Here is a 72,089-nt window from a genome sequence, read left to right on the forward strand (position 1 = left end):
GGGTTTTGATTGCCTGACTCCCACAGTCAGTATTTTGAAACCCCTGCTTTTTGTTATAAGAATTGTTTATCTCTTGAAGACCTGTGTGTCCTTTCTTCATGTAAGGACATGGAGATGGAACATCGCAGTGAAAAAAGTCTTCATCTGCTATTGAGTTAAAAGACTTCCAAAAGGACTGTGAAAGGGTGTGTCTCTAAGTGAAGTCCTGTCTCGGAAAATGTATGCTAACAAAAACTCACATGGGAGGATACTAAAAAAATATAATTTTAGAATCCTGTGGACAGAGGTCTGTTTTGGCTGGGGTAGAAGTAAATTTCTTCACAGTAGCTTGTATGGGGCTATGTTTTGGATTAGTGATGAAAACAGTGTCAATAACACAGGGATGTTTTAGTTATTGCTGAGCAGTGGTCACACAGTATCAGGGCCTTTTCTGCTGCTCACCCCACCCCACCAGCAAGCAGCTGGGGGTGCACAAGAAGTTGGGGGGGACACAACTGGGGCAGCTGACCCCAACCGACCAAAGGGATATTCCACACCATATGATGTCACGCTCAGCAATAAAAGCTGGTGGGAGGAGAAGGAAGCGGGGGACATGCAGAGTTAGGGCATTTGTTTTCCCAAGTAACCATTACCATGATGGAGCCCTTCTTTCCTGGAGATGGCTGAATACCTGCTTGCCAATGGGGAAATAGTGAATGAATTCCTTATTTTGCTGTGCTTACACACGCAGCTTTTGCTTTGCCTATTAAACTGTCTTTATCTCAGCCCACGAGTTCTCTACTTTTACCTTCCGATTCTCTCCCACATCCCACCAGGGGGGAGTGAGCAAGCAGCTGTGTGGTGCTTAGCTGCCTGTGGGGGTTAAACCATAATGGGATGCTTATAAGGATCAGGTAGCCTAGAGGAAAGAATAAATGCCAAGTATCCTCATGAAAAATTGCAATTCATATTTTCCAGGAATTCATGTAAAAAAAATTTAAACGGCAAGCATGAAAATCTCTCTCAGCTGATGGACAACAAGTAAGAGACATATGAGAGAACTGAGACTGTAGTATGCAAGAAGTGGCAAGGCACGGGCAGCTCGACAGACTGTAATGTGATACCCTGCAGGAGCTGCCTTAGCAGCCAATTGCCACAGTCCTTCCTCAGATGTACCCGTCCACTTAAATATATTAGACAACTTTCCTACCAATAGTATATTCAATTAATTTTCTATGTGTATGTGTGTATTTTGTGTATGTGTATAACATTTATTACACAGGTACATGAACAGACAAGATTTATGGCAGAATGCTTTTCTGTTATGCCCTAAAGCCAGGCACTACAGAACTGAGAAACTAGGAGCAAGGTAGAATTGACTATGTATTTTCAATCTTTGTGGGGAGTTGTAACTGAAAAAGAAGAGCGAACAAATATTTGGGACCCTATGCTGTCCCAAGAGCAACAGAAAAGTTGATGTTCTGAGGGGATCCAGTTTAGTATCTGTGAGTCCTTCCATGAATTCTTGCTAATAGACTAAAGCAAGTGAAACCTTTAAAGTGAGAATCTCTAGGCCCTGGCCTGGTATATTAATAAATAGATGGCACCTTCTTAGTTGAGTTAATCCATCAGCTATGAGCATAACTATTCAAATTCCTTAAAGATTTAAGAAGAGAAACCTGCTTTGACAGTAGAGTAGATCAGAGTCCACCTATGAAATGTGTAAGCCCACTCATTGAAATATACATATAAACAATTAAACAATTCTGCATTTTGAAAGCATAGCTAAATTAATAAGCAATAGAAACTCTGTTACTATAAGAGATCAGTCAAAATATTAGTTTGAGACAGTTTTTGACAGAAATAGACATTCTAAGTGAGCAACTTTCATGTTATTGTGGGAAGTTTACACTGAAAATTTCAACTTTTTGCTAAGAAAAATTTCAATTTTCAAGTTTGGTTTTTTTTTTTTTTAGAAAACAAAGAGGAAAAAAAAAAGAAAATTTGTATAAAGGCAAGTTTTCCACAGGGAAAAAAAATCTTCCTATTACTACAGAGACTAACAAAAATTGTCGGATCAAATCATGTTCGCACTCATGAAAATAATACAAGAAAGCATTTGCCATGCACAGTTTCTACTTTGCATTGTAATTTATGACTACAAGCCCAGTCACCGAACATCAGTCAGTAAGCTGGACAGGGTAAATGGAGACATGAACCAGTAATTAAGCAATACGGTAGTTACACATCTCATAAATGAAAGACGATCGTCCCTTTAGAAAGGATATACAAGGAAAGTCATTTTTCCATCAACTCCTGTTAATATCAGCTATAGTACAGTACTGTAGAGTACAGCATTGTTCAGTATAGTATAGTACAGGAGAGCATAGCACAGCTAAAGAGCATGCAAGATCTGTCTTCACATAAAATAAACCGAGCGATTGAGTCTAAATCAGAAAAAAATTATGCCACATTGTTACTTGAGAATTAATTAAAAAAAAAAAAAAAAAAAAAAAGGACACAATGATAAAAGTCTAAATACCTGCCACTAAGTTCCAAAATAATTAGTCACCAAATGTGAATGGTAATGTTTGGAGCTTGTCTAAATAAAAAAGACGCATTTTTTACAAATTATACTCAGTTACTACCTTTTGCTTTTGTGCCTCTTCCTCACTCTGCTACTGCTTGTTCAAAACTCATCTGGTGATATATGTTGTATCCACAAAAAATAAATTAGTCTAAATCATTTCACCTCAATTAGTTGCCTTCCTCTCTGTTGTCTTCACAATGCCTCTGGAACATGCTGAATTACTGAGAAAGGTCAAGTCATTTGCAACAAGATTCTTTTTCTGCCAAGTGAACCTGCCTGACACTAGAAATAGGAGAAAGCTTTTGTGATTTAGTACATAAAAAAGCAATCCGATTTTTTGCAAGGACTGGATTTTTTGCACAGAAAAGCTTGGGACAAAATTACTGACATTTGGTTTCCAACCTTAACAGCAATGCTTTGTTGATGTAGCTGGTAATGTCAGACCAGTTTACAAAGCAGATTAGGAGGACTGGAATTTTGAAGTTGAGAGAGGAACTGATTTCTCCAAGCTGGGTTGTGCTGCAGCCAAACTAGAACACAGGTCTCCACAAACCCTGCTCAATGCTCTTAACACTAAGCAACCGACCATCTTTTGCCTGCCACTGCTCTAGGAAAAGCATGATTAACTAAGAATATACTTTTCCTTACTTATTTTTTCAAGTAAATATAGCTCATTCCACATGTTCAAAAGCAAAAACTGCTGGTTTTAAGCAGTGTCAAGAATACGGAATAGGGCTGATGTAGCACAAAAACATGTAGCAGCCAGGTGATTTAATAGGTCAGCTCAATTAAAAGAAAAGGCAATAGGAACACTATCCCATGCTAAGACCAAACTAGTACAAATTGGCTCTCTTTTCTACAATTTACAGAATATATCACCTGAAGAATCTGTGGCACTGCAGATCAGCCACAGACTAAGCGGTACCAGCATACTTAAAATACTGTGTGCTAAAAGAAGCAAAAAGTGAGAAATACCCTTACTCTTCACTCTCCACCTAAGGCTTATACAAAGCTGAAAAATTAGATATTTTCACCAAAAGCCCAAAACAAAAAACCTGAGGAAATAGTTTTGAAAATAATTTCTAATTAGAAGATTTTAGTCAATCTTCTACTCATTAGTTGCCATGTTAGAAGCACAGAAGCTAGTAAGATAACACTTTCTTGAACTCTGCTAATTCTCTAGTAATACTTCATAAATGAGAGAATAATGTAGCCCAGAAAATTACTTTTCTCTAGTGGATTGGAAGAGAAATCACTGAGAATAAGAGTTTGATGGATCAGACCCCCACAAGGGAGATAGCATATTCTATTGCATAAGAGGATCAAAACAAGAAAAATATATTCAGCACTACAAATTATTCCTAGAATTATGATGAACACAAAAATCCTGGCCTGATTTGTATCTAAATTATATCTGCTCTTCCTGGATTATCTCCACTATAATTAATTTTTGCTGCGGAACTTTTAAGTATTTTAAATGATGGCTAAGATAAAAAGAGAAACGAAAACCTTACTCTTGGATCCGGAGTTAAAAGCTGACTTTGCTCTTTAGTTAGAAAGGCAGAAATTTAGAGCAACTCCCCAGAAATCAGGGTAATTCTGGATCAACATATAAGTGAGATCAGCAACTGTCATGAATACCTAACCTACCATCAGCATGTCCTGTCATTCTTCCTTACAGTGACTTCTGTGAAGAGTTTAGACTGTACCCCTTTTTTAAGTAAATATATTTTCTGTAATAATCCACTGTGCTATAGTACTTTTTAGTTTTATTATTACTACTACTTCTAATGTTCAGTTCTTCCTGATCCTTTAATCTGCTCTGGTTAATCTGTTTGTTTCACAGAAGTTATGGATATTAAATGTGATTATTTACTTTTCCTAAAAGCCTCAAAATGCAATTATTCTGCTTTTCCTTAAACTCTAAGCAATATTGGAAAATGAGTATAGCAGGAAGCTTCTTTGGCCTTGTAAATAAAGCTAGAATGTTTAAACAAACAAACAAACAAACAAAACAGTTTACTGAGCAGGCAGAAACAGGGTAGCAATTTACAGAACCATTTGCAGCAAACTTGTGGGAAAAAATATTTGCTGTCTATTGCTGGCTTGGAGGAGGGAAATTACAGTTAGCATATTTCTAGAAAATCTTCCATTAGAAAAACTAGCAAAATTACCCTCTTCATCGCTCATCCTCTTTTTTTGCTTTTACTATGACAGCTTTTTGGGAGTCATAACGACCTAAAAATTGTCAAGTCAATTTGTAATTAGTCATATTTTCTCACGTTTTTTGGATTGTAATGCAGCTTGCTGAACATCAACCAAGTATGTGATCTTCAGCAGCCAGTAAACAATTGGCCAGTCAACTTCAGAGTGTCATTCCTCGGGCTGGCTGCAGGAATGAGTCCTCTCATGCTGAAAAATTCTAATTCTGAATGATGAAAGGCAAATGCCAAGTACTCTTGTTCTTACATAAATAATCTTCTTTCAACATGAATACAGGAAATCAAATTAATAAGAACTCTTTTGCAAATATATCTCATTGCAGAAATAAGATGGTTCAATGGTTGCAGAAAAGGTGCAAGAGATTGACTGACTTCTTGAAGCCACAAATTGGATTTCTCTGATATGGTCATAGTTGTTTTTCCTTTCATTCCAGTTCCAAAGGAAGGAGAAAGATCACACAGCAGAGAAACAGAAACTGAGCATTAGGGAGAAGAGACAGAAAAAGAAAAAAAAAAATACGTTTGGTAACAGTGATTAACTTTCATTGAAAAATAATAGTTCTTAAGACATGATTATTTCAATAACGGGTTGCATAAAACTCTACATAGATTATATTTTGGAATTTTGGAAAAAGAAATTAAATTATTATTTAAATTATTATTGGTTTTCAAAACTAACTAGCAGGCCTTTTGGCTTAAGAAACTCTATAGTTTAGAAATAGAAATATGATTAAATGTCATAAGAATACAATGATCCTTATACATCAGTTTTGACAGTTGTTTCTTTTCCACTGACAGACACATAAGCAAACTCACAAAACATGACAAGACATTGTCAGCATATAGGCCACGACAGTGGTTTAGGATGCAGAAAAGCCAAGTTCAGATCCCCTCTCCACCTGCACCTGAAGCATCTCAGGGGAAAAACTGGATTCTGAAGCAGGCAGGGCACGAATCTTAGATTCCAAAATGCAGAACTGGAGAAAGCAAATGTTTTCCCACATTTGAGAGAGTAGCTGAGAATGTGTTGGAAGTAAAGGATAAAAAGAAAACAAAAAGATACATTTCAAGACACAAAATTTGCTATGTTTCCAACAGGCTCCCTCCTATATTTGCTAGAGAATTTGCAGGTATAGCTTTTCTACTAAGTTATCATGTGCTTCCCACATAAGCAATTACAAAATTCACTTGACTGTGATCCTGCTCTAGCACTTAGAATTCAAAATATTTTTTGGACAAAAGTCATAAGAACGTAGTAATATCATGTATAAATTTATACCTTCTTTTTTTTTTTTTTACTTTTTTCCTTGTACAGCAAAGACAATTGTAACAAACTATTTCTATGCTGCCAGAATATGGTCTCATATAAGCATTCCAATTAGACAGTCTTCTAAAATGGGTGGGATTATACTATTTTTTTAGAAATACTCTGTAGATAGTATTCTAAACCTGTGAATTGCCTGCAATCCATAAAAATTCTTTTTTAATGAAGGAAGCAAGTAACATTGAATATTCTCTTGATATGACAGTGATAGTAAGATAATAAGGAAACTGCTCATCGGATCAAGTCTGAAATTTTCATTCATTCTTTAAAATGAACACCAGTAATACCTATTAAAGGCAAATTGATTCAGAGGACATTCTAACATCAGCATTATGTAACTAAGTAGCTGTATCTAAGTCTTATGAAATTTCTATTAATCTCTTGGTTTTTTTCAAAATATTATTTCATATTGTAATTGTTTTATGCTTCATCAAAATTCAAGAATGAAAAGGCAACTTTAGAGACACCTATATACATACATCCCTGTTACAACTGTACTCAGAGCGCCACAGCTAGACAATTGAAATAAAAATAACACCTGATGCCAAATAATCTATGATTCAGCAGATTCATGTGATTTCATTTTTTACAAATAGAAATGATCCTTACACTTTCTGATGCCATAGTGAATTTGCAGATTTTTCTGTTGGTGTTAATACATCTATGGACCTATGATAATAGCTCAGGAGCATCTCCTGTTATTAAAGAGCAAAGTCAAGAAGCCTCCTTGGTTTACTTTTCAGGTAACAGTGAGATATAGATGCATCACCAATACTTTATGAATAATGTGAATAAAGCTACCTGAAAATCCTATTTCCTGATTTCACTCAGCACTGAGTTACTATGATTCCATCCATGTCTCCTTGTCTTGCTCAGACCTTAAAATATGCATTTTATTATGTATGAATATGTATGTACATTTTATTATATATAACATGTATTCAGTAACTCCAGAAGACAGAAAAGTCACCAGTAAAATCCCCCTTAATTTGGATGTTTGGAAGGAAACAAATCCCTGGAAAGAGCCCTGTATGAGACAGAGGAAATTGTGTTGCCTGCAGGTGTCTTTTCTATTGACTTTAGTGGACTTACAAACAGGCCCGCAGGAATTTCAGGTGGCAAGAACAGCTACCCATTAGTTTCAAGACTGTAGGTTCAGAACCTGCAAGATCTAATAAAACATTCTTTTCATCTCTGATTTATGTGACCTTATAATTTTGTTGTTAAATGTAACTTTTTAAAAAAAAAAAAAAAAAAAAGAAGAATTATTAAAGCACTTTAAAAGAAAAGAAGAATATGGGGAAACATGTATGAGTGCACACATATATGTAAGTTGCTAGTTCATCTCACCTATGACATTAGACAGGCACTTCAGCAGCTGAAGAAAGATGAAAAGGCAGAGGTGCCTGGAATTACAATTGCAAATACTTTGTCTCTCATTGGAGAAAATAAAGACTGCACAGTGGTTAGAAGAAAAACATTTTAATTCAGTGAAGATTTCACACTAATTTGTGTCAGGGACTGCAACAAAGGATGTAAAGATGAAAAGAATAATAGCAGGAAAGAAACCTAACTAAAATAGCCCAAGAAAATGTTTATTATATCACGTCCCATTTCACTCTGCCTTTCCCTGCTCTCCAGATATACTGCTGTCAGGTAGAGGAACCACTTGAATCAATCCACTTAATTTTTTAAAAAAAATTGCTAGTATTGCACTTTGTATAACGTATTTTCTTCTCAAAGCCCTAGCTGACCAGAAAGCAAATGAATAAGAATTATTTTTCACAGAACAAATGTGCCCTATAAATTACATTTTGAGACAGGCACCTCACTATACAAGCTATTCAGCCCGTTCAGTCATGTCCTATGTGGATCTTACAGTAGTTAAAAAACAGAGGGCTAAGCTATGCTGGTGACAATGGAAACCAGGTGTATTTAGCCTTTCAGGAGGATCAGAAGATCAAACTTTCAATGGCTGAAGAAATCCTGCTGGTTCTTTCTCCATCAAAGAAGAATAAAAGTTTTCTCATATGAAATAATTTGTTAATATTATCTATAATTCAGAATAGTCTTCATTTCTATTTAGTGTTAGTTAATTTCCCATAACTCATCCCTAGACCTGCTGAGTTTTACTTTATTCTAAAAGTAGTTTCAGTGAAGTTGTACCTCAGCATCATATTCCCGAAGAAAACTTGTCTCTAATCAGTTCTTTGGCTCCAACTGTCCCTACCCTTCTGGCCTCCTCTAGCTATGATGGAGACCCACATACAATACTTCTGGGTTTGCCCTGCCACTTTGCTGCAAGATCCTTACTCACATGCTTGTGAAGTTGCCTGATATCCTACTGAGTCATTTTCAGTTGGTGCCAGGAAGAAGACTTTTGCATTCACAAGCAATAATCAGAAACCAAGTTCAAACTGAGGTTTCCAGCTGTGTTTTAAGCTACACAAATAAAAGCAAACTGTTGAAAATCCAGGTGGACTGACATTGTCATGACAGCAGCACAATGCTAACAAGCAGCCATAGTAAATAGGACAGTGTTGAGCATCCTAAATTGCAAAAATTCTCCTGCCATAGCTAAAGCTTTGCATGACTGGCTGATGAACAGGAGATGTCAAAGCTGGAGAAAAAATTTGGATTACCAAAGCTGCTGCTGAAGGATCATGTCTTCCAGTTGGGGGCTGGAGGAAGGAGGCAGGGAATGAAGTCATTAGGCTAAGCCTAATCAAGCAAGCAAATCCAAAACTAAAAACAAACTTAGCAATGCCCTCAGTGCTATACACAAAAGAAAGGAACCACAAAGGACAGGTCTTGTGAAACACAACTGTTGTAATTAACAATGATGCAGTTAGCACTCATGCTAAATAGATATGCTGTGCAGGCTGCTATTTTGCTACAAATCCCTACTTTTGCACTACTGTTGATATTCTCTGGCTCTCTTTCCCTTAGCGCACAGATGAGTTTAGTGGAAGAGTGACTTCGGATGAAAAATTCAAGTACACCAGAAGACCTGTAGCGATTAAATCGTAGTCTCATAAATAGCAAAGAATAGAATAATTTCTAAATCTAACTTGTGGTCAAGATGCTAAGTCAAGATCTTATCTTTCACTCCAGGCTCAGTAGGAAAGGTTTTGCTGGAACTGTGAAAAAATAGCTTCAAGCCATATAGCACAACGGAAGAACTACAAACAATCACAGCTACTTTCCTGATCACACTTTGGATATTTCTTTCACATTTCTAAGTATTTCTGTAAAGCTGGGAATGGGGAACTGCTAATAGGCACAAGTTTAACCGCAGATGACTGTACAAGCACAAAGTAGCTATCGGTGGAAGGGCAAAAGAGAACAACAAATAGCAGATGACCAGAAAGCAGTCGCTCTAAAATTGAGCACAGTCTTCCCTAGAGGAAAATGAAACATTCCCACCGTAAATATGCATAAGCTGGAATGGGCAAAAGTTAACATAAGAAATTATGTACCTCTAACAGTTCTAGAAGAAAATGTGAGAAAGGTTACCCTCTACAACCACCTTATTTTTCTACAAGAGACTGAGAAAAAACACAGACCTTGTCTTTTGTACTGCTCCTTTGCATAAGTTTCACCACAGACAGGCAGGTTTTGTTACACAGAAGTAATTAATACAAATGTTTTCACCGAAGTTGCTGTGGAACTTATTTGAGAAACCGAATACTGGTGACCTTCAGCTGACCAATTATCAATCAGTACATGTATAATCAACACAAATTTTGATGGAGAAGCACAGTTGACTTCACTGTCCAAGTGAATTTCCTCTCTAGGCAAGAGCCAATTACTGACTGCCTAACCTCTTTCCTTAATTAGTTAAATAAAATGCTAACAAGACAGGTGCTAAAGGGCAGATCAACCTATTTCTTTGCTGTAGTGTTTTGGACGTAGGAGGACCTGGTTTTGCTTCAATTGATTGTACCAGACTGCTCTTCTAGGGTTTCAATAAGAATGAAAGCTAGAGCACAGAGGAATTTATTCTAGCAAAATTTTACAGTCTCCAAAAGGAATTGCAAATCTTCCCCATGGGAGGCTGATCCAGTTGCCCAACATTTGCCCTGTGCTGTTCAGTGTTCAATTTCTCAAAACAGCTCCAGATACTCAGCCACCTCTTCTGCCAGATTTGGATACCTGCTGCAACACAACAGATAACACCCAGCTCACTGAGAAAGCGACTAATGAAAAATCTAAGTTGTCCATTATGGAACTATGCTAATGGGACGCCACAGTTTCTCTTCTCCTCATGCGTGGAGAAGAGGGGATGGGGAAGAGCACAGTGTATGAAAAGTTCTCGGCAGGAGTGGAATATTTCCTTGGTTTCCTCAGGGTACCCCTGAAGAAGAAGACAGGAATCAATGATACTTTCATTTCTATGCTGCAAAGCTGACGCTTTTGTTCATATACTGTATTGGTGGTCTGGCTGACATTTCACAAACACAGAATACAAAAAGCTTCCTGATTTTTGTTTAAAGTACATGTCAAGGACTCAATTTACTGACAGCTTTCCTTGCATAATGAGGTGTTGACTTGCACTAAGCTTCTCACACTGTGACTAGGAATGTATTGAGGAGAACAATTTCCTTTGGGGACACTGTAGAGGATTAGGGAAATACATATAGGAATGGTCTCTCCAGAACACGGGGTATGCAATGACAAGCAATTTTCCAAGACAGAGAGCCAGAACAAGCTTCATTCCTGTGAGAAAGGAGGAACAAGAAATTAGACTCCTGCTCTCAAAGTCAAAATACAGCCGCTAGTTTGCAGCATTGGTGCAAAACTAGTGCATATTACACATTTTTTAGGGGAATTCACCACTGAGACAGAATTTGCACACAAGACCCCAATGTGACTCCATGAACTATGCAGAGGCAAATAGTTCAAACACAGATCCTTTATGTTTCTATACAGAGGAAGTTACTGCAGGTGCTACACTGTATGCTGTTCCTAGAGGTTTGCACTCTGCTGTACACCTAGCAGTACTGTGTGCAAGAAATAAGGTCCCTGTGTCTCTGCTGAAACTGAGGAAAAGGAGTAATAGAGCTGAGGCTGGGAGAGCTGGCTGGAAGCAACAGAAGCATGTGAGACACAAGGACTTGGGCAGCTGGTGTGGGAACGTGGAAAACACATCAGCTTACTAAAAGGATACAGTCTGGACTTTCTAGTTTGGGCATAAAGGTGCAAAGGTATAGGGCACAGGTCTGGGTTTGTGCTTTCTGACTCATAGCCATATGAAAATCTTGAGTGAAGCTTCTAGATTCAAGAGTTGAGTGTCCAAGTCTCTGCTATAACTAGTCAGTCCAGCATTCCTCACTCATTGGAACCACCATTTGAATTCTTTCACCACTCAGACTGACAGAGATTTTTCTTTACCATAGTGAATTCAATTTCTTACTTGGACTTTGCCTGTGACTTAGATCATTTATTACAAGTCAGATTTCCTTGCCCAGGTATGGGATTCTCACAGTCTATCCCACTGGCTTATTTTTAACGATATGATACAACAAGGAGCCCTAGCTGCTAACCCTCTGGCCAGCACCCCACTGATTTTACCAGGAGAGTGCACCTGAATTGTTCAACTGCTTATTCTTCACTGCCTTCCCAAAGTCTCCTCTATATATGCCCAAAAGTCAGAGAAATATATCCTACAGTTCACTGTAGACTAAGCTATATTAAAGAGTGGTTCAACCTGCTCAGCACTACTACAGTGTCTTCTGACTCTGTGCTTCTTACTACGGGATCTCTTGAGAACACGGCACAAAACCTTTTGGAGAAACGGTGTGTGAACTACTGTTCCCTTCTTCAGACTCACCTCCAGGGAGAAGATGAAAGACAATGCGGATGGAAGATGTGGGACTTGAAATGGAACTGTGGGATTAAGTCCAGTGGTTTTCCTGTGATGAGGACCTGCACCGTATGGGTAGGTTCTAGAAATGCTGTAGCAAAGGGTGGTTTTCAGCAGAGCTTCTAAGCCTGGGGTGGGCTGCTGCTTAGGAACATGTCAGCTGGTACAACCTGAGAAGCGTATAGAAATAGCCACAATTGCAGTCATTCAAATTAAAACTGCAGTGAAGACCTGACAATTAAAGTGCAGACACTACTTCCACTGGGTAAATACAGCAGGGAAGAAGTGGCATGCAGGAATATTTGATTTTTGTAGGAAGCTTTTGTTTAAAAAAATGTAGAATATGTCATTGCTGATAGGGGTATTGAATAGCTCCCACTGCTGTGATACAGTTGAAATCTCTGCTGATGACAAGTAGTGGCTCTAAATTGTTGAAGCATGGAGCAGATCAGCACTAAAACACATTTTCTCCCTAAAGACTGCAGCCTATTGAATAACAAAGGTTTGTTAGTTGAAGTCCCTTGCAATCAACCCTTGCACAAAGCATGCATTCCCAATGCCAGCTGTTGTTAACCTATTAACATGAAAACTGATTTCTTGGATGTGAAAACATCAGGTGTTAAATTTCCTCATTTACCCTTTTCTACCAGTATAGAAATCACTGCATATAAAAATATTGTTTGCTCAAAACAATAACAGTACTAAGTGTGAAATAAATGCAAATAAGTAAAAAGAACTAAACAAATTTTTTTTCAAATATACAAAGAAAACAAACCCCTATCATTTTACCCATATTTAAGGACATCTACGTTTAGGGCTGCATAGTGTTTCAACAAAAATCAGTGTCTTCTGAACATGCAAATAGCTTTACAGGCACCAAAGTTAGCGCTGTAAGAAAAAGACAGTCACATTTTATTTTTATAAATGTTTCTTGATGTCAATTACATATTACGGATTGAAAAGTGAAATTAGGGAGCAGCAGGATGTATTCCTTTATCTGAAAGAGGTCACTATTCCAAATCTGTAGTTAACAGAATGGTTAAAAGGAAAGCGTGTACTAAATGAAAAGCAGCACAAAAGAGCAGATCTGAATTCATCTGCAATAATTTCATAAATTCATCTGGAAACAGCTTTAATAAAACGCAGTCTCGGTTCTGGGATGTTCAACTAAGCCAGCTAATTAGCCCTGCAAAGACAGGGCAAAAAGACTATTTGAAAAGGAAGCGCAATAATGAAACTTAAAGAAAGGCAATATAAAACAAATCTCTCAACAAAAACGAGACAAGAATTCATTTTCCCTGTGGCACTCTCCACAGCTCCTGAAAGTGCCTGCTGCTGGCAATGAATGAAATAAAAGGGGAGGAGGGAGAACAGAGAGAAAGAGGTGTTATCTTACCAGCCGACGGAGCTTATCGCTCCACTCCCTTCATGACGTTGGGAACTCACAAGCCTATAAAATGTGCCTTGGCTCCCAGTCCCCTTCTCCTTCAGCAAAACCAAAAGCAAGAGGTGGCCGTACAGAGGAGGAATGGGATGCTGTTCTACCCAGAGGTAGCTTTCCCGACTCAGCTGGTACAGCATTTCTAACGGTTTGAACACTGTAGCCCAAGCTTTTTCAGACAGATCTCTCTTTACCAGTACCTGCTGTGCTGCCTTACTTTCTTTTTTATTTTCTTTCTTTCTTTCTTCTTACCTGTTAGTGGGGATTTTGGAGGGTTGGGAGAGGAAGGTGGGAGAGGCACATCATTCCTGGAAGAAAGGAGAGGAACATCCAAGATGACTTCTGTCCCCACAGCCAACTGGAACATGAGCATGAGCAGCAGGTGGAACATGAGCCTTGCTGCAGCGGGCGATCCCTGGGGACAGGCACTGGAACTGCCAGCTGGAAACGCGTCGCCCCCTGTAGCATCCTCAGCAGCCAACTTCTCCAATCAGTTTGTGCAACCCTCTTGGCGCATTGCCCTGTGGTCTCTGGCTTACGGTGGTGTGGTGGCAGTGGCCGTTTTTGGAAATCTCATTGTCATCTGGATTATCCTGGCTCACAAGCGCATGAGGACAGTAACCAATTACTTCCTGGTGAACCTGGCCTTCTCCGATGCCTCCATGGCTGCTTTCAATACTCTCATCAACTTCATCTATGCGCTGCACAGTGAGTGGTACTTTGGAGAGGCTTACTGTCGCTTCCACAACTTCTTCCCAATCACAGCTGTCTTCGCCAGCATCTACTCCATGACAGCGATAGCTGTGGACAGGTGAGAAAAGAGAGGAAAAGTTTAGGGGTGAGAGACTGAGATCAGGTTCTCTGCTGAAATAAAAATACAGAGATAACAATCATCACATGATGAGAGGCAGAGCCCTCAGTAGTTCATTGATTGTGCTGCTCTGTACTTCTTTAAGATCTCTCCCTAACACACTGTTTTTCTCCCTGTCTTTGGTCTTTCTCCTTCAGCCTTTCACTGGTTTTACTCTCTTGCTTTCTTTCACAACAGACACTTCCTCTCTCTGTTTGACTTCAGGTGCTCTCTGTGCTCCATCTTTTAATACTAATTCTGTAACAGCAACAATTGCTCAGGGTTTTGCTTCCCCACCTGTGGAAACAGTACCTGTCCCTCAGTCAATGTCATCTAATTCGTACTGATAAAGAGTTTTAGAGATTGTGTGTGAAAGGAGAGGATTTCAAATTTCCCTCCTCTTTGTATTTCTGCAGCTGGCAGAGGCATTTGCCTCCTCCTCAGAAATCACTTCAGACTCTGTTTTTAATAGCTCTTCTCACAGACAGCTCTGAGCTGCTTGGTTCCTCCTGATTTTAACTAATGAGACTATTTACATTGCCATCTGTGCATATCCAGAGGTCTGGTAGGAACACGGTTTCTAAGTGCTTGATTTTTTCTGATTACTTGCAGCAAAACAAGCCTTTGTGACTGTGAAAGACAACAGGACAGGGAAAAACTTTACCTTTGTGCTCTTGACAATAATAGAATAGGACAGCTGTAGTCTCCATAGAGTAAAGGGGAGATGTAGCTGTCAGGTTTCCAACAGAGATGCTTTGATGGACCATCTTTCTCAGAAGGTGCTGTGAGTCTTCCCTGGGAAATATTCCTTTTTTTATGATCATTTTCACGTTTGTTGTACTGGAAAGATAATTCACCCCGTGCCTTAGAAATCAAATAAATTCCTGAATTTTCATTCAGAAAACCAGATCACTTTGTACTTTAGATTTCTTATTCCTTTTAGCAATGCACTGGAATTACTCACAAAACTCCTTTCTACATATTCAAATCACGTTATGCATCTTGCCTGAAGTGACTTGGCAGAACTGCAGCACTTTCTGGTGGTGGTAGTTAAGATTTTATAAGGTTCAGTCCATCTTCTGAAATGTTATTTCTCATTTCCATGTGCAAAGATTGGGAAACATGTTGTTGTGCCTTTTGCCTGTGCTGTGGACAAGTTCATAATAATGCTTTTCTGTTGGCCCTACTAATTGCAAATTTTAGGTGGAATTCTCAGATGCATTTCTGTTGTGTAAAGCTAAAAATTAAAGAGAAAATGAGATTCTTTGCAACTCTTCTACCTCTCTGCTCCAGGGATGGGTGAAGACAGGAAGAAATCAGTACACTTTCCTCCTGCCACTGATGTATCTTGTTCCCAAGTGTTACTTCCCATTAATAATGGAGGAGGTAGTATAAAGCCAGTGATACTATCTTTAACCAGGCAAAGATTTCTTCCATTGTCAATTTGGGTTTAGCTTAAGATTCTCACCTAGCTTGATGTTTTAAATGTTATTGCTGCAGCTGATCGTGTCATTAGTGGAGCAGTTAGTAGGATGCTCTGAGTAAGGTTTTTTCATTTTTCTGACAAAAATATCCACAGAGATGTAGTACTTAATACCTTGAAAGTTCCTAAATCTATGCTAGTAAACTGGAAACGAAGGTGAATACAGTTCCTTGGAAATCCGAAGGGTGCATTTCTGGAGTGAGTAAAGAATAGCTCTGCTCCATGCTGACTGAAGTGCAATGGACAGATACAAATATATTGGAAATGTTTTCCTTGGTTTAGCAATATGAGACACTGGTGCTCAAAAGTGAGTCAATTATTACTGCTATTCACTCTGATCTATTTCTTTTCTGAAAATCCCCTGAAGAAATCACAATTTCCACGCCACCATATCTTCCAAGCTCACCTGCCCCCAAAGACAACTCAAAAGCTTCCCTTGGTGGGAGCACAGTGAGCAATGCCACAGCTGTGTTTAGGTGAGCTCTCTGTAGTACCAAGGAGCATCAGGTAAAATAAACAGAAGAGCAGTCTATCCCTCCTTCCCTGTTCACACTGCTATTCCTTTTCCTTTTATACCAAATCATACCTGATGCGTTCAGTACTTTCAACTATTTCCCGACTACCTCTGCAGAACACTTCTGCACACTCAAGGGGAAAACTGAGGGTCAAAGTGAATCCCAAGGAATGTCCTTGGATGTACCGACTGCCCTATTCCAGGGCACAGAGCAGCTGGGTGGACATTTTTTAAAACTTTGGTTCCAATTTGCCTTCTGTAACAGTTCAGCCAGTGCTTCGACAGGACACTCTGCTTTAGTTTTGACCCGGTAAACTCATCCTTACACATTCATGTTCATTTAAAAATTTTTAAAAAAGCGCTACAAATTAGGATAAAGCTACTGAGGGAACTGAAATGATGGGATCTTATTGGATGATTTTCCAGTAGAAATTGTTAACATCCCAAAATACTGAAAGGCCATGCGTTGCAACTCACTAAAAAGTATATCGTGATGTGCTCCACTGATCATTTTAGAACGTCCAAATGTTCACAGAGTGTGAATGAGTCACTGTGATTCTAGAGATCACTGAGCAGAGGTCCCAGGCAGTACATGTTTCCTTTCACATCTGATTCTGTAGACCATGTTGTCTAAGTTGTGTGCACTGTGAAATTACGGGACAGTTCCTGCAGTGGGGTCTGCTGCATCTGGAGCCGAGGACGAAAGTATCATCCTCATACAGTATGATGCTATACAACCACCTGGTCATTGAACATAGACTCAGATTTATGTGGGTTTATCCACACTTCTGACCACCCTTTCCTGGTAGTCTTTTTCCCCTGCCTTCTGCTTCTTTTCCAACAGGCTGTTTGCAGCCTACTGCAGAGATACCACAGGTAGCTTTTACCAAGCCAACTCAAGTATCAGAAGCAGCACAGATTTTACACTGTACTGCTTCATAGGCATTCATTCTTTCCTTCTTCTGTAGCTCATGCTACAGTTACATTGCTTCCAGTGCAATAGTCCCTTTAGCTACCTTATGGGGATAAACTTTTAAAATAGCCTAAGATAAACTGAATAGGGGGTAGTTCTGGAGCCAATATGCCCTTGCCACTGGCCAGTGCATGATCCTAAAGGCTCGTGTGTCTTAACTCCATCTGTGACTACTGGCTGTGGTACAGTTCTTGGACATATTAAAAACAGTAACTTAGGCAGAATTTAAGCCACCTGGCCCTGGCCATTGAAGACCCAGTGTCCCTTCCTACTAGTTCTTAGCATGCAAAAGAGGTGGTCCATGTACGCTGGCAATTAATTTCCAATCCCAAGATTGCCTCATTATACAGCCGGTTCTGTGTGTAGGCCTAGAAATTCTCTGCAGATATCTGATGGTTAAAGTGGAAGTATGGAGATGTAGCAATACAGCATAAAATAACATGCCTTCGATAGAGCACTTAGTACATTTTTATGCGTTTTTCCTTGTTATTAGCCCATCTACAGTATGACTTTCTCAGTTATTGTTCTCTCAGCAATTCCATAATGATTTTCTCATTTCAACAAGTTTAACTCTTTGTAAAAGCAACTGCTCTGGAATTAAACATGGTATTCTAACAGTGACAATGAGTAGTTGCTGATCTTATTCACATCTTACCATTTCTTTTCTTCCCAGCATGCAAGCAAACTTTTGGTCTTTGAAGAGCTATTACATATATATTAGATATCTTTATATGCAAAATTAATTTAAAAGAATGACATATATATGCCAATATTTCATACAAATGTAAGTAAAATTACATTTATGATGCACCAATGTTCTGCATTACTGCAAAACAGCCTACAAGGCTTACTGCTGCTCAACGTGGGTCAACATAATAGCATCAAAAATGGTTATGTTATTGATAACATGCTGATACAGTTTGGGAATAAATATAGACATAACAGCTATTTTTTCCTCTTTGTTTTGCATTAAGTAAATATTCTGTTTAACAAGCAGCTTTCAAAAGATGCAGTGAAAACGATGAGGTTGATACGCCAATATCTTGAGGAGTATAAGCAACATTTACAACAGCGACTAGCCCCAAGTCTTCTTGTTCCAGGCAGGAAACATCATCTGACAAGTTCGAACCATATGTTCAAATAAGAAGTTCGTTTTAGACAGAGTCTTAGCCTTAAATACATTTTCTCAGTGCCCTTATTTATAGCTTAATGAAAACTATTAAAAGATGTATCTGTGGTTTGTTATGTAATATAGCCTGTAGTGCTTTTCAAAGATAGTCAAAGGTTGGGTTTTTTTGTTTTCTTTTTTTTTTTCCTTGAATGTTATTGCCTATATGCATGTATTTCTGACTGATTTACCAACCAGGAAAGAAATTTGTATCATTCACATATTTGTGTTTACTTAAAATAAAATTATTTCAAAATAACTGCAGAAATAAGAAGGAAGCCATTCAGGTGACAGCATCAGAAATGCAGGCAATAACAGAGTGGGTTGTAGTCTGTGCAGATGGAGCTGTTTTTGTAGACTTTGCATTGATACCGGTCCTTGATAGCCCAGGTAGATCGTATTGAAAGAATAGGAGAAAGGGAAGCCCTTCTGTCAGGGGAGGTCAGTTAGTCCATCATTTTATGAGACAGACCAAAGAAAAGTGTTATCCCTTTTCTATCAATATGCATAGGTATAGAATACATTGTGTAAAATCAATTACATACTTATAAAAATTTATCCCACTGCCAGTTACCAAAATGTTCCTCAAGTAGAAAGTATTGCACTGTTTATGAGAACTCAGCTATACTGAAGAATTTCAATATTACTGTTTTAAGGTTTCTGTTAGGAGGCACCTAAAAGCAAGGCATTGGACACTAGTCCTGATTTCAGAGAAACTGCAGTGTTACCCCCTGCTCAAAGCACGACAGCCATTCACCAAGAGCAGCACATGTGCCTCTGGGTAAATCAAGGCCAAGTTATCCCTCTGGGATATTGCCCACTGGTCTCTCAACTGTACAATGTGTTTGTTTATCTGTCACGCTGTCATACACTCTTTCTTTATGCTGTTAGCTTTACGGTGATCATTGTGTAACAGTAACATTGTTCACTGTAGATCCTTCTGGCCACCAAAACCGGTCTTAATCAACAGTCTGAGATAGTCCTCCGAAAATACCCATAGCCACGCCTCCTGCAGAGAAAGTCAGTCTAAATGAATGAATACAGACCACTCCCACAATAAAAGATGGAGCCTTGCACTAGCAGGTAGAAAATGAAGATTAAAGAATACAAAAGTTAAAGATTTGGCTTTCATCATACAAAAAAATGCCTCTAAAATCTCACAGTTCATTCCATCCCCTTTAGTCTCCTGTATCTACATTACAGAGACCTTTTGTAGGATTTTCCACAACGATGCTTTAAATAAGGGCAGGGAATCATAGCCATTTCACTACCCAAGTTTCTTAATTGCCCGTTGATTCCAAATACAAAGTTTCAAAACCAGCTTCTCTTTTGAGGGAATAACAGCATCCACGCATTCACGAAGGAAGTGCACTCTGCTGTCTGCTGTTGACGAGCCACTTGTGTTCAAGCATTATGATTTCCTTTCAGTCTCTTCCTTTGTCAAGTCCTGATTTCCTGTTACAATCTGGGGCTGAATTGATTACTTTTTTCCCCATTTGAGTTTATAAACACACTGTAAACAGGTGAAACAAATCACTTAGGATGATTAAAGGGTTCCAACTGTGTCTCCAGATGGGCATTTGTAGGATCCAATTTTGAACATTGTTTTGTTTTAAAAGTGTCTTATATATTTTTGCTACAATTTTCTAAATCGTGTGTTAAAGAGGGAAGATTTTCCTGCCTGCCTGCCTGCATTAGTCAGTGTATGCTGTTTTACAAAAAGATAAATTAGGATTTTTTTTTATCTTTTCTACTGTCAGGACCATAATACATAAACTTCAGAAGCTTTTATAGTACTTACTGGCTCTTTGTCTCTTATGTTATTTGCAAACTGCAACAGAGCTACATGATTATGCTGTCATTATAACCACTGGCTTAAAGAGTTTATCAATGTTATTCAAATGAGGACAGTCTCTATTATTGTTTCAGAGAAAACAGATTTTCTTGATTTGATGAACCCAAGAAACAAGTACCAAACAGTAAATTGTAGACTCCAGCCAAACTGAGCAGTTCTGAAGGAAACTAGATCTGTTCTGACCCCAGTAGATAAGAAAACAGTCTTGAAGGAGAAGAGCACTGCAGCAAGCACACCATGATGCACCCGTCATTGTATCTTGCAGCCTCGCTGATTTCTCATTAAGTTCAATGGAAAGACTCTTGCTAACTTCAGTAGTAATTAGCTAGGGACAAAGACTAACACAAGCCAAGGCTGGCAGAAAAGTGATGACAGTGGGATATAGCATGATCACAGCAAACAAAATCACATGCTAATGATTCTAGTGATGAAACTGAAGTGCTACCTAAAAATGCTTTAGAGTAATACACAGAACATAGTGCAGATGTTGAATAATCCACATTCTTGCAAGTGTTGGCTTGAGTCTCTACTTGCACATATTTACATCCCTAAATTTCTAAATGTGCATATTCTGTCTTATAATTATTTTCCAAGTGTTAGTGTTTATGTTAGATGGGGTAATAATGGCTTCTGCTTGTTGCGATAAATGAGCATAATGAGTTAATTCTTTTCAATTGATATGTACTTTAGATTCAGCATCCCCGCTTTGTTGTGTGGAACAAGCTATCTGTGGCGTTCTCCACAGCTCCCACTGGAGTAAGAAAGCATTAGAAGTCCGATCCTTGAAATCAAACGACCTCAGTGAGAGTTCAGAGCCCTTTGTTTGGCAGGGGGTCCCATTGTTCCAGCCTGGTGACTGACTGAACAGTAAATGTCCAAAGACTGCAAAGCAAACTGGCACAGCACCCCACTGAATAATGTTTGTGTGGCTACAGAACTCTTTTCAGAGGTGTAACAAGTCTTCAGTTGCTTGTAGATGTTGTAAATTCTCCTTCAGCTCAAATACCTACCATCTTTTAGCGTCCTTAGAGACAGAGGTGCGGGGAGGTCCAATGTCTGTGTATAAATATGACAGAACATAGGGGACCTACGAGGGCCTCAGCACTCGCCACTTTCACTGACTTCAGAAGGACTACATAAGTTCAGGCCACTTGAAAGAACAGTGGAGAAGCGGAACAGTCATTAAGACAGATGACATCAGAGCATCAGAGAACTCCATCTGTTCCTCTTGCACACAGTTTGTGGTTGGCTGATCACAGAGACAACAACTCTTTGGGAGTTCTCACCCATACACTTTCAGAGGCAAAAGGGCTTGCCACCACAGAGCCCTACTGCCAAAACATTGTGCTTTCCTAACAGTTCTACTTACCTTGGAATCTCTGGTCCACTAGGGCTGATTTTTCTCATACGTCTTTTGCCTTTACATCACTGCAGTTTCCTTTCTTATTGTCTCCTCTCTCAACCCAATTTCTATCTGCTATTATAGCAGCCCTAATGACAGAGCTACACCATGAAAGACGACAGACGGTTGTCAGCCATGAATAACTGGAATATATGGGGGCAATGTTGGTTTGGATGGTTGGACTCGATGATCTAATGGTTGGACTCGATGATCTTAAGGGTCTTTTCCAACCTTAATGATTCTATGATTCTATGAATATCCTGCATCATACATACACATTATCCCATACTTGGCCTCCTCACCTCACTGATTTTCTGAGCAACACCTAAGCATGGAACCTCTAGCCTGTACTAGCAGGAGCTTTCATTCCTGATGGAAACACTCTAGCCAAAATGAACAGAGATCAAAGGCAAGGGCCAACTGAAAAATTAGCTACTGCTCCTTCAGGTTGAGGCTAAAGAGATAGACAACCAATTTACCACCCTTAGGCACCAGTAATGGCAAGGTAACATTTCCAGCAAACAAAGTTATAGGAAGGAATGGCTAAGCCTCCTTTGCAAATGACAGCTAACTGCAGGAAGAACTCAATTCTCTTCTGGGCTTCTTTTGGCTACAGAGATTAACATCCAGAGATACCTCAACTACGGACATGTTTTTTAACCTGCAACTGAGAGTCATTCCACATTTTCCACTATCCCTAACTATGGCAATGATAGCTTCTCTAGGAAAATGCTACCAAACTTATATGACAAATTTGAGTGAGTGTAACAATTGCAGCTATAAAGTAATATCTCACTAGGTTAATTAAGCAATTTTGTTTCTAAGAAAAGCCACTTAGGGAAAAAGTTAGATAATTCATTGCAATTGTTAGTATACTGGCAAATTATAATAAGTAAGATTTGTTATAAAAGGCTCAGTAGTAGAAAGCTGTCAATAGTCTCTGGTCAGGTAAGTCCTTCCTGCACAAAGGCATTATTGAGGGAATGGTCAAGGCTCCTCCACCTCCTCCCCATCTTGTTTGTTAGAATGTCTGCCTGCTACGTTTTTGTAATCTATCTTGTACAAAAGTTAGGCTGTTGGCTTATCACTCAAATTTCAACAAGAAAGACAAGTAGCCTGCTTTTCATCTGATCCTTGTCCTTTGACTTACCTCACTCAGACAGCCAATAGTTAAAATTTCCATCAGTATATCTGTATGAGTCGTTTCACACAAACAATCCACATCTTTAAAGGGCAGACACTAGACAGGGAGATAAAACAACAGAATTATATTTTAGCCAAAGAGAATTACTCCTGCTGCCTATTGGGAATAAGAATAATATAGCTGGGAATAAGAATAACGTGAATGTACTAGAAATCTGACAATAGCACATAAAATAATGTCAATGTGCAATCTGAAAAAAACTAGCAATTAAAAGGAATGATTCCAGGCTAGGAGGAGATGCTTTAAGAGTCCCACAAGCATGTGAAAATGATGACTTGTTTATGGGTTATCACTTACTACAGGTAAAGATCATCAAATATTTTGGACAGTATCTGGCAGCCCACGCTCAAGCTAGGTCAATTTGAAAGACAGGACTCATGACTACAAACTTACCTTCATTACCAAGTTGTACTTACTCTTTGGAGGAGAAGAACTAGGGTGTAGAGGGCAACAATCTAACTGATGTATATTTTCATGAGATCTGCTGCTCTCTCAGGACAAGACACCCAGCACTTGAATAAAGTTATTTCATAGTGTGGGATACCAAAAGCACTGGTTTAGCTGAAAAAAAACCAAAAAGCAGGTAAAGGAAAGGGGAACTAATTACCCTGTGGGAAAAAATATGTATGTGCAGTAAAAACAATGCAAAAGTAATAGGCTTGAAATTCTAGATATGGAAATTGATGATTCAGAACTGAAGTTGGTTTAGATCACTCCGTTTCTGACAGCATTTAGATGTTTTAAGGTATTAGCACAGTTATCATGTCTATTAAAGGCTGAGTACCGCTATGATGGCAGATACTTATCACATATTTGATGGTTAACTATAAACAGGGTTATTTTTGCTAAAACAAAGATCTATTCTATAATTACCCATCTCTCAAGTATGAAATTTCCAAGAAGTAGCAATATCTTGAATGAAATTTGTTTGCCATAGCGGGTAAATATGGATGCAGAAGATTACTTACACAAATTCTTCTCAGGAGCATTATGTTATGAATATTACTATTATTATTGTCTTGTAGCTAATGTCTGTACATAAAAATCTTGGGCAAGTCTGCCTAGAACCTAGATGTATACTGTAACAATTAGGACATGTCACACTTTCCTTCATTTTAAATGAGTAGTACTCTTCTAATTGCAGCAGAACAGAACTTATTCATCCAAAAAAGGATTGATTCAAATCAATGGCAGCTTATCCATTGATTTCAATGGATTTCAATTCAAATCCCGCCTGGATTTGGAAGCACAGACCCAGTCAGTCACATAACACTATAAGAAGGGTTCTCATGATCTAAAGCCAAGGCAGAAGATGAGAACAGAAAAAGTAAACATCATGAATGGCTTTGAAATTTTTTTATCTATGAATGTCGAAAGGACAAACAGACAAGAAAAATAACAATAATCGCATATTAGTGTCACTTTGAAATAGGATCTACTAATTTATGCTTGCTTACCTACAAAATAATTCATTCTCTGTGAGTGTAAAGTAAACTGATTTTATAACTTCTAAGCCCCACAGCAACACCTCAAGTCTCAACAATAGCACAAAATCTACAAATGCTTATAAGATAAAGGGATTTTTTTTCCACAATCCTGCTATACAATGCCTATTACTGCCTATGTAATTTTCCATACAGAAAATAGTCTCTGAATCTATCCCAGTCCATCTTTATATGAGGTAGAAATGTAGAGAAAGAGTAGATGAAGAGCCACAGTACATCTTTTACTTATTGCAATTCCTTTAGATGGTATAAATGACACAAGGAAGAAAGCAATACTGGAAAGTTCTGAAAGTATTTTCTCTACGCATGTAGGCTGGAATAGGTGTGGTTTGACTTTCTAGCTGTATTTAAAACCTGAAACAGACAGGGACAAGGGCAGTTATCAGGCATGAAGGCTGGAGACAATGGAAACAAAGAGGACCTTTTGGAAATCACTGATATACTCCAATAATCTTGTCAAAGACAACCAGATAACTGGACATGTGTACTGTGAAAGACAGTAAAAGTATATGGGCCATAATTATTCTTTGGCAATGAGTTTGCTTCTTCCAGAATTAGTACTAATCACTGTGACTGATGACAAACTGTTGAAACTGATCCAGACATTCTCCTAGAAATTTGGAAAACTCTCATTAGCAAAACATTCAAGTTGGTTTTCATATTCATCCCAGTTTTCTATCTGCTTCAGGTGTTTTCATATAATATGAAAATAAAAAAAAATACAAGAAAATACAGAAAAAATATTTTAATTTTGTTAGTTTCCTTTTGACTTGCCCTGGTTATTCCTGAGGAGCTTCTAAATCATTGCTATTCTGATTTCAGAAAAGCAATGGTTTGGGCAACACCGTGTAGAATATCAATGCTACCAATGACTTCAGAAGGGCAGATCTTTGGTTTCCTGAATAAGTACAGATACACTGAATACTTCAATGGAAATTTCTTGATTTAAATTACTGATCTGTTAACTCCTACATTAACTCACAAAGAGCATTGTGTTGCAATCATGAATAAAAGGATTTTTTAATGTACTGTGAGAAGCCTCCGGATCTGAAGCGAAATATTAATGTAAAAACCATTTCCTTGGGCTGTTTTGGAAAACATTAGGATGTCAGATTAAAGAACATGCAGTTAGTTATTCAGTACGCTATATCGGTAACACAATATGGAGATATGTATAGCCAGTATCTCCTTGGTTTTATGGAAGTACAAAAATTTCTTTAAATGTGATTCTGGCTGATACTTATCAGCATTCCCCTAATAGTGGAAGAAATTTTGAATAGTGTTCCTATCTAATTAATATGATTAATGATTTTGCAAGTCATTATTTGGTCATTGTTAAATGAAACAAAATAGTGTGATCAGGAAAGCTGGTGGAATATACCTTAATTCAGGGTTTAGCCCAGAAATCAAAGCAGTAGCCATGCTAAGAAAAATGTGAAAAACACATGAAGGATGTGATATGGAGCTTATAAAATACACAATTTCTGTCTCCCTTGTTCCTTGCATCTATAACAGAGATCAGAAGACAGAAAACAAGACTTGTTTTTCTTTTACTGTCAGTCTTGATGCCTTCCTGTTTCTCTTTTTTCCTAAGCTTTTAAATTGTACTTACTTAGAGTAAACTTTTTAATTATTTATTGCATGTTCTTCTAAAGTTATCAGCATATATGGGTTGCCAATACAATTATAGGGCAGCAAGAAGAATGCTATCCTACCTGAGAACACAGGAACTGAGAAAGCAAATGAGATGCTTTCATGCTTTATGCATCTATTTTTTATCACTTCTACGTTGACTGAGGAAACACTCATATGGCTCCTCTCTCAATCTCTGTATGAACCAGTTGCAGTCTGGGGCCCTTTGGCAGATGATCCGAAGACAGTCTATATTTACTGAAATAAATGCATGTGGACTTATCAGGTTCCTGTAGCTTTTGGACAGATGACTAATAATCCTGACAGCTTGGCTGTTAATCTTTTCATTAGAGATAAACCCTGTATTATGTAGCAGAGTAACAGAGGATCCAGCTGTATTGTTGCTTTTCAATCAGGTTGTGCAGTAACAGGATTAACTAACTCTTTGAGAAATAGTTGCTCTATTGGTATACATATGGTTAACTGGGTGTCCCACAGCTTTAAAATAATATTCCATGAACCTTCTTTTTCTTCCAGCACTGCCTTCATGGGGGCTGAACCACCCAAAGATCACAGATATCAGAACTCCAGGAAGACAAATACCTCTGCTTTTATCCGTCTCACAACCCCAAGCTTTGGTTGATTCTAGATACATCCTAATCTCTGAAGGTTTCTTATGCACAGGTTTTTGCTTTCTTTTACAGATACATGGCCATTATTGATCCCCTGAAACCTAGGCTCTCTGCAACTGCTACCAAGGTGGTTATTGGGAGCATATGGATTTTGGCTTTCCTGTTGGCCTTTCCCCAGTGCCTATACTCCATAACCAAGGTGATGCCTGGGAGAACTGTTTGCTATGTAGCATGGCCAGGTGGTCCAAAACAGCATTTTACGTAAGCTTTTGTTCTTTTAACTTGTGCATGGTGGTATCTACACTTGCAATGGAGTTGGCAAAAGCTGTAGAGTATCACACAGATACTCTACATGCAGAAGAACTAAAAGCACTGATCGCTGAGAAATGTAAAGCAAGTTTTCTAAGCTAGGAAGACAGAGCATTTTAAGTGATAAGTGGAACACATTTATTCTCTTCCACTTTTTTAAGTGTTCTCCATCCCATACTGCATGTTTACCATGATTGCTTCACCTAAGATGACTACTTCTATACAGACAGAGATGGTCAGAAATGAGGACAGAACATGCAATTCAAAGCAAGCTTCCTTTTCATCCTAACCAGGAAAACAAGTATTTCCAGCCAGACTCTTTTCTCTGGATCTCTTCATGAGAAGGTTGGATTTTCCCACTTCATTCTGTTACACTATCACAGTTACTTATCTCAGGTATCAGTCCAAGAAAACTGTAAAACCTATAACTGGTTCCAGTTTCTGAAAGTGTAGAATAACAGTCAATTAAATTGAATATATCCTATTTGTCCCTCTGGCAGAATTAGGAATAAGTGGTTACCTAGCCATAGAAACATTATCTGCCCTTTCATGTCTTCATTGGCATTTAAGATGAACTCTGTGTTCAAGGCTGAAAGCCTGTGTAACCATCCAGCATCAAATTTGACCTTTTGCTCTCTTTCAGGAAGATGAAAGAGGCCCTGGTCATACATAATTTTTATCACTTTAGAAGCCATGCACAGATATTTCTCTTTAGGGCAGCAAGGTCACTCTTGGTGATAGCTGAGGATTCTTCACTGATCATTCACTGGGATTTTATCTGAAGATGGTATTTAACCAGGAACTAACAGGAGGCAAAAGAAATTACCTTTTTTTCCCAGTGTTTACATCAGCAGCGATGACTATGTTGCACATAGCCAACAGAACTGTGTTGCCTATGTGCAACAGATCTGCCATATGAAGTAGGTTGGGTAACACAGGACAGTTATCAGGGCCTTTGTATAAAGATACCATTTACATACTTATTTTCCTCTTTCATTTATGGTCCAGACTGGAGCTCAAACTGCCTTGCTTGCCCTTAGGATACTTGGCTGTGCAATAATTAAATCAATTCAGCTAGCTATGGATAAACATACCTTATTCTGCAGTCATTAATTTTGATAACCATAGTGTCATTCTTAATTTATGCTAGTGCAAGTTCAGAATCAGAACTAGAAACCCCACAAAGCACTTGCATTAAAATGTAAATAAATTTGCAGTGCAATTCAAGACTTTCAAAAAGACAGTGAAAACGCCAAGGACTAGCCAGCCAACATAAAACATGCTTTGTGCTACAGTAGCACTCTTGACTTCTAGCAGCCCATTCCGTTGGTATAGCTCCTCTGAAAGCACTTATCAGCCTAATGCTTTTTCATTGCAGGTATCATGTCATTGTGATTGTGCTGGTCTACTGCTTTCCACTGCTTGTCATGGGCATCACTTATTCCATAGTGGGGATTACCCTCTGGGGAGGAGAAATACCAGGCGACACATCTGACAAGTATCACGAGCAGCTCAAAGCTAAGAGAAAGGTACTGTTCCATTAAACCTCACTAAGTGAATCCTGATAACATCATCTGCAATTGTGTTGCAAAGTATTGCAGTATATTCCTTCAGAAACACCAAGACATTCGAAATAACAGTAATGAGAGATCTACTTCAGTAAAAAATTTGATTAAGTTTGGCAAGTTTTCTTCCATGTTCACTAGCTGTTCTTTTTGTAACTTTAATGTTCATCATTAAATAAAGGTAACATTTGGATTTTAACTTCTTACTCCACATGTAGTGGCATATACTGTGTCTGATATGTGGAAACTAAGCCCAAATGTTTAGCCTTTACAGAGCTAAAATACTGAGTTTTGAACAATGGACTAGCAAACCGTTAGCTCTTCTTAGGCCAGATTCTCATCCCACTGAAAGAAAAGCGAATCTTGCTGTAATTTTCAGTAGACTAAGTCCTATGCATCTTTGAGATGAGTGCTGATTGGCCTGTTCATATTGAATAATTTAGGTTTTAAATAAATAACTTTTGGTGAGAAATACAAACTATTTTTCCCAGTTATTTTCTTGTAATCTTTTTCACTGTAAGTATTGCCTAATCTAACAAGACTGTGGATTGCTTGTGAACTGATTATTTGACTATTTCCAGTTCAGTTTTCACCATGTTGCAGTGCCATGAAGGTTTCTTTCTTATAACATTCTTTTTCTTAACCTAACTTTTCTTCTTTAGTAAGGCAGCCCTTCCGCTTTTTATTTCTGACATTTTTTTCATACTAAAATGCATTTAACCTTTCAGATTTGAAAAAATCGTACCCAAACACGAACTGCTCATTCACAATGATGAACACATTTTCAATTGCTCAGTTTGCTTCCTGATACTGTGAATACATTTGAAGAGTGCTATATGCTACCACTCTGTAGCAATAGCAGAGTGCAGCATATTGGGTCCTGAGACAATAGGGGATCTTCTGCAAATACTGGAGAACACTGATGTTTCCATTTCTTTCAGGACACTGCCAGGAATATGAAAGTGTTTTTTCCCCACACAGAACACAGAAAAAGTTGTTATGGTGGAGGATATATGAAAGGAAAGATTAGGATCATTTTCTCATTCATACATCTTCAGACTCATAAGAGATAAGTGCAAGACTTTCTATGGCAAGTGTCAGTTGTCAGAATGGTAGACATGCCTAGGCAGCTTTACAGTATGACGTGCAATGCCTCCTATGAAGCCAAAGGTGTTATTTAATTTCACTTTTACATAGCTTTTATAAGAGGGTAAAATTCTCTTAAGGAGGGTAAAGAGGGTAAAATTCCTCTCTTAAGGAAGCAAAATGCAGTTTGACTAGTATTATCACTACTATTGCCTTGTAACAGTTCAAAGATTATTTGGAATGTGAACGGAAAGAAAATGATGAAAAATCATCATGGAAAACTAACCAGTATGCTTTGCATCTTTGCCCCAAAGTGAAATTATTTGCCAAATTTCCAGAAATGCCGACAGCATTTCAAAAGATCAGCATTTCACTCTTCACCATTATCCATAGAAGTCCAACACTACCATTACAGTCTTTGCCATGCATGTTGTCACTTACCCAAAAGTGTATTTTCAAAGTTATGAAATTACCTTTCCTACAGAGCATAAGCAGAAAAAGATTTCACTGGTCAATTCACCATGCCTTTACCAACACTGCCCTTTCAGCCAGTGAAAAAAAAGGAAGCAAATACTCAGTGGAGGGTGCCCAGGGTCTGATTGTAAAGACAAACTGAGGAATCATTTTCTGTAACAGGCACAGTTTGCAAAAGCAAGTGTGGAAAGAAATTTATTAAAAGCTAACTTGGAGAACAAGGAGATCCCAGAACTTCAGCACCTATTATCATAATGACTAAGTAAAATAAACATCTTACGTCATAAAAACTAAAGGTCTCTGAAGAGAAATGCTGGTTTTTACTATATACTATGAAGGGTCCAATTAAATCCCTTGAATACTTGAAAAACAGCACCTCCTTAGAACTCTAAATATATGCAAGAGACAAGCAGTAGCATCCTTAATTAAAGGATTTTAAATGTGAGAGTACTGGAATGCATGCCTTCAACACATGCAACCAGGGTATTGAATTATGTGCAGACATATTGTAACTGCATCGGTGACTTTATTGGCAGAGCTCCATGACAGCTCTTCAGTTCCACTGCTGTGCTCCCTGGCAGGATTTATGAAATAACTGGTATTTGGACAGATGAATCGTAATTGGTCATTCATGGAGATGAACTAATAGACTGGAATCCAAATAAAACTATCACTCAGCCCACCTCTGATAACAGAGCTATTGCTTTTCCTTTATTCAAACAAAGTTATCATCTGTTTTTCTTGCTATTTGGCATGCAGATATCTAGAGATATAGAAAGTCTGTACTGGCTGCACTTATAATGATGGAGAAATATAAAATAGCTGACTACATGTTTCATATTATGCAATGATACAGTGCAAAGGATGTTTGATTAGGATTGTTTGACATGGTATTTCATGTAAGACCTTTAAAAGAAACGATGTTTGCCAAGAAAAGATTTGAAGCTTGAGAAAGTTGTTAGTAGTTCGATAAATAGTCTCATCACTTTGTATGTGTGACTGTGCAATGCACCCTGAATCCTTCTGAAAGCAACATCAAAGAAAAAAGGATTCACAGAATTTCACAGTACGCACTACAGACTGGGCAACACAAAGTCGTACTTAGTATCTTTAAGGGTAAAAGACTTGGAAATTTTTAGAAATTCAGAACTGCATGAGACTACTACCGCTACTTTTTTTTTTTTTTTCTCCTGACAGATCAAATGTCTCAGGGACTGACCCATTTAAATTTGCCTGACATCAGTCTTTTGAACTTCTGAACATTCACTACCTGTGGGGACTTTGCAGCCATTACCCATTCTTCTTAAAGCTGCTGGCATGAGACTGACTGATGTTCAGCTGAACATCATTTATTCTCCTGCAATTCCCATTTTCACAAGGTGGAATTACAGTTTCAATACTGTCATACATAACTGAAGTTTATATAGGTGGCTCATAACGTTACTATCAGTTTTAGTAGGCCAAAGTGTTCTTTACATTCAATGCAAATACTTAGAGACTTGCTCTCAGATCTTGTCTCCACACTCTGTTTTTTCTATCTAACCTCCTGTTCCAAACTCTTCCAGCTTTACTTAACCTGTAAGAGGGGATAATCATGTACTGTAAATAAAATCAATCATTTACTGTTATCTTTGTCAAGAGATGCAGTTCTGATACAACTGTCTTCTGAAAAAATAGTGTTTCTCTCAATAGAAGATGCCATTGCCTTGTCCCAATAGGACAAATATAGAAGAACAGAAAATACTTTCCTTAACTTTTATATCTTTTCTTTACAGTTCCCCTTACCTCTAACTATTAACTTTATGATAATACATCACTGCGCATCTTTTTCAGTGATTTTCATTATTCCTCTATACTTATGCCTCTGCCTGTATTCTTTGCTTCTCCTAACACAGCTTGAGGTGTCGTCTCAACTTCTTACTGCAATGAAGATTGATTAAAAGCCACATTTTTCCAATATCAAAATTGTTTTGCAAATTTGCATGTAAAACCAGAAAAAAGACCTATATGTTTGCTAGTGACTCACAGTATTACAGGAATCACTAAAGAGATGGTCAGGTTTACCAGCCTAACTACATAAGGAAATTTTCAAAGTTTTATATATATATTTTGACAGATATAGCAAAAGTAGAAATCCCATATCCATTTACAGTCAAATGCATCTATTTACTTAGTTAATACAGTATATGTAACACAGTGGAGGAGAAAACGAAAAAGTAGCAAACTTAAGACTTCCACCTGAAAATAAAATAATATTCAAAACAATGTGGGACTGGAGGAATAATGATGTCACAAGAACCACTTTTGAATACGAATTTGAAATATTATGTAGCGCGAGAAGCCAAATCAAGTAAGACAGCAGGACACACTTTTCCAAGTCAGGGTCAGAACAGTTACATGGAAATTCAGAAATCACTCAAAATTACTGCGTGAAAAGCTTTTACTAGATAAACAGAAATATCCAGGTGAAGTCTTAAAGGACTACAAGTAAATATTACCAAAAGGCATCCCAACAATTTTAAATAATTTTCTGAAATACTTACATGAAACTTTTCCCCTCTTTCATAGACTGCAGAAGTAAGCAACAGAACAGGATCTGAACAAATGGTCTCTGTAAGAACTATTGCATGAGCAATTCACACGTAGCGACTCACATGTATTTCTCTGGTTTTTTTGTTTGTTTGTTTTGTTGGGGTTTTTTTGTTTTTGGTTTTTTTTTTACTTACATGAATTTAGAGAAAGTCCAAAGAAGGGCAACTAAACTGATCAAAGGTCTTATGAAGAGATTAAAATGGCCTGGACTTCTCAGTTTGGAGAGGAGGAGGCCAAGGGATGAGATGGTCAAGGTTTACAGAATCACGAAGGTGGTAGATAAAGTGACTGAAGAACTGTTGGTCATCAAATCCTGAAATACAAGAACTAACAGAAGAGCAGTTTAAAGCAGGTAGAAGAGAGAGTACTTTAAGAAAGGGTAATTTAAGAGTTGGTAAAGAGTTTCTGCCACACTCTCCTGCCAGATGCTATGATCTCAGAGGGTTCAGAAAGGCATTAGGCAAATTAACAGGCAACAAATTCATAAATAGATACTGAAAGGATGAAGCAGGGATGCACCCCTCTCTAATACAATTTTGGGTGCTGGGTCAGCATTAGGAAAGATAGAAAACGGCCAGGTTCGTGGGATCTCCCTAAACAGCACCTCCTACTGCCACGGTCAGAGACAGAATAGTAGCACAGATGGACAGCTGTCTGATCCAGAAGGAACTGTCCTATGTCCTTATGTTCCTTTTTTACATAGCAGTACAGCTATAAAAATATAGTTCAGCATATTGTTCCTGACTTCTCACTGACTTTTAGTGCAACTAAAAAGGCAGATTTTCCTTTTTTCTTTTTTTTTTTTTTTACCACATATGAATACATGACATGAAGTCATGTTAATATACATTTTATACTACATTGCACAAAATAAGAAAAGTATACTTAGAAATAATGATACTTTTGCTGGCATTACATGGTAGCTGACCAGGTCAGGATGAAAGAAAGAAGCTGAATTGTTTCACTGTGGAGTAGTTTATTAAGTGGCAGATTTGGTTAAATTACAAAAAAAACCAACCAAACAAAAAACAAACAAACAAAAAAAACCCCAAAAAAACCCAAAAAAACCCAAACCAAAACCCAAGAGAGTCAAAGCCCAAAACATTACAATGTAGCATCAAAACTCGTGGAACACTGAATTAATTATGAGCACCCACAAAGGCTGACACAGGTTTGGAAAAACAAGACCATACTCATAATATAAAGATTATTCATCAAAAATAGGTGATGAGAATATTACACTATGAACTCACATGTCACATGGTAAGTAATTCTGAAATTAAAGATCCTTATTGTTAACAAGCAACCACTAACTCTAGACAGACAGACTAGTTAAATACTGCCCCATTCATAAAACGTCATGTGAAAGTTTGCAGCCAGCCATAAGAAAGAAAATGTTTTGACAGTCTGGGTCCATGGATTTGTCTTGCCTGTGACCTCCTATCTCCTGCCAACATGCTCTTGAAACTCCACTTTTATCCTAGACATTTGTTCAGACTTCTTCAAGGTTGGAAAATAATTGCTACCGCAGGGGACTGCACAAAGACATGGTAAGTTCAATATCTTCCCAGTTATTTAAGCAAGCTGTCTTCTCCTAGCTTTTCCCATCCTGAGGACCAGCATTCCGATCTCCAATAACTTATATGTTATATTCCATCTTCAAAATGGCATAAGGGAGTCAAACAGTTTAATATAACAGAAAGTCAATATAACTTGATTATCCTAAATTCCATTAAAAACACCAGCTGCAATCAACTACTCTACACAGCTTTGTACTACAGACTTCAAGGGACAGCCAAATCTTCACAGCTGACACCCTATCCTGTACTGAATCATCACCTATGCATGTTTTTTAGAAGTCAGACAGTAATAACCAGAGAATTTTTGGGCCTTTATTCAGGTAATGGTCTACCAAAGCTGCACATATGTCTAAATATTCACTTCTCCATGTTATGTATGCTCCAAATCCTGGAGCACACAAACACAGGGGGAAGGCATCTGGATTACAGCTCATCCAAACTGGCCGTGTAACAGCAGACTGCAGAAGAGACTTATGTTGCCATCGTGCCTTTCCCACCACTTATGTATGCATGGGGCATGAATGTTTCCACCTTGTAGTTTCATTTGTGCTTGTGCTTCATGGACAGAAATGACTGCCATGTGATGTAGGAGCACTTTGCTTACATACTGACAAGGTGCCCACTTCAGAACTGTGCATACACAAAGGAGCATGTGCGCTTCCCCCGTGGGAAGGTACCCCTTCCCTGTGGTTGATTTTACGTTCCTGAGAGCAATAAGTGAAACAACCTACCCATTCTACCGTGGGGTAATGAGGTGCAGAAATTCAATTTGCTATGAATAATATATACCTCCTGCCAAAAATAGGTGCCTGTGTAATTTTTTGGTCCATCGGTAATCCTCTTCTGTAAATGGGTCTACTCTTTGACTTCGCAGAGATTGACAATGAAAATAAAATAGGGGTACGCTAGAACAGAAATGACAGAGAAGCAGCAGCTGGAGAATTAAACCCTATTTTAAGAACAGGTGGTCTTACTGATCTAACAGACTTAGCACTATGGCTTATATTGTGTGGATGACTATATTCCTCGACTATCTGAAATTTCATACAGCTACAGTTAAATTATCATTTATCCAAAATGCTGATGCATTATGAGCGCCTTGTAGGCCAAAGCTTTATCGTGGTGGAAAACCAGAGCTATACTTCTGTGCAGCCATTCATAAATTTAGCAAGAATTGTTCAGCATATTCAAAAAGGAAAAAAACTAAGTAATATCAGGTTGAAGGACAATTTACCCCAGCTAGCATCAGTTCTGTACATTCCACTGCTTTGTTGTCAGTCAACAACCAAAAAAAACCAGAGATGCTTTTTAATGATTCCAGTCCTTACATGGAAATGTCCACTGATTTATTCCTTAGGCAGCTGAAGGTATGACACAAATACCACCCAAAGTGGCAGCTTGTTATGCTTATACAATGTCTTTCCTCTACATGAAATACAAAGGATTGAACTAAAAGTTTCTGAAGTGATTAGCTCTGAATCTGTCTTTGTTTTCCCTATCATAAAACTAGTCTAACTTTATGATTTCATACTTTTAAGTCAGTGTCCTCTGATGTTAGACTCACCTAGTCATATATCTTAAACCTTGTGAAACTACTGTAGAAATTAAATCCATTTGAAGGGTTTCATGTCAATGAGACACAGCAAGTTTTAAACATCAGTTTTATCTGTGATTATATTTGACATTGTCACATTTCTTGCTTAAAGAAAAAACAACCCAGGAAGAAGGAATTCTCAGGAGCTTTTAAAGGCTCCTCCAAAAGCAAACTCGTCCCTTGTTTGCCAGGCACTGCAAGACATTGAACTGTGTCCAGAGCTTTCTCCACTTATTCCTTGAGTGTCAGTTTGTCTCTTTCAGTATTAAAATATTAAATGAAAACAGGACAGGAACCAGCCTCAGAGCCCCAGACCTGTCATCACAGGCAACCCTAACAGAATTCCTCTAATATCATCTTAGATTTCCATCTTAAAACCATTTTGCCTTATGGATCACTACATCTAATGGAAAGTGTTCTAAAACTCTCACTACTCCCAGAGTTCCAGTTTCCAGGCTAAATTTATTTATGGACAGCTCTATTTATGCCATTATTTTCTGTTAGCTTTCTTAATTACTTATTGTCCCGCACTGGTGCCATCTCTACAGACGGTTTTATAGCCATATCCTCTCTCAGCCTTTATTTATATTCATTACATAATTGAAACAAGTGCCTCTGGTCTTCTTTTATGTATCATCATCTGTATGCAACAAGTGACCAAAACCAGACAAGGAATGCCAGCAATGGAGTCCCACCATGATCCTGCACAGTGATAATAACACTTTCCTGTCTCCGCTAAAAAAGCCTCACCTCGAACATCCTAATATCTCATTTATTTGTTTCATTAAACTGATGACCTGGTTGTGCTGTAATGAGTCAATACGTGTCTCCTCCTCATTTGTTCACAACAGCTCATTCCACAACTCACAGCAGAAAATTTTGTTAGTCCTTAATTCAGCAAAACCCAGAATTTTTCCGATTATGATCCTACCTGTGAAAGAACAGTGTAAAACAATCCCCAAAACTAGCACAGCGCCAATCCAGCAGATTCTATCTGCTCTGTGATATCTGTCACTGCCATGACCCCCCCTTAGAGACACAACCACTACAGGTACCACACTAAGTATAGGATTAGCACTTTGAAGTTGCATTTCTGCTCCTGCGGTTCTTCAACATCCAAGTTATTCCTCTGCTATGCCTCTGTAGCAGCAAAGCTGCACAAAAGTGTGTTTTCACCAAACTTATTTGGCATGCTTTTATTCTTCTGTACTAAACTTCTCAGTAAATACATTAAATGAGGCCAATCTCAAGACTGACACAGAATATATCCTGATTTGGAGGGAGGTTAGTATTAAATAGTTTCTAATAAAAAATATTTCTCTCCACTACCTTTCCAGTGGAAAGTTGTTTCCCAAATCATGCTCAGTAGTGAAATGTGACAGGTAAAATTTACTTGCAAAAATTAGTAACTAAAGATAGGTTTACTCTGATTCTGCTTCAGGGCACCTCTTACTATGATATCCTTAACTCTGACAATTTATGGGAAGTATGAAATATCCTTGTTAACATGGTAAATGCAAATCAATCCTAATAAAGCTAGCGCCTGACTTCACGAACAGTTACACATGCCTAAAACTGGTTTTGTAACACTGTAGATGAAGTTACACAAGGGGATGTAGCATGCTTCTTAGCATGCTTCCTATGAAGCACTGATGGTAATTCTGTCTGTTGTTCTCTATGGCTCTGCATGGGTGAGCCAGCACTGGTCATGAAGTAGATTATTGGACCGGACTGCAAATGTTAGTGTTCCACGAATGTTTTGAGCAGTTGTCCCATACCCATAAAGACAGATACCCTGCCAGACTCACCAGATTGCTATTAACACAATAGTAAAAGTCACGACTTGCAAGTAATTGCTATTACAGTTAAAAGCTTGCAGAATAGGTGTTTTTTTTTTACCTTATTTTCTCATAAGCTTAACAAAAGCGTAACAAAAAGGGTAATACAAAACAAAAACAAAATACAAAAAAATAAAAAAATACAACAACAAAAAATAAAAAAATAAATAGAAAAAAGAAAAACAAAAAAATACAGAAACAAAAGGGTAATAAGGTCCAGAATATCATATGAATATCTGTCGGGTGAAAATACTAGCAGAAGAAGATATCTTTTCCTGTTTTGACAAGTAAGACAGTCCCATAGCTATTAAAAAAACAAGCAAGAATACAAACAGAGTAGTGACAGGAAAACTTGATTTGGGCATTTTTGTTTACCATTAATTAAATTCTTAAATTCTTGCACAATCAACACATACACACAGAGAGGCTTTTTTCCAGCAATACAGGACAGCATAACCAATGCTCTGAGACAACTTTTTTTTTTTTAAGTTTTAAAAAGTTCTGTTAAACCATTTCCATTATCGAGTATATGGACTGAATACCTATTGAAAATGTAAGGAATCAGCAAAGTAATTCTCAATGTTGTGTATCATAATTTTCATTATATAGTCTCATTCTTCACATGCTTAGCAGTTGCCTACGGAAAGACTGGGACATGAGGTACCGGGGAATTATTTTTATTGCATGTTAAAACCAAAATATTTTTTACAGAGCTATTCTATGGGCTTAGAACTTTGGAAAAACAGGGTTCATCCTTTCTCCTTTTCAGGATATTTTTTTTTTTCTGGGAATTTGTTCTCTTTTTAATAATTTGCCCACATTTTGAACAAGTTTTCCTATTGAGGTAAAAATAAAGTCAGACCTCCTGATCATTTTCTGAACAGCATTAAAACTATGTATATATGAAATATATACATATATATATATATATAAAAAATATAATGAAATTACTGGAAGGTGCCCTGCTCCGCTCTCTATCTACCAAACAGCTACAGCACAGTCAGCAACAGTACCAGCTTCCATTCACTGTCTCAAGTTTTCCTAAAACTCAGCTATGAACTGTGAACACATCAGTCCACACTCATTGTCCGTGCTTCAAGCAGCAACTACAGGGGAGTAAACGAAGAGTAAATTCTAAATATGGCTTTATACTGTGCATAAACCTTGCACAGTGTAAGTATTTACTGACAGACTGATGCAAGTTTTCTGGTTAAAACTTTCTTATAGAACAGCTGGCAACAACGCCAGATCAGGGGCAGAGTTAACAGACTGGTTCTGCATGGTCAGTGAGTAGGCTCAGGATTGTGCACTTAGAATTTCTGTGGTGCTTCTCCTCTGTATTTCTATATTTCTGATCACTTGTGGCAGCAAATTCATGTGAAATATTAAGTCTAGTCATAGTCCTAGGGCAAAAATTTCTGTTTGGTAATGCCTCATATTTTTAAGAATGGAAGTAACACTGGACTAAACAGACCAAAAATTTCAACAAACCACTCCAATGTTAGCAATGTTAGCGAACTCAGTGTGTTTTTAAATGCATTGCTGAATTAAACTATACACGTTCCTTAATAATAAAACCAAGGTACCTCCCAGAAAGACAAATGAAAACCAAATCTGTCTCTTTTTCAAAATTTTAATTTTAAGCATGGAGATTATGGTCTCCATGTTTAAAACTATGGAGCTGTTGTTTTTTTAAGACAGCCCTCATTTCCTCTGTGTAGTTTTCCCCAAGTTCAAGTTTGGGACCTGACCCTCCAGACAGGTAACCTTAATAACCTGTGTTCAGGACAAAGTATGTTCTTTAAGTTCTAAGCAAATTCTTTCACCAGCATACAAACCAACCTTGAAAACCTCAAAAGGTCTTTTGTTGTCTCTGAATGTTTCTCATCTAATCTGCAGTCAAAGTTATCCCATTACATATATCAAATTGCAACCACGTTTATAGCCCTATATATATATATATATATTTAAACACACAGATAAGAAAGACCTAATAAGAAGCCCCTTCTTCATTGAGTCCCTGTAGGAAAGTCGTGAACAAATTAATTTTAGCATGAGTTTTGAGTCTGTTGAGCTTTCTGGAATGCTGTCCAGCACCTGTGTGGTGAAAGGTCCAGGGAACCTGACACAGATCAGTCATTTTGGAGGACTGCAATGCCGAGTCCTGCACATTCAGCAAGAGCAGAACTGCAGCTCCAGTATTGCACTTACACACTTTTACATTCATTACATGTTGCTATTCACGTAAAAACAAAACATAATTTCAGCATGTCTTTTTCTGAGCTAAAGCAGAAGGCTATGTGACTACTTCCTTAAGAGTTAGCGTGAGAGACCTCACTAAACTCCTGCTACAGTATAAACTCACAAAGAGGAAACCAGATGAAACAGCCCAGAGACATTACAAATAGTGTCAGGAACTGAAATGCAGAGAACCTACAATATTCCAAATGTGCTTTTTAGAAACAGGTGAAAATTATCACCTACCCACAGAGGAGCGTCAGTGCTATGTCTATTGATACCTTCACCTAACAAATTCCATCCTTTAACTCAAGTACTTTCGTGCTTTAGGAGTTTCTGTACTGCAACATTGTAAACAACCTGTTGAAAGGACTCTTCTGTTATTACTCATTTTCTGGGGTGGACAGAGTGAGTTTCTTTGATTTCTACAGGCTTTGGAGCAGGTTTCCTAGGAAACAGTTTAAGTCACCCTGACATGGGTCAGCTTGTACCTTATTCCACAGGATTATCAAACCAGTACAGTAATGATCAGTGTGTTGACCATTACTGCCAAGTAGTGTGGATACTTTAATACTTGAAGCAATGCTAAAATGTCTGTACAAAAGCAGAAAGAGCAGATGCTGTCAGGACAATTGCGCTCCTGATACTTTTTAGCAAGAATAATTGACCAGAGCATATACCACCTTTTTACTGACCAAACATTTCCAAAATGTTCTGAGAGTAACAAGTCTACTTCTCCTAAAAAATTCATAGCCTTGTACAGTCATTTGTGGAATAACAAAGATAAACTAAGTGCATCAAATGCAAAATATGCCTCAGGCATCACTGACATTAACAGTTTCCTCTCAACTCAAGTTAAATTAAAATAGGACTGGGGGACATTTTTGTTTGTTTGTTTTTTCTTAGTTGGTAATAAATACTTTTGCTTTGACCTTTGAAAGGAAAGCTGTTACTACCATTGCAAATGCATAATTATGATGGCAATAGAAGAATAGCTTTCACTGCTTTTTGGTGGTTGTTTTTTGTTTTTGTTTTTCTGAACAGAATTTTGCCATGCATTTTAAACAAGTACAATTTAGGAATAAATCATTTCACCTTCAGGCAACACAATTTTATTCCTATCAACAGAAAAGAGAAGAAAAAAGTTTTTCAAACTATAGATTAAATAATCTGCATTCTTTCCCATGATGTCCCTGTGCCAAGGTTATAAAGAAATATGGGAAACATTAAAATGGTTTCTAATTATATAAATCACTTATTTAATTAACCTAAGTGAATAAGCTGAAAATAAAACAATCTAAAGGACTGTAGGCTTTCCCTATGAAATAAGAGCCTGTGCTCCTGTTTTGAAGATAATCAAAAGGTACGCATCTCATTTTAAGTTCAAGAGGGCAGTTTCCATTGATAGAGCTCACATAAAGCAGACCGTGTTTAGGGATACTTTTGCATAATTCACTGGCATAATTCAGCATAGCCTTATTTGTTTATTGCACTGTTCAGTATAAGGTCTGGTTTCCAAGAGAAAAAATTCACACGTGCCAATTCTTCTGAAGTCTTATCTGGAAAATTCAACTGAGTGTTAAAACACTGGCAAGGTTCTGGAAGAGCCTTCAATGAGGATTAGAAGTCTCAGACCATTTTCAGAATTGTGGCAAAAAGTAGACTTAAGAACCAACTACTCTTATTGGGAAAACAAAAGAAGATAGGTTTATTTTGTTTCCCCCACACCAAATCTCATCTCCGCTTGGAAGCACAGAAGTGAAGTGTGCCCCACCACTCATTCCAAGCCATATCTACAGAAGGAAACTATTGTAAAATAAGTGATGGTGTGAATTTTAAGTACAAAAGCACTAGGTCAGCTTTTTCACTTTTTTTCAGCACTAAATCTCAGGTGGATAACCATATCCAGTAATGCCGATCCCACAACAGCCACTCAGAGTCATTTTCTAAAGAACATAAACTTCTTATGCTACTCCATGCTGAAGACCAAGGCAATGATACAAGGCAACCTAACTTTATTTGTCATTTAGGTTACAGAAAAAAACCTCTTTTAGTTTGAGCAGCAGACATGAGCATATTGTCTAATATCTAACAATCTCTTGTGAGAAATTAAGACATCTCTTTTAGATAAAGTAATGTAAGACTTGTGGCAACTTTTCTTCCCTGCCCCCAATCAGATGCTTGTAAAATCATGTCTTCTCAATGAAAAAAAGCCTGAGCAAAAGATTTACCCCCTTTCTTCAGTGGAATAGATATTTCTTGACATGTTGACAGGATCATAAAGTCATTGTCAAAGCTGTTTTCCATGCAACATTAGAAAAATATCATTTTAAAATGGCAGTAGCTAAGACCACTCATGAAAAATATTAGAATTGCTTTGGATGGGGGGGGCGGGCGACGCATTTTAGCGTTTGTAAGGCAGCAATCTGATTCAAAGCCACTTCATACTAGAACAGAATATCTTATTCAACTTTACCACTTAAATAAAGTGATTGTGAATTCTGTCTGCAGCAAGGGATTATCCAAACTGAAATGAAAAGTAGTTTCTTTATTTCAAGCAACTGAGAAAAAAATTGAAGGAAAGTATAAGTCAGAAGAATAAAATGATTTGTCGAGCACTGGAATTGACAAGTACCTTACCTGACTGAAAGAATTCCAAGATCTCCGATTCTTTCTCCTCCTAAACGTGTACCTCCTTCAGCTATCAAGAATCTATCCTTTCTATGGGCTAGAAGAGCACAGCAAATCCCTGAGCTTGTCAAAATTATACGAAAACCCACAGCACTTAGTATCTCAGAAAGCAGTCCTATCTCTGTACTAATTCCAGTAGAGTTACCTTTGAATCCTAATTTTCTTGCAAAAGATACTTTACTCCAACTAAGCATTGCGGAGAAGCAAAAGACATAATGGTGTTCCCTTCTCTCTGGTGCTTAGTACACAAGTGCCATGTATGTCCCCAGGATTGGGAAGTGGGTTTACTGATTGCATCCTAACATGTTGGGAGAAATACTTTGTACAATGTTAGTTTGGTATTTTACTTCTTCCAAAAGAGCACAGAGCAGAAAGAGAAACACATTATGACTCCCAGATATCATCTGTGAACTATGCTTAAGTTGTATTCATGTGGACAAATAATATCCATGAGTGGGTAAACCAAGACATTCTTACAATGTATGGGTTCTTAAAGTATTTGCTCTGCTTCTCATTTACATCTATATAACACCTAGAAGTAAAAGTTCTGAAACTAATGACGTTATGGTGTGTGATATTGGCACAAATGAAATCAGAAGTGAAATTCCTGACCTTGTATAAGTAGCAATATCAAAGATGACTTAGAAAGGCAATAAGAAGCTGCAGAGCAGATCGAAAAGGAAATGATTCCCTAGCCTAGGCCTTAGGTATTGACGGCAAATCGATACCTTGCAATGTGAATTGCTATAGCCCCCCAGCATCAACTGAGTCTCTCATAAAAGTATATTTTATTCCTAATCTTTCAAGAGCTGTTCTCAATGCTACATCTCAATCATACTCATTTTTCTAGCTATTTTTCATGCAGAATAAAAACAGGAGAAGAAAAAAAAATTTATTTGCTTCTCTTTATAAGTGTAGTGGAATCTGTTATCTCCTTTTCAATTTTACTGCTTCAAATGTTTCACAACAAAAGCAAACCTGCAAACTCCAGTTCCAATGAACTTACGTCTATTTTGTTCTTTCAAATAATTTTTTTTCTCATTACATATCATTCATTAATGAAAGATTGCTTCTTACTCAGAGACGAAGAATTTAAAGCACCGGGCAAGACTACAAAGCACATAAATTAACTTTTTTCATAGACATAGTTTTTCTCAGGCAGAAGTACATAAATATCAGCAGGACATGTTGACAAAAAACAAAATATAAAATACTTTGATTTTCCACCATATTCCAAATCTAGCCTCAAGACTTGCCTAAAGGTTCCACAAATGAGAGGCTCAGTACAACTCATTTTAACAAAAGTCCTGGAAGAGGAAAAAAACCAAACCCTTTCCTCCAACCATGCTGCCTACAATACAGAAAGGGAGTTTGAACAGAACACAAGGGGAAAACAGTGCCACTGGGACACAGGTTGGTGATGTTCACTGCAATCACACATTTTGGAAATGTCCATGGTGAAATGATGGCAGGAACAGAGCTAGACATTAAGCACAACTGAATTCAGTCATTTTCTAGATTGCTTGCTTCAGAAATGCTTCCTAACGCACAAGAGCACACCCTTATTAACGAATTCTGTGCAACACAGAACAGAGGAGAAAGCAATTGAAAAATGGTACTATCTCAAAAAAAAAAAAAAAAAAAAAGCAGAACAGGCATATTAAAAAGAAATAAAATGAAAGAACTTTGTATTGTCAGAGCCACAGGTCTAAGTACTCCAAACAAACAAACAAAAATACTCTGCAGTTGAACCTGCAAGGTGTCATTGGAGATTCTTTACTGAAACATCACAGTGTACTGGGAAGAGACGACCAGGCTTTTGCGACAAATTCATACTTGGCCTGTTTCACTTATTTTCCCTGTGCCCTAATTGAGCTTAACAGTTTACTGGCACTCATTCATCAGGATTTATACCAAGTAAAATCAAGGTGCCCTGAGTTTATAGACCTTGAAGGCAGTTTCTGTTCATAGTTATTGCTATCATCAAGAAATGAAACTTAACACTGGAAAGACCAAGGGGATGGACAAGAACCGCAGCCATAAACTGTAAGGTATGGCCTTGCATACTGTGCATCACTGTCTCTGAAAGAGGAAAGGAAATTGGGAATAATCTCCCTCCTTTTCAGCTTCCTCTTATTCTTCTTTTCCTCCATTTCTGCCAACATATACTCATTCTTAGCTGATGAAAAAAGGACAGAATAGTGCTTTTTGATTTGTCTCATAACTTCTGTGGTTGACTTCAAATTCAACTGTAACCGCCCTGTGTTTCAAACAATTTTATGCCACACAGACTTGCAACATCTCACTTCTCCTCAGGTAACACGAGTGCACTGTACTACTCAAAAGAGTGCATAATACTCAAAAGAATGACAACTCAACCTTGACTTCTCTTAAACGTCCCTTTTTGCTGGAAAAATGAGCACTTTTTTGTTCCAGGAAAAACTACTTTACACATTAATAAGGAAACCCCATTGCATGTCTCCCCTTCAACATGCATATATCAGTATATTACCATTCACTTCAGTGAAACTCAGACCGATACAGCCTTATCTAAGAGGAAAATTATCCTTTAAATTTTTAGGTAATTTTTGCTATTTACAAAAAACAGCTGCAAACCTGAATGATTAAGAACATAGCGTGCCTCACTGTCTGTCATTCCAGTGATGTGTTACTTCACAAATTAAATCAAACACTAATGGTCATCTAAAATAATCTTTTGCTTGTCTAGTTTAACTATTTGCTTCAGAAATTTCTGCTTCCATGATGATGATGACTTAATATTTAATCATGGATTTCCAGACAGAAACACCAAGAAGAAAATTTTATGCTGCTTTCACCGTTTTTAAAGATGAGTGTGTTGTTTTAAACTAAGCAGTAACCTTGCAGGAAAAGATGTTATTTTCTGGGGGTGATTTAGCATTTTTCATTTAAAAACTTTAAAAAAACAAGTTAAAAGGTTTAAAATAAGAATCAAATTGCCTGAAATTGTGACAAAAATTTTTACTTGAGGATTTTCTTTGGGTCATACTTTAAATAGTTATTTGGGATTTCTGTTTCTCTGAAGAAAACCTGAAATATTACATTTGCATTAAACCAAAACTTAATTAATTTTGTGTTAATTTCTGAGTGCAGTAGTTGAAATAAAAAAAGCTATTATTTGTACAGCCTGTGAAGGTTTATTAGCTTTAGGAGAACTTTAAGTAGACTTGTGAAGCACTGCTTGCCTTGCCCTTCGATATAACACTGAAAACTGGCCAATAAGAATTTGGATGTCAGAAAAAAGACAAAAAACTTTCTTTTGAAAATGTTGTTAATTCAATTTAGTATGCCAAACTGGCAACCTGCACTCTTACTGCTATTTCTAGCAGCTCTGGGGCATGAGCGGCACAGTGTTCAACTGGATTAAACTACATTTATTGCTGGAAAGCGCCACTGTTTCAATTCTTAAGCATTGTACAGATGAAATGTTCAGTATAAATATGGATTTGCCTGATTACACTTTGAAAATTTGGAGACAAAAATCAAGCCTCAAATCCTTCCATTTAGTACCTATGATATGATAAATAATTCTAAGAATAATTTCACGTGCAGAGCTGGTACTGCAAGACTTGCTAATTAAATATCAAAGCAAGTAATTAGACTCTCAAGTGTTCTGAAATTACAGAAATCCTGAATGGTGTTGAAGTAATACTTATCATTCCTGGCAGGTATAAAAACACAGCAACAAGCAAAGTGCACCTGTAAATCAATGGACAGAGAGCTTAAGTGTTGTGGTAAAACTATGGAGTTAAGTCTTCTACCTGCACAATTTGTGGAAGGCACAGGCGTAAATCCCCAGCAGAAGAATAGTGGAAGTTATGTCCAAAGGAGTAGAAAAGACATGCCATTTAATGGTAGACTGTGATTTGACAACATATTTTTATGGCATCATTTCAGATATATAATTTAGTCCAGAAATGTCTATTCACATACAGTCACAACCTCTTCCCTCCCCCAAAAAACGTCTTATATACAGTCCCATATACATCTACACATGCCTAGATATGGACATACAGATGTACACTCGTTGCCTTCCCTTCTAATACTGATCTTCCTTCTGCAATGATTTACAGTTAACTGGTGAAAAGTGCTTTAGAAGAACTAAATATTAATTATGTTGTTCTATATGTGGCCAGATGTCCCTTTTGTATCTTTAAGCGATGATCGGTATATGTATCAGCAATAATAAGCACTCGCATTAAGTAAAATGTTGTACAGTACAGTCCCAGCCAGCAGAAAAGCTTGTAAACTGATGCCAGATACTAAATGAAAAATTGCTTCGCTTCCCACAGCAAGATGTAATGTGAGTTAAGGACAGTGCCATGACATTTATGTGTAAAATGATTTAATTACGTTAGCTGAAATTTTATAAAAATATCAACCTAAGACATGTAGGTATCAGAAATTTCAGCACTCTTCCCCCCCCCCCCCCCCCCCCCCGCTCCGGCAAAACTACAAACAGTAGGCAATGGCACCTTGTACAGAGAAATGAAAGGAACTGTTGACAGCAATCCCTATTATTCCTCAGTATTCACAGTACAAACGAACAAGCGACCTCCCAGCACAGACCTATCATGTCTGGTTTCATTTTACCTACAAAAAGAAAATCTGTTGTGTAAACGTGTGACATACTGTGTTGAAAATGGTAGCTGGGCTAGTATTTGACATAGTTGAAGAGGAAAAGACAGGAGTGAAAATTTTACATGACTCGCAACTTTTCTTCTTGTGTTTCAAAGCACAAAACAGAGCTCCTCTTCATTAGTGCTTAATGGAAACTATGGAAGCTAACAGATGTTATGATGCCTGCAGAAAACAACAAATAATGATCACCAGCCAAGGAAATTGTTAGCTTCTGAAATTAAACAGGATACTGCAGTTGCTCATTTCCTACGACAGTGTTTGCTCAAACCACATCTAATAATTGGGGACAAGGAATATACTTGCAGACCACAACAGAAAAAGACACCAGGGTCAATAAAGGCCAAAATGAGGTGTCCAAGTAAAACACCTTGTAACCTTATTCCATGATTAGGTGTACAGAAAAAAGTAATATTTTAGATAGCCAAATATAAGTAAGCAAATTCATTTCTTGGGAAGAATCAATACAAATGAAGTTAGAGAAGATTTTCATGTTATTTTCCTTAGGAAAAGGAGGATCTCCAGCCAAGAGGGGGCGAAGAAGAAGAAAAAAAAAAAAAAAAACCACAACAAAAAAACCCCAAAACTAAACAGAAATAGAAATTTAGGAAAGTCAGATTAAAAGGGAAGTTATATAAAGGCATATTCATCTTTGCTTTGACTAACTTTAATAATCAAATGCAAGAGAACTATTAATGGATGTTGAAATGCTAGTCCAAATAAAAAAGGCTAATGTATATTATAAAATAGCATTATTACTTCCTTCTTTCAGGTGGTAAAAATGATGATTGTGGTTGTGCTGACATTTGCCATCTGCTGGCTGCCCTACCACATTTACTTCATAGTTACTGGGATCTATCAACAATTAAATCGGTGGAAATACATTCAGCAAATCTATTTGGCCAGCTTTTGGCTTGCCATGAGCTCTACAATGTACAATCCCATTATCTACTGCTGTCTTAATAAGAGGTAAGAGCTGGTTATGAAAGAGTTGGTATGCATAACCGCAATGAGAATATAAATGGTTAAACGGGATAAAAGACTAAGAATTTTCACTTGAATAGTTTTCAGTTAGTGGGAAAGAAAAACAAAACAAAACAAAAAACTTCCTTTAGGTTTGTACTTGAAATGAATCCCAAAAAAACAATTGCGCACTTCCAGTAAACTCTTTGGTCTACTTAAAATTTGAGAGCAAAATTCAGTATTCAGAAACCAGCCCTTCCATTTCCATATACAAAATTTAAAATCTATAGCAGCTTAATACTTTTTGGCTTGCAAAACATTAAAATAAAGAAGTAAAGACAGTCATTAGTGACATATAGTACAATCTGTATGTTCAGTAACTAATTGTAGCCACAAATTTGTTTTGCAGTGCTGGAAGAATATAATATGAAATGTGATTTACTGTGTATTTTCTACCTCACCATTAGATTTCTACTGAGCTCTGAGGTCTGTAACAGGCTAATAAAATAAATATTTATATTCTCATTACTCAATAGTAAATTTAGTACTGTTTGATAGCAACGCATTACACTGAATCTCAAAGGCACTGCACTTGTTGAGTTTGGTGAGATTTTACAGATATTTGGCAGTTTGAGACTACTGGATTGCAGAATGAACTCATGTTTTTCATTTCAGCTTGTAGAACCAGGATCTAAACAAACATCATCCTGGCCATCCTATTTTTCAGTATTTCTTCTAGTATTACTGGATAAAGACCATGAAGAACACTGAATTAATTCACAAACTCAGTCAGTATGAATCAGTACTGAATAAGTAATCTTAAATGTTATTTGAAATATCTTTTGAATGAGCAGCCAGTGTCTTTAATTGCTGACAAACTTTATACCAATTTTGTTAAATATTTATAAAACCCCAGTAACGATCATGCAATAGCTGTCAAAAGGAGTCTAATTGAAAATGAAGTGACCAAATCCTGCTGAGTTTTTATTGGTGTAAAAACACTGGTGTCTGCCTCCTTGATGAGGATAGCTTATGGTGCTTAACATTCATAGTCTTCTAAAATGTCAAGATAATGCCTGATTTCATACAGCCTTTTGCTCCTTTTGATCATTTACAACTGTTTAAAGAAGAGGCAAAGTTTTAGTATGCTAGAATGAAATCCTAACTCAAAGGGCAAATTTTCCATTAATTTCAACAGAAACTAGATTTCACTGGGTGTCCAGTGCCTGCAAAATCAAAGGCGAGGAAGAACGAGGCCTCATATTTTCTCAATTACTACCATAAGCCCTCTAAAACATGCCATTTTCTTCAGAAACTTTTTATGGCACAGTTACAAAAGATGTTATTCATAAAAAATTAGTATTTCTGATGTAGCTTATGTTGACACTCCTACACTGCAAAATTAAACATCTGAATTAAAGAATACAAATTGAACAAAAATGTCATAATTTTGAGACACACTAAAGGCCACCTTGTTCAGAATTTAATGCAAGAATGAAATATTGGTGAAAGTTTTCTTATAATTAAGTTCTATATTGAAATCAAGAAGCTTGAACATCTGCTTCCTTTTCATGCAGTAGGAAAATACAGCCTGTTGCTGGGAGTCAGATCAATTCATCCAGTATTGTTATCTCTGCTGGATCTAGTATCAGACAGAGTTACACCACCTATCCCCTGCTTCATCTTCCAGACTAATTAGGATATTACTTACATATCTAGATAAAAGAGCATTATTTCAAGATGAAGAAAAACCATGCCCTGAATGAGAAAGAGGATAAAAGGCAAGACAAAAAATAATGCAGTCTAAAGATGTTTAGGTTTTTCAGCTTCCTTCACTAAATCCATTTCCATCAGAGGTTCTGCCTGTATTTTTCACAACATGGACTGCATCTAAACAGTGGTATGCTGAATAGCAAGCTACCTGCTCATTTGTCATCACGTGACAGCTCTGTGGCAAACTTAAAAAATTGAGGAGGAAAGAAAGTTATTTTTGTGAGATCAGTCAACTTTCACTGAAAACTTAATCTAAATTTTTATCTGTAGTCATCACTGCGGCAGCTGAACCATTGCTCCAAAAAGCTTACAGACACAATAAACAACACAGCTGATTATTGAAACAAAAGCAAGAGAAGCAAGACAAGTGACAAAGTCTGATAAGTTTTAGGTCTAGGTGAAAATGTGTTCCTTTTCAGGTTACACTTAAATATCTAGCAAATTGTTTTACTAATATATTTAACTTCTGGAAATGTATGCACACAAAAAGTAATAATAGTCTTTATAGTAAATCTCTGTCTCTGAATTGAAATGAAAAGTAACCCTGTATGAATATTGCAAGCACGAATGTGTTAAAGCCTGAAAATTCCTGTTTATACACCATTAACATTCAGTGTTTAACCTTCTAGGATCTTCTTTAATTATTCCAAATTATATTCCAAATATTTTATATGAGCAATTATTAGTCATTACATCATTCCCATTTAAGCATGTCCTTTAGAGAGGGAAACACAGAAGGGATATTGGAATTTGGAAGCTGGGATAGTATTTTAGAGAAAAGAATGCTACAAATGTTCTTGCTGAGAGAAGATGAAAATATAGGTGCAGATTTCATCATGAGTCAAATCAAAATGATTTCTGTGAAGATAGTCCTATGAAAGCTGGTGTTTGTTTATTTAGGCAGTAGCAAAAGAAGGGACATTGAGTATCAGGAAAATACTAATGTTAAAATGCAGGGAAAGTATATAGAAAATCAGAAACAAATGAGCTGTTACCACTGTCTTTTTTACCCTACTCAGATTTTAGTCAAGCAAACTCCCACTAACTTCACCACAAACAGGATTAGGGGCAAGATAATTAGCCAAGCCAGTGTCCTGTCAGCATGGTATATGTTTTCAGATGAAGGCCTGTGGCCGGCTGTCGCAAGCACAGGCTTTCACCAAGCATCCTTCTTCCCAGGTTCCGAGCTGGCTTCAAGCGAGCCTTCCGCTGGTGCCCCTTCATTGAGGTGTCCAGCTATGATGAGCTGGAGCTCAAGGCAGCCAGGTTTCATCCCACCCGGCAAAGTAGCCTATACGCTGTGTCCAGAATGGAGTCCAGCATGACAGTGGTGTTCGACACTAATGATGGAGACAACACCCACGGCAGCCGTAAGAAGAGAGCAGCTCCGAGGAACACGAGTTTCAATGGCTGTTCACAGAGGAATTCCAAGACCACCTCCACAGCCTCAAGTCTCATCAGTTCACTGCACACATCAGTAAATGATTATTCCTAAGCATTTCATGGTGACAGCTGCTAGAAGGGCAGCACCGGACAATGTTCTCCTACTTTGGGACTAGATATTCATACCACAGGAAAGCAAACATAATTCCACTGACGAACCCTAGTTATAAATATTGTGAGACTTTTAGACATCACTTTTCTGCTTTGGAGAGAAAGAGGAGTTTGAAGACATACGTATGCATCAGTCCGAAAGCACAGTCGCACCTTATGCACGGCAATGTTTGTAGGGATTATCTAAAATAAGCCAACAGCATGAAAAACATTGTTTCATTTGACCTGTGGCATTTATGTTTCACTTACTGAAATGTAACAGGCTCCTTTACTTATTGAAGATGAAATGTACAACGTTTTCTATTATGAGTGTATTAATTCTACGATAACAAAATTACATAAGATCTGATAAAAAAATTTCTTTATAATGAAGACCTAATGAGCCCCAAGTCTATTCAATTGTTTTACAATTTATACCTATTTGCAGGCAAACAGACAAAATGAAGTTCACGTGAATGAAGTTCAGCTCTGTCTGCAACAGTTCAATTTTTCAAATATATATGAAAAATGTTTTTGTAAACAGAATAAAATCTCTAAGAGACTAAATTAAATTATACTGAAGTTTCTATATTAGTGAACATTAGACTCCAATGGAATATGTACTTCCAGGAGGATGTATTGTTTAGATGAACGTCCTATAGCTTTGTATCTTAGTGCTAAGAGTAAGATCTTCCTCCAGTGACCCCAACAGGAGCTTTGTGATTGACTTTAGAAAGGTCAAAAGATTTTAAACTGGAGATTCACATATAAGAAAAATACCACTGTGGCAATGAACTCTTATCTGCAGAAGATACAGTAACATGTTTCACTATGAAACATCTTCACCAGGAAAAAAAAAAATACATATATATTTGGGCTATTTTCCCAAATTTTCCATAGCTAGATGCATGTAAAAATACTCCTCTGTCTGCATCTGAAAACATATTACGCATTATTATACAGACACTTTCCCACCCAATTCAGTCGCAATCCACTGACCATCACTGTTGCAAAGAAAGCTGAACTTAATACAAAAGGGACCAATGGGCAGCCTTTGTTTTAGATAAATGGCTATATCGGTTGTGTGGATCAACTGGTCGTGCGAATGCGTGTTCTCAAACAGTTAATCAAAACTGAAGTAAAAGAGTGTCAATGTCTTCCTGATTTAGCTAGACCAGCACAGGGGAGAGTATATGTGGCTCAACCCAACACAGTACCAAAGCTGAGCAATTAACAAAAAGTTTGAAGAGAGAAAGGCTTGAGCTGGCTTTAGTCCACATTCCTTCCGAGCAACTGGGGATGCCCAGCACTGTGACAGTGAGCATATCATAAGAGTCTAGTAATGAGAATCATGTTTGTATTGTGATTCATTTGTAGACTCAATTGCTCTAGTCTGCTAAGTGTCATTTGTATTTGTATTGTGATTTCAGTGCATTGCTGTATCAGTCTGCTAAGTCAAAATGCTGCGTAAGGTCAAATATCCTCAAATAAGTAAATCTGGTATTTAACATTAAAGCCTCCATATGTGGAATAACTGAAGAACTTGGTCATAAGAGTATTGTACTCTGATAAAAAATGTATCACAATTCCAGACTCACACTTTTCCTGTCCAAGGCCTGATCTGAAGCAAAGAGCTCTGTTCATTAATGGCTTTCCATTTAAATGCCAGTTCATGCTTTTCAACGCTCTGCATTTCTGAAAAAACAGCTCTATTTTCCATCATGCCATAGTTGTACTCTCACTTTTCCTTTAAAAAAAAAGTATATAGTAATCCAGCAAGTGTCATGCAATGCCTATAAAAATATTTTTCTTTTTTTCCCCTGAAATACTCTGTTTTAAGAATTTAAAATCTTCACAGGTGTTTAACAACCCTTATGAGAAGATTCAGGATAGCCACACACACACAAAAAGAACCTAAGCATATTAACCTGATGATGATATATTACAAACACACGCTGTAAAGTCCTCTGCTCTTGTACAACTTTTGAGGAACATACATACAGAAAATGTATAGTTGTTAAATAAACTGTCTTTTCTAACTATGGGTGTTACAAAATCAATGTTGATAAACATCAATATATGAATGTAAGTTTGAACAATGTGGTTGTAGTGAGATTAATTTATTGTTTTTAAATGTAGACTATAAATCTTAAAAAGTTGTATATAAAAATACAGCATCACAAATGTACAAAATGTCATCCTCATACAACTTTTATGATCCTTGCTTGACAAATGTTGAGGGAGCAATGGTGGCTTCCTCACACCTGTGGCTTTAATTAGTCAAACAATTTCACTTTACTAATCCTTTTAGGATGTGACATTCTGGACAAGTAATCCATTGATAATCTCACTATATTTTGGTGGGCTAGGGGTGTCAAAAACACCCTCGTCATTCCTGTAGCTCTCCTCTGAAGTTACAGGATATTCGTGTACAACAAATGAAGAAATCTGTGCTCTTAATCATGGCATTGCTTTTACAAAACGTTACAATGATACAGAGTGCAAATCCATCTGTCTCAGCCTCAAAAAACATGAAGGGTTACGCAGTTAAACAAGTAGCACAGCAAAAGCTGTGACTGACAGCATATCACATTTGAATGACTACTTCTGAACAAACATTTTCAGTGAGTGTCCTGGTCACTAAAAAATTCATTATAGGTCTCCTGACGCCCCTCACTGAAGGTAGAGGAAATCAGGTCATCCTCAGTTTGTGGCAACAAGATTGCTCAAAGTAGTAGTGTAGTAGTAGCAGTAGTGCACATGTTTCTGTGTGATTGCTGGTGCAGCACTGTAGCAGTCTCATATCTACACTGCAACCTTCAATCCACATTCTTTACTTTGGCTGAGAGGTGAATTCTGGTGCAGCACTGCAGCAGTCTCACATCAGTGCTGCAACCTTCAATCCACATTCTTTACTTTGGCTGAGAGGTGAGTTAAGGAAATCAGACAGATACAGAGCTAGCTGCCTACTGAGAGCGCAATAATAATACTCTAAATCAGCTACAATTCAACAGCATCCAGAAAGATCTGATCTTGAAGATCTTCTGAGACATGAGTCCTTCTCACGTATAAGAGTTCCTACTACTTCAGCCCAGGCTTCTACTGGAGTCTGCCTCTAAAATATTTATCTGATGAAAAGACTTCATTGCTCCCTGAACTGCCATTTTGCAGTGAGGTATAGGACAGGTTTAACTTTCACATCTCCAGAGACAGTATGTTCAGCATCAGTTTTCTGTCATTCCCTTGACATTGGCTAAACTTGTTAAAAAAATTTAACAAAAGAAAAAAACAAAACACAGAGTGAAAAAAGCTAATCATGACTACATTTAAACACAGATCTTCAAAATTCATTTCATGAATAGAGATTTATAATACCTTTGTCTCAGGTCTTCCATATAAAAGCATGATGTTGAGACGAAAAATTAACTCCAGGTATGCTCAGGGTACTCATACAAGATGCATTCAGTAGACTGCAGCCTGTAGCTATTTGGCAGGAATCCCTTGACAGCCTCCCTTCCAGTCCACTTAAGTCTTATTGTCAAGGTTAGGAGGCATTGGCAGAACTGCACAGGCGTGAGCTATTTGCAGCATGTGTACATCTGGGAACTAAATGTGTCCATTGAGGAAGGTCATTGACCAATACTAATATACATTTTCAAAAATAACATACAAAAGGAACTAGTATAGAAAAGGAGAGCAAAACACGAGTTTTAGAAGTTGCCTTTTTTATCTAGATAAAAACATTCAGGTGTTTTGGACACAGATGTTTCTCCTTTAATACCTATGAATTTCTTTCGCAGCAGTAAACAAGAACCTCCTATTTCACTGACATAAATTTCAAAACCTTTCAGGCTGTTCTCTCCAGGAACTACAGAGATTATAGAAACACTTGTTCCTGTTTTTCAAGACTTTTCATTTATTTCAAGACTTTTGAAGTTGCCCCAGCTAAGGTAGAAATTTAAGCCTGCTGTACTACTTCCTCTAGTTCAAGATGATCTTTAAATTTAGAGTCCCGATTACTATGTGCTGTTTGTTAATGAATACCTCCACATACTGCTACAAAAGATGCAGAAGATACTGCTTAGGATACACCACTGTTTACAAATGTTGCGTGAGTTCCTTGTATTAAATAATGCATTCAATTTAAGTCTTCCTGGTCATGAGCAGATTCAGGTGGTTCTATATTCATAATTCAAAATGATTTCTTGAGTGTAGTTAAAGATAATTCCTTATTAGTCCCTGAGCAGTTGCGGTGGGTATTTAGATTCAAACGGTTTCAGATGGGTTCATATATCACATGGTATACAGCTATTGGCTAATTGGATTGCCTCTCTCCTATCTGTAAGAATGAAACATGCATATTGGATTACAGCTGGAATCAGATTTCCCAAAGCAAATGTTTACATTTACAAATACCAAACTTGCCTGTTATGAGTACTCTGTAATATAGCCTCTGGAATCATTATTTCCAAGTTTCCCAGCAGCAAGTTTTTCACTGCAGTATTTGTGATGCAAACAAAAAGGGACACCAGCATCAGTCACATGAATTGTATTTCCAAAGCACGCTCACTTTGAAAATTCATGTTGCCCAGCCTGCTTGGATTTACATGCTTTAGAGTATTAAAAAAAACTTGATCATTTAATCAATAGGCTATTTGATTATATAGTTCAATTTAACCAATTGAACACTGCAAATCTGTTAGCACTTGAAATACTCAGCAGCTCTTCTATAACATTGACCACAAATTCATATGCAAATGAGAGTAACAACAGATCAAGCCTGTAGATACTATACACACCAAGACTTCAGGCAAGCTCCTTCCTGAATGCAAGGGAAAACTTCCTGCAGAGCTGCTCCAGATGATTGGCAGAGATTCTGCCAGATGAGGTCTGACAAGCTGAGGACACGGAAAGGTTCCAGCTTCAAAGGACTTCACAGAGCAACCCAGCCAGCAGCTCTTTCCTGTCCACAATACTGAAACCTACCTCTTGGATGTTAACTGAAAAACTTAGGGCAGCCAGCAACACCTCAAAGGTCAAAGGTACTGTTTTTCCCTGCCCTGAAGCTCTACTCAGTAGGGCCTCACACTAGAAAAAGGAAGCTTTGTGTTCAGAAGTGTGTTCTAATATGTTCACAGTGTTCATTCATTTTGTTCGAGTTTGGAACCTCAAAAAGATTTAGGCAAGCATGTCACCAAGAAGTGATGGGCCAGGTGAGGCTACCTACCTGGAGCAATTCTCTTGGGGCTTGGTGACTTCAACAAGGCAGAAAGGAAGAGATCTTCGCTTCTCTCCCTATGCCCTGCACCCCAGCACTCTCAGGACTACTAAACAAGGCCATTGCTGTCACTTAATCAGCTAATATGTATGGGGCAGCAGGACCAGTACTGTCAAAGGAAAGAGACAGCAAGCCAAACAGTTTGTCCTTGGGTCCAAAACTACTTTTCATAGCTTGTTAGGCATGTAATCCCCCTAAAGCTAATAGGGTGTAAAGACACTTTGGAACTAGCAGCAGATAAGCTTAGGTACAAAAGATAGCGCAGACATGTCAACATAGAGCTCTGAGGGCTAAAATTTACCTTGAAATTACCAAACTAACAAATTACCATGGGTAAACTTGCCCATGGTGCCAAGGCTGGACCATTTCTAGTATCCATAATCACATACCCCTTCTCATAGTACGTGTAGCTACCTCCACATTACAAAGCAGTTGTTGTCCTAGTGTATTCTAAGGAAAAAAAAAAAAAGTGTAACCATCTGCCATGCTCTCAAAAACTTCCAACATTTCTCCCTAGTACTGTCTTAGAAAACATCTCTCTCACACAATGCCTTCTCCCAGACTTCTCCTTAAGTGAAACACTTCCTCTGTCACTGCGTTCAGGTCATCCTGAGCCCAAGAAGGTTCATACAAAGAGGACCACAGCAGTCTGGTCTCCAGGTGAACATCGCAAGCCAAATGAACAAGGGAAACTCTCAACCCCCCCTTTTTCAAGTACATCTACATATCTCCTGCTTGTCTGAACAACTTGAATAATCGGGGAAAACCTTGGGTATAGTTATATCTAATCATTGTGAACTTGTATCACAAAACAGACATATTTCTCCTCACAGCAGACATTTATAAGCCTCCTTTATTCCCCACCAGATCCTGTGGTTCCTCAACAGTTTTCCCGTATTAACTTAAGATCCCAGCTCCTAATCCCTTCCTTCTGGTCTCATCCTGAGGCAAAACGCAGGAGGCATTGAGGGGACTCTTCTTTGAGGTAGCCTCCATTTAGCACAAATGTAGCCCAGCGTGCTCTATGTCAGTCTCTCACATAGCGTGATCAGAGCACTCTCCCTTCTGGCAATGTGGGATGGTTTCAGGAGACTGCAGATGTTCTGTCATCACAAAAGAGACCAGCCCTCAAAATACTCTGGTGCCACTGGTCAAACATCCTCTTAGGACTTCCTCAGAAGCACTGATCAGGCATCACGGAAAGATGGATAAACCTTTCACCAAAGAAACTACAGAGCATCAGAGTCAGAGGATGTTGTGCATTTGACTTCTCAGTCATCGTGGCAGTTTATCAAACTGCACCTGAAAATGGATAACTGGTGGTGATATCCATGATCAGTTTGGCTATAGTTTGCAGTGGCATTTATAGCTGCCTAACATTGTCCAAGAAAGAGACCTAGCTGCTTTACACCCCAAAGAAGAAAGAGTAGCGTCCCCCATTGGGACTGCAAATATAAGTTCAACTATACAAATATAAGTTCAAACTGATCTATCTCAGACTAATCGTGCTAGCACCTTCTATACCTTGTACAGAAATTAAAAAATATTATCAAACAGCGAAGGTATATATGTATGTGAAGTTTGACTCTTTGGCCCCGAAAGGCTAAAAAGATTGAGTAGAAAACCACCATAATGCATTTTGTCTTTGGAAAACAATGTCTCTGTCACTCAGAGTAGCCAAAGATGAGTTAAAATGCAATAACCAGAGATCAACAATTGTCTCCTCCAGTAGAAAAGGTTGACGGTAACACTTTTTCAATAGCATTTAAGTAAACAACATAAAAAAACTAATCACAGAGTATCAAGTGAAGTGATTTTTTAGTTGAACTATATCTCACCCTTGGAAAAATCTGGGGAAAGGAAGGCAGCTGAAAAGAAATTAGTTTCCTGGAAAAAAAAAAAATCTTATTTGAACATGCCAAATATCTAACAAAACTGTCCAGCTTCATAGTCCAGATTTAGCAGAGTTGTAAGTCAATTAGACTGATAAACAGAATTTGTCAGAGTTCCACTAATATTTTTGCAAATCTAGAAAAATAATTGTCCTAGCTCTTACGAGTTGCATTATTTATCTGAATGCTGAATTCACAAACCACAGAATGCTCTGAATTTTGGCGCAAGTTATTATATGTCTGAAAGATCATACCAGAAGCATGTTTCCATGTCCATATTGTGCAAACCACCCATGACGAACACCAAACACTGAATTATTGAATCAGCTTAAAAACAACAGTCTGCAAGTATATTACCATACAGGAAACATTTTTAAATGAATGCTTTTTAAAAATAAAATAGCATGAACAACAGAAGAAAATAGGAAGTTATTACCAAACAAATCCAACAGTCTAAAAAAGCTTCTAATGCATTTCTGTAACTTATCTTTGAAGGTATCTCCTTTTCAAACAGTCTAAGCACCTGTGCCCTGTATTCCCAAGTATCAGGCTGGCTGATTAGGAAATTATCTTTAATTAAGTGTCTGTAGCAAAGCTGTCTGTCCTACTAGGCTAACATGATTAAGTTATGCCAGTTTCTGTAGACAGCAGCATGCAAGGAAGAGGTGCAGCTAACTTTACACCTGGCCAGCTCCCACTCCCACATGACACTATGTCACCCAGTACAACAGTGGGATCAACTGGAAGTCTGCTTGTTACAGCTCTATACAAGGCATAAGCTCACATGTCAGCTCAGGAGGATTTAACCAATTTGCTACATAATCTGACTATATGTGCTCAATTATTTATTGTTTTCCTTTTAAAATCTTCATATAAGTACATTACAAAAATGATGAGCATTAGAGTGTCAATTACCCTACTATTAGAGGCTATGTGGGAGCTAGTGGAAATACCAAAATAAGTTACAATTTACTCAGCTTCAGAGGATATGCCCATAGGCATGAATAGAAAGGTTGAGTTGTGAATGACAATACAATGAAAGCCAGCAAATAAAAGGGCAGTTATGGTCCACAACAACATAAGTTATTGTTGAACTATTACATTTACATTTAACATTTATATTTTAGAACTCTTCAGCTCTGCCTGTTCCAAAGGAGATGGCAAAACTCCTCACGCACCCTACCCACCTCCCATCATCCTGCCATAACAAGATCTTTGGGCAACCTCTCCTTGTTTCAACTCGAAAGCAGCCCAATCCTGAGGCCATGAGGCAGCTGCAATGCAACCTGACAGGTTTCCCAGCATGGCTGCGCCTCTTCAAGCTCTGACACAGGGAGCTCTACAACTCACCTGGATGCAGAGCTAGAGACCTGAATGAGGCAGGAGCAATAGATCCTACTTCTAATCACTTTCTACCAAGCAATTCCATTTGCCTTGCCTGTCACAGTGACATACCAAGGTGGGTGCTACACAGAAATTCTTTGAAATAGAACAAATTATGCATGCATACACACACAAGTTCCAGGGAAGGAGAAAGACCTTGAATGAAATCTATGAGTTTCATCCATGGAAAAGAACTATGCAATTTCCCAATGCACCTTGGCCTCTCAGTGGTGGCTCCAGGGCCCATTCAGAGAGCTCAGATCCTTGCAAGAATTTTCAGATGATACAATAAAGACCCAACAGGAGTTCAGAAACAAGATGTTGGGACAACAAAATAGCTGGATGCTAACAGTCCCCCTCCCCATCCCAGCAGATGAGTATTTCAACAGAAACCCATGGCGATGTGTCAGAGGTTGATATGATAGAGGAAAGTGTGTTAATCCTATCATTTTGATGTACAGATTTGAAGGTATCTAGGTCACCATTTTCCTAATCAATGTAAAATAATCTTCAGCCTAAAATGCACATTCCTGTTCTACTGCATAAATTTGGCTTGAGGACTAATAATTGCAAAAGGGCCTTAATTCTTTTGAGACCTCTGAGGAGGTCATAAAGGAGCTTGCAGTTCATGTACCAAAATGCCCAGGAACCCTTGGCTTTAGGGGTAATTGAAACCAGAAACAAAATTAAATTTCTTTTACACAGGCCACCATGTGTTTCTGGATATATTAGGACAGACCTTGATGTTTTAATTGACAAAGCACTATTAACATTACTTCTGTCTTTTCAACCACTGCCAGAGCTATTAGAAATTAAGGTCAAACACTAAATTAACTTTGCTGAAAGGCAGAGTACATACCAGGGCTGTTAACTCTGCAAGGCCCACAGATCCTGCCTGAAGGTGAGGGTAGAGAAAACTGGAATAGATTGGAATAAGAAGCTACCTTTTTGCTTTCTTTTGAAATTTTGGAAAGCATTGCCTCTGGAGAGATGTACACTGGTGTTAGGGAACACCAAAGGTAGTGATTCTAGCATACCGCTCGGGCCACAGAACAAGGAGCCTGCACACTGACATGCTGCAGAGTGCTAAATCATGAGGTGAAGAGCCAGATTCTGCACCATGGCTGAACCTCAGCTGGAGCTACTTGTGTCTCCCTGGCAGAGACCCAGCAATCACACTACTCTAGCTGGTGCTCTCAGCTGTACTAGTGCTACCAATTCTAAAGCCATTCTCCCAGTTTGTACAATGCCTTTTCTCTTTTTTTTTGATGCAGTATAGATTCCCCCCAAACTAAGAGGAAACTTCATCTGCTATCTCTTCATGGGGGATATTTAATCAGACTGAAGAGGAAGGCACAAAATTTTGTAATCTATGCTGGGATCAGCTCTTATGAGCCAGCCAATCCACAAACAAGCAGCTTAACTATCCTGAGGGCAGCTGACACTTGTAACAGCAGAACATCTGCTGGATGCTTTTAAAAACACAGGACTGTGCATACAAATTAAATTAGCATATGTAATTAACTTGTTATCACAAGTTGTTGATGTACAGGGTCGGACTTACCATGATATGAATAATCAAAAGTGTACTTTGCTCTCTTCTCCTTCCACAGCTTGGCTGAGTGCTTCACAAAATCACGCTACTGAAGTGTAAGAAACTGTTGAAATTTAATCTCTTGCAAATATTTGAAGTTTCCGGTCTTTCTCCAATAGATGAAATAGTGTTAGAGCCACCAGTTTCATGTTTCTGCCCATATATGTAAATTCCACCTCTTTTATCTTGCTCTGCTAGTTGGCCATTATGTGCAGACTGTATTTGTAAGGCAGCCTGAAAGTGGTCCTACTGAATTACTGTGACCTCCTTAAGAAGAGTTTGTTACAGTTACACCACGACAGCTGAGAAACATTAGTCTACAGCTCTTCCTTCTCTTTTGTGAGAAGGCTTGTCTCAAACTCTGCAGATGGGAAGGGGATAACTCAGTTTGTTCATAATCTTAAAGATGAGAATTGCAGAAGATGCTTTGGTACTCAACAAGAAAAACAAACAACATTACTCTCTAACACAGATTCATAGCAGCAAACAGCAGCTGATGGTTATAGTTACATATCTGTATTATGTTTCTCCCAAAGTGCATTGTGCCCTTAAATGATTAATATAAATGCTTTTAAATAAGACTAAGAAATATCTGATTATTCATTTTATTTCAAAGACCTTCAAAAAAAAGGAAGAAAAGTGGGAAAAGAGATTGAAAAGGGTAGGAAAAAAAGGGTATTAATCTTGCTTACTCTGAAAGCACTCAGTCTCTAAGCTATAGAAACCACTACATGTACATTTTTAAAGCTCAGCATTTCCCTCAATGAACACACCAGAAAAGCTTTTACTGGAAATAGACAGGAAAAAAAAAAGAAAAAAAGAAAAAAAAAAGGTGTATATTGGGACCAAAGGTAATTTTTTTTAACTTGCTTTCCCACAAATGCCAAAAAAGGTTTTTTCTTTTTTAATCCCCCCTCCAGGACATCTATGGCCTTATACTGTTAAAGTACAAACATGTCTGTATCTTTCTAACACAGAAGACTAATAGGAGCCCCAAAAATGCTTTTTATATATCAAACTGTGTGCCTGGAGAAGGCACTAGGTAAACGTGACACTGAAAACTGTGATAGGGAATTGATATGTCTCATTTCATAGATGGTAGTATGATAAAATAAATAATTATTATTTTATAATCATAATACATAAGCATTGTACTTATTTCTCTTACATTAGTAACATAATACTGCCAAAGTTCTTGCCATGGAGCAAGACCCACTGTGCTGCATACCTCACACAACAGAAAACAAAAACATCTGCTGTTTCAATGAGCTTAAAATTTAAATGAAACAAGAAATGACTGGCAGATGAAAATAGGTTTGCTAATAATATTAGTCAACTTGATTAGAAAAGGCTTTCAAAATGTCTTGTGGTTCTCTCAGTGGAAAAGTACAATGCTTCTCTTCCCCTTGCAAGGTTAACATTGAATTCACATGATCTATGAGAGAGTATCTGGGACCAAATACTGTATTCCTTTCAACTGCATGCAACAAAGTTAATTCAATTACACAGGGTTCACTCTTGATATAACTGAGCAAAATCCGAGATATTTTCATGATAGAGTTTCATTTGTATTCATTCAGGTAGAAAGAAGAAAACATAAAGCATTCTTTTTCTTAGTTTTGCTCCTAAGGCACCCATTTCCACAGAAATTGAGAATTTGTTAAAGTTATAGCTATAAATGACAAGATTTTTTGAAAGAGATGAAACAAGAAAGCACTGCTAGCATCCAATCATTAATGAGAGCTTAGGTATTTCCACTAAGCTACTCAAATGATTTAATTTACTGAATGTAAGAGGAAAGGCTTTTCCTGATGTGCAACAGCGGGTGTTTGAGAAATCTTAGAATTATCGGAAATGTAACAGCCAGAGTCTGTTCTCAAAACCTTGTGACATTTTGAAAACATGATGCGCATTAAGGGTGGAATCAAATCTTGACCTGTGGACACAGAGCACAGCTAGCAGAGGCAGCAGCTTGCACAGCCGTCTTTGGCTTCTGCTAGAATAATTTCGTCTTTGTTTCATCCTGCCTAAGTCCCCTGGAACTACTAGCTTCTAATGCACTTGTTTACCTTATTGACAGAGGTTTTATGATCTTTCTCAAGTGACTTTTGTTCTACAACTATCTGATAATTATCCTTCAGTACATACTAATGCTAGCATCATGCATGGAAATCCTGGTAGTGAGCAACACAGCCACAGTCCAAATATTTCAAAACCACAAACCCTGCTTCCTAGCTGCATAAAAGCAAGAACTTGTAATAGGCAAAATCACTTAAATAGACAAAATAATTTAAAAAGTTAAATATATTAACAAGCAAGAGCTATTAATACTCTAAAAGCTACTAATGAGCATTATTCTGCAACTGGTGTACAATGTTTAGAGTTCAGGATGTCATTGATATTATTAAGAAGATACAGAGCTTCTCAAAGTACCCCTGATACCAGAGCTGATATGGGAGGGCAGTTTAGTGGGTTGAGTGATGTGGACTTACTACAGTTGAACTCAAACAGAAATCCTCACCATTACAGTTGGAACTCGCTAGCCCCTCCTCAAATGAGAAACCAAGGGCTAAAACAAAGGGTCTAAACCATCACACACTCTTTCTTTCTTGTATTTGAGTCACTGAGTTCATATCAAGGAAGGTCTTTTAACACTACAGAAGAGCTTAATACTCTCAAGTACTGAGAAGCTCTGATTCCTGACAAAGTCAAGGGAGATGCTTGTAAAGTAGTTCAGCATCTTGCCAAAGATGTTTGACACTGTGTATCCTAGATCTTAGAAGTGCTATACGTTGTGACATTATGAAATAGAGATGAAAAAGAAAACATTTCAGATCAATCTGCCTTTTGCCCATGGAGATACTTTGCAAATATGACGCAAGTGCACAGAAAAAAAGCTATTTCCTCAATGGCTTGGCTATGGACTGGAAAGTCATAGCATAGTTGCTTTAACCTCTGTCAAACAGGTTTCAGATGCATGTATCAGAAAATGAATTCAAGGAACCATTTGTTCTTTATTCTCATCCACACAATTGTTCCTCTGCAAAAGTATCTAAACAGAAAGGGGGCTGAGTGAGAGGTTTTCTTTGGATATGTATTAAAGCCTAAAAAACAGCTTGCCTGAATGACCGTCATATAACTGGAACATTCAGTTTCAGAGGAAGAAATAAAAACTACTACATGTGATAAAACCACTAGCACCACAGACAGTAAGAAACAAAGAGAAACAACTCATTTAATGCTACAAACTGGAAAAGTACTCCTGTCTGAAGGATGTGAGAGTCTTTTCCATTTGTCTTATCAGATAGCCATGAAAGCCTCATGAAAACAAAGTACATCTTTTTAGAGACAGCAAGATAAATTGATTTAACAATTAAATACCCATTGAAACTCAGTGCTCAGATTATCCATTAAGATTAACATTGTTAGCTCTTCTGGGAAGAAAAGGATGAGCTTCTGAACACAGGATTATTATTTTCAAAACAACACTTTTGGGCTATTAAAAAAAAATCAGTAATTTTAATGGTGGGGAAAGCTGTTATTTCAAACAAAGAGTGTGGGAAGGTCAGAAGTGAAATGTAAGTAGGTGGGAAGAAGTACTACACTACTCAAAAACCTTTGGAATTTTTATTCCAGCCCCCATTGGGCTAAGTCGTCAATCAAAAATCTTGGCAAAATGAAAATACCTTCCTTCCCAAAAATATTTTAACAGTGCTTAGCCAAAAAGAAAAGCCTCACTTGATACCTTTGAACATTTTTAGTATTTCTTATCAGATATGAACATTTCTAAAACAAAAGTAATTTTGAGCCAAAAAAATTACATTTTACTAACATAAATACCTGTTTTACACATTTCAAAACTTCTTTTCAACATTTTAAAATTTGAATGTTTAGAAGAAATTGTTTTCTCAAAATATTTTTGCCATAAAACTTCTGACCTTCTCTAACCAAAATATGAAAGAAAAAATTAATCTGAAATTCCTGTGACATCTGAAATTTCAACTGATGGCATAAATTAAGCTTCTTAACCTCTTTAACTGCTTGAAGCTTCCCCTGATTAAAAATTATAATTCCTCAAGAGGCACTTTATCTATATAATATGGAAGCATAGACCTGTGAGTTGATTAGGAGAGAGAGAATTGGAAAAACTTTGAAAGGAACCCTTCTCTTTCACACAGGAAAGCTATGAGCATCTGGAAAGCTTGTGTGCAGGAAAGCTGCACTAGGAAGAACCGGAAGGGGATTGACTAAACTGGAAAAAAAAAAATCACATTAATTTTTGCATTAAAAGGTACTAAATAATAAAATCTGAGATATACTTATTATATTTTTCATTAATGGAAAAATGTTCCTATTTTATCCACTCACATTTCTGTGAATGTCATGCATGTATTTCATTTGACATGTCCCTCTATTTCACAATATTCTTATAAAGAAAACTATATTGCTGGTAACTTAAATAGTTTTCAGGAAGTTTTAACAGTTCTACTCCTTAGACCAACAATGCTTGTGAGTTACTTAACAGATTAGTATTTCCATCAGATATAAACCTGCCCAATACAGTGTAAGAACAGATTGCTAATCAGAATTTTAGTTTTATTTTAATGAAGATTTCATCCCAGCTTTCTCTCACAAGATCACAGATAGAAAAGAGTAAAAATACCTACGTCTGTACCTAAAGGTGTTTGAGCAGCTCACCAAAAAATATCACCTTTAAAAAACAGAAGCTTTTAAGTACATGTAATGGAAACCATTACATTACACAAAACAAGGCAGAAAGCTATCTTAACCTAAATGTGAAACTTAGGGAAGCTGAACAGTATAATGCACATTCTCTGAGTAACTCACGCACTGAAATGGATGAATCACAGGCACAAAAGAAAAAAGCTCTTTAACAAAAGTATCACTGAAAATTATTCTTGGGCAGGTATCTTACAAAATGCACACACACCATCATTACAAGAACAAGTAGTGCAGCAATCACTCACTTCCCTTATGTACCGAGAGTTATTAGTTAACATCTGTATGTCTGGGACATACTTCTCTATCTAATGAGCATAAGAGAGAGCACTTATTCAGCCTCAGCTATTCCTTTGTGATTGCTAGTGTTCACCATTTAGGCCAGGGCATCATTTCACAACTAAACAAAAGCCAAAGAAGTCATCATTAGAGAACATTATGTGGCAGAACACCTTACAATTACAATGCAACTAAAAGAACATGAAAAAACACAAAGATCAAATCACAAACCAGCTTAGAGAAGCACAAAATATCCCCAAGGAATCGGAGACTTTTCCATGTTTTTAAAAAAGCTTCAACACATCTACTAGCTAAATGCATGTTCCTGTGTGGGTATTTGGGTACATAGCCAGGTGCTCTGAGATATAGCCAAGTAGCTAGATACCTAACTAGAAAAACATCTTCCTTCTTCCCATTGCAGCCAAAATGTTTTGGCCTCAGTAAATTGGGGACAAAATGTAAGAACAATTTATAAAAGTTGATCCCTTTCCCCTTAGGAGCTGGCACAATATATCAAATCTTTAAACTAATGTTTTTAATTAAAATGACCTACCTCAGGCAAACACATAAGTTTCATAGGCTTTGAACCAGAAACTTCAGTGGCATCCATTAAAAGTTTTGTTATAAGTTTTGTTATAGCAAGTAAATTACTTTCCCATAGCATTTGATTCAAGTACTACAGGGAACACCAGGACTCAGAGAATTCTTCTGAAGTGTACATTACTTTCACAGACATCTGTAAGTTTAAGCATACAAGATGAAAGACCAAAAAATCTGACACACATTGATTCACAGAGCAAAAGGAAATACAAAGCTTGTAGGTAAGGTGGAGTGCCGTATACCACTCTTCTCAGCTATTTGTTCACCCTCTGCACTTCAGTTGTTCCCCTGCCAAATTAATACTGTCACACTCCATGGGAAAGAACACATTGGCAGGCCTCCTAGCAATAACAAGTATTGTAGTTTTATCTGCAATGCATTACACATGACCACTGCTGGTTTTCTACCACAGAAATGTGTCTGAATCAGGTAATAAACAGTCAGAAAAATATATAAATCCTTGATAATCTCTTTTTAGATTCAGTTCTATCCAACCTGGTTGGATTGGTTCACTTCCATTTTTTGACGTGTAAGCTACAAACAAAATCAAAAGGTAATGAGGACTTTTCATATACACTATATTAAAACAAGAAAAAAGCAGAATTAATATGATGAAGAGTCATTGATTTATTAATATATATTAATTATAGAGCCACTAAATCTCCCAGCTAATAACTTTTTTAGAAAAAGTTATTTCTTACAACTTGTTTTACAATATTTTTCATACCACCCTTTGAAAAATTAGAATCAACACAGTTTCCTTCATTGGCCTTTGGAAATTTTCCATGCCCAGTGAATCTGTTTGTCAGATCTTTTCTGTTAGTCAAAAGTTGCCTTTTCTTCAACCAAATAAAATTAACGTTAGTTATAACCCATTCTGTTCCATTTACACAAGACCTTTCAGTGACTAATCCTACTCCAACATGTATTTACCTCCTCCTCAAATAATTTCTACCAGCTTTTTTTTATTTTTTTTTTTTTTTAAATTTAGTACCGTTGAGTTTTTTTCCTGCCTACTTCTAGCATCACTTTCTAGCTCCAGTTATGAGATGTCTGGAATTAAACATGCAGTTGTAAGTCAAGGTGAAGTTTGCACAGGAAGACAGTTATTTCTTTGTTCTGTCATATGACACTTCCAAGGAAAGCACAGATCTTCCTTGGCTTTTGCAGTCAGTCTACTTCATTACACCTCATATTTATATAGACATTCACAGGGTTTTACAGCAATAGGCATTCCTAAAAAAAGAAATTACGTTTTTAAATAATAAGTTGTTTTCTCCTTCATTAACGAACAACTAACTTTCAGTTTTCTTGTTTAATTTCACTCTTCTCCTCATATATTTGTAAAGATCCTTACTCTCTCTAGTTTCTTTCTCCAAAAGTAAATCACTGTGTTTAAGTTTGCTTGTCTCTACCAAGTTAAAGAAAGGAAAAGAGTAATGGAGCATAAAGAATTCTATGCACTGCTCTTCTGGGGCATGACCATCTGCTAGAGCACTAGTCATAGCACAGTCTCTAAAATGGACAGGAATGGGTGACAAAAAACATTGCAATAACTTAGACTAGTGTTCCTGCAATAACTGAGACTAGCGTTCCTAAGACAGTGAGCCAAACACTGACACCCCCCCATCCCCATCCTTAAGTGTCCAGTTTGTGGTGCGTTGTCAGTGTAAAGTCTCATGATAAGGAAATCTGTTGTTTTACAGATTCTTTTGAGGGAAATGAAGCTGTCTGTTGTTCTTAAAGGTTTAAGAAATTTTGTGGAATATAACATAAGTCAGGATGTCTTGCAAACATATTATACAAATTATTCAGTTCTGTTTCTAACAAATCCCTAGGTTTAACTAATTCCTACAAAAAATGCATTTTTCTAAAAAGTCAAGAATGATGCATCTGCAAACTGAGAAATAAACTGTTCACAGTGATGAGGTTTTTATATAATCAAACATGTCACAGATTATTAGATATGTCATCAAATTGTTCTCATTATTTTGCAACAGGTGAACGAAACATTAGCAGATTTGACAGTGTTTTACTCACTGAGATGTCTTTAATTGTTAATGTGATAGATTTCAAGCTGTCATTGATGGTTTCTAAAATATCATTCAGAAATACACATCAGGCACTGAACTTCAAAGTGAGTGCTGCTGTTCAGCAATTATCACCTCTGGAAAACTTCTATTTTTAGATATTTCACTTACCATCAGTTTAACATAACTTGCAGCAACTGAAAGCTTTGCTTGAGTACCTAATCTCATTAATTCATAGACAGAGGCTACAGTAAACACGCACTATTGTAAAAAGCAGTAACTAAAATATCAGTGTCCCGGACTGTCATTCTGTTGTGATAAAGAAACTTGAAATAAATCAACCGTTAGACCACACTAAGCAATCAGGCAGAGTGTGAAGTAAAACAGTACACCAAAAAGATTGTAAAAGAAAATGGGAACAATGCCCATGTCACATTTCCAGTGCACATAATAGTGAGGCTCCTGTGATAACACAGTACTCTAGTAGCCAGGGGAAGAATTCATCTCAAAAACATTTTGATTTTCAGGTTAAATAGCTCTGACAAAATAATTTGCATTCTGAAATTAAAGAGAAGTCTTTCCTTGTCCAGAGGAAACAGCCTAGTGGTCTACGCTTTTGGCTGGATACACAGGATGAAATGTTTGGTCTGGGGTTTCCCTTACAATCTGGCTTTGGCAAACAGCAAGCCAGAATCATCTTCCAGTTTTACTGGCTTAACCAAGGGCACTACTTGAGCCGCTGCCTCTATTTCCTTACTACTTTTTCTTTTGGGTGCTAATAAAAGATTGGTGACTTTATGTGGCATTACTTAATGGAAGATCATTGACCTCCTCCAAGAAAATTTTATACTGTCTCAATGTCTACTAGAAATGCACAGAGTAAGAACTCCAGCTGAACTGTACCTTCCCATCAGTATGTATTCACATTTTTGCTAGCAGTATTTGCTTTTCATCTAGTCAGTAGAGTGCCTCTCTTCAGAGACTTGATAGATAAAAAGAGGCTGAACTTCTCTTCATTATAAGCTAGATAGTTGAAGAAAGCCACTTGGTGCCCAAAGGCGTATTCAGAAGATCCCAGAAATTATCTCATCTGGTTCTCACTGACGGCAAGCACTTGCTCACTTCTTTAAAGCTTCCACTATCTGCATTACTGAAGACTACCCCACACTCACACCTGAGTATCATACAAAGCCATAGACAGAAAGCTTACATGGTACCTGAGCTATATATAAAGTGGCATCTGTCCAGGAACTTCCATTAAATCCACCTCAAGAAGAATGCCACTTCTTCCTGCGGGAACTTAAATATTTGAAGTGGGGAAAACATAGTTAAGGTTTGTTGCCTACCTTTTGTACCTAAGAGAGAAAGAGCAGCATACACTTCAAGTTTGTTAATCTTACACTTTTTTGAGAGGGTTTGTGTGTCACTTATCAAGCCTAGCTAGACGTATGAGAAGGAAAGATGACCAGGAAGACTAGTTGAACTAGCTGAAGCAAACAGTCTGTGGGAGACAGGAAGGGTTGGTGTATATAGAATGCAACTCTTTCTCAGTCAGATTTCTGAGGGCTATCAGACTGGTGTTTTCCATTAGCACTGTAAGTTGTACCTACTGTAACCTATTTTGGCAATTACACCAAGATTGTCAAAGAATGAAACTAATACAGTCTATTGTCTCTCTAATTCTTTTGTCAGTATGCACTTTTGTTTAATTTGAACAAAAAGACAGAAGTGATTAAGTAACAAGAAATTTCTTCCTTTCAACTGAATTCAGGGTGTCTATATGCAAAGGAGAGCAGGAACTGAGTCTGAACAGAAAGACCAGTTAAAGACACAATGAATGCATCAGTGAGAAGATTGGAGGCCAGGTCTCCAGTAAACACAGGAGCCAATTATAATGACTATCCAACTACTAAGCCAATTCATTCTTGCAAAACAACTAGCTCATTTCATAGGTGATAATAATGATTTCAAGAAGGCTTCAGTCAGTCATGCTATAAATGGAAAGAAATTGTACAGGTAAGGAATCTTACTCCTACAAGGATGCGTCTGTATTTGCTCCTGCAGTGAAGCTAGGAAAAACTCCTCCTTGCTGAGGCACAGACACTTCTGCCAAGTCATGTATTGATGCATATCTTAATATTATTCAATAGGGACACTAAAAATAAAGTGCTATGTAGCACAGAATGAAACTGTCCATTATATCCAGTCTACAGGCTTCCCCATGCCTATATATAGCTTTGTGCTTAGTTATATATGCAAACGCACTAGGGATCTCTTTCCACATGAAATCAATGAACATCTGCATTAGAAAATAGGCAAATATACATGAACATAAGAATGACCAGAGAGGTCTTAGAAAAATCAGCTACCTGCAGATTCCCAGACTACATTGTAATACTGAGAAAATATCAGAAGCAGTTTTGGAGCAGAAATGAAAGATGAAAGTCAAAATTTCTGATCCAATGTCAACGTTTTCCACTTGCATCAACGGGCTGCCTCTCTGTAATAGAAATTTCATTGTTTGTTTGTAACAGCAACAACAAAAAAAAAAATCAATTCGTGTCCCAAAGTCAGTGGGTGAAAAAAAGAAATCAATGATCTTTCCAGCTATTGCAAAGAATTCAAGGTAGCTTACACTGGATTTTTTTTTTTTTTTTAATGAAGATCCATATGAAGATGTTTCAGCCTTCTCCTTGCCTGCATGATACACAGTCCAGTTTACAAAAGGAGATTATTCTTT

The 72,089-nt window shown here is 37.5% G+C and overlaps 1 protein-coding gene across 1 annotated transcript; it reads left to right on the forward strand.

Annotated features, from left to right (window-relative positions):
* Positions 1-13,757: 13,757 nt before the first annotated feature.
* Positions 13,758-51,515, forward strand: TACR3 (tachykinin receptor 3; the record flags this gene model as incomplete). The annotated part of the gene is made up of 5 exons (XM_082316500.1): positions 13,758-14,233; positions 26,713-26,901; positions 28,328-28,478; positions 48,057-48,253; positions 51,200-51,515. The coding sequence occupies 5 exons, from the start codon at positions 13,758-13,760 to the stop codon at positions 51,513-51,515; spliced, it is 1,329 nt and encodes a 442-aa protein (XP_082172626.1).
* Positions 51,516-72,089: the final 20,574 nt, after the last annotated feature.

The sequence above is a fragment of the Platalea leucorodia genome, assembly GCF_965183815.1.
Source record: "Platalea leucorodia genome assembly, chromosome: 6".
In the NCBI taxonomy this organism is placed as follows: domain Eukaryota; kingdom Metazoa; phylum Chordata; class Aves; order Pelecaniformes; family Threskiornithidae; genus Platalea; species Platalea leucorodia.